A 62,978-nucleotide genomic window follows, 5' to 3' on the forward strand; every position below is an offset into this window, starting at 1 on the left:
AGTGAGCTTAAACTGTGTGCCTTCGTATTCCCCTTTCTTAGAATTACTTGCACTCCACCGGTTGAAAGCTAAGCATTGGAAAGAAACATTTTGTCCTCTTTCATACACTGTAGCCAAATTCAGAATATTAGTTTTTAATTATTAGTGAAAGAAGCATGAGATGCAAGTCCTTCAACACACGGCTTGCATACTCTAGTTTGACTGATCCAGCGCCATTTATTTCTACTAATAAAACCCCTTTTTTGTCTACAACATTTGATTATAGTTTCAATTACCAAATTTTATAACACAACTATGTTTTGAGATACTCGAATTCAATATTATTGGTTAAATTGGAATAATTTCTTATCAGTTGATCTATGTATTTGGTAGTTCAATTATGTTTTGTGTTACTAGATCACTTCAATATCATCCTTTTGTCGGACACTATCCAAATTATCAATGGAGAGTGTTAACCTGATATGGCTAATTGAGATCACACATAAATTGCGTCTAATTTGGAACTAGATTGAAACTGCGCAAATTTAAAGGATGAAAATAGGATTTTAACCTTGCAACTTATTTACAATTGTTGTAGACCTATCTTTACCACTCCTACAAATAAATCTTTGATGCTATTGTTGCACCTAGATTTAGTATATCTTATCAATAAGAGCATTACATATCAGAGGAGAGAGAAAAAATTTGGTATAAAAAAGAGAATTTTAACTGACATGTAATGCTCCTATTGATGGAATGTACTGAATCTTTGGTGAAACAGTAACACCAAAGATTTATTCCACTCCTACGCCTCTTCCATTATACACTCTCTTATAGGCAAGGAAGCACGAACACTTGTAAAAACAGGGAGAGTCGTGTCCGACACGGTGTCGGACACACGGTCAACTTTTTCCGACACGTTGACCATTCCGACACGCGAATTTGACCGTGTCCGACACGGTCAAATGACATTTTCGTAATTTTTTTTTTTAATTTTTTTTAAAAAATTATTTTTTTTTAAAATTAAATATATTAATAAAGCTTCCACATGATCATATCAATTTTATTTTATTTTTGTCTTTTTTCCCCTTAAATATATAAGAGATCATCTCAGCATCATTGTTGTCAATTCCTATCACGTTCTTGTTGTATCTCCTTGTCTCTAATCTCTCTCTCTAATATGATTTGATCTCTCTATCTGATATTATATCTCTCTCATCCCAGTTCTTATTTTTTTTATTAAAGCTTCCATCTTTATAACGTGTTGATGGGTATTATTAATTTAGTTTTATTTTTTGTTAAATTATTAAATATTAAATGAAATATACACTTTATAAATTAAAAATATTATATAATATTAAAACGTGTCCCAACGTGTCAAAATCTATAATTTATTAAAATTAACGTGTCAGAGTGTCGTATCGTGTCACGTATCACGTATCGCGTATCACGTATCACGTGTCGTATTGGTGGTACATGTAGAAGATAGTGCGTCTAAGGTAAGAGGCATATAGGCGTGCCTCATGAATGAGGTGCAAGACCCTTGTTTATAAGCGACGACAGCTAGGAGTCCCAAAAAAGCTAGGTTTTCTCCCTTAGTGGCCCAAGTGGATAATAGACTAGAGATAAGACCATAACAAAAATCAAATGCATCCCCGTCTTCTTGTTCAATTTTATTTTTATTTTTTTATTTTGTATACCCACCCTACCCTAATTAACATCTTCTCAAATTTAGGAATTAAAGTTTTTAGTTGCCCAAGGTCAAAATCATTTCTCAAAAATTAAAACACTCATTGTATCTTCTCAGTCAATTAAGAACACCACACTTCACCCTATCTCAACACTTTAGACACAAACCTCCGCAATAATTGTCAGTCATTGAAGCACCATCGTCCCCTTTGTTGCTGTCTAAGTTGCCATTACTACGGTCCCCTTTCCCCTGTGTTTCTCTCTTTATGCCTAACTCTGTTAACAAAATTAAGCCAAACAATGGAAGTGGATAAACATATTATTGAGGTGATGCAAACATATTGAATATTCAAGTTTCTAGGTAATTATTATGCTTAAGTTCTTGCAATGGAAAACCCTAACTACTAGAAATGTATATGATTTTAAGTAAATTTAAGGCGAAGACCTTATTTTCATCCTTAATGTTTGACCACAATTTTAATTTAATTTGGGACACTATTAGAGAAGCATGTAGAATTCACATGTGATCCCAACGAGCCACATTAACTCTATATCAGCAATCTTTGAGTGTTAGCCACATGAACTTGGAGAAGGAGAGATTTGAAAAGGGAAATAGAAGGAAAAACAAAGAGGGGAGCGATGAAAGGTGCAGCAAAAGATTTGGCAAATGGAATAAGCAAGGCAGTGATATCAGCCTCAAAGAAGCACAGCAATGGAAGGGTTTGTTCATGGAGTCCACATGTGGAACAAACGCTACACAATCTGGGTTGGCGACACATGCTAACACCATCATTGGTGGCCACTGTCATCGACCCTTTGCTCCTCACACACCCTTCACTCGCTTTGGGATTCTTCAATTGGGCCTCTCAGCAACCTGGCTTCACCCACAACCCCATCACCTACAATTCCATCCTCAAATCTCTCTCACGTACCCGTCACTTCAATGCTATTGATTCCCTTCTCAAAGAGGCCAAAGCTCTCAACTTTCCCATCCACCCTTCGGTTTTGGGCTCTATAATAGCTTCCCACATTGCCGGGAACAACACCCAGAAAGCGTTTTCTGTGTTCAGTGGCATTTCTCCTCTTTGCACGCAAATTGGGAGCCCCACGTGTAACTCGCTATTGGCGGCTCTTGCCTCTGATGGGTACTTGGATAGTGCGCACAAGGTGTTTGGGGAAATGACTGTGAGAGGTGTGCCTTTGAGTACGCTCGGTTTTGGGGTGTTCGTTTGGTGGGTTTGTAGAGAGGGTGATTTGGTGAAAGTGTTGAGTGTGTTGGATGGGGTTAGGGAATGTGGGTCCGAGATTAATGGTTCTGTTATGGCGGTTTTGATTGTTCATGGGTTGTGTTGTGCTTCCAGGGTGTCAGAGGCTTTGTGGATGTTGGGTGAACTGAGGAATAGGGGTTGGAAACCTGACTTCATGGCTTACAGGATTGTTGCAGTGGCGTTTCGGTCAATGGGAAATGTGGCTGATGAGGTGAAGGTTTTGAAAATGAAGAGGAAGTTAGGGGTGGCTCCAAGAAGTAGTGATTATAGGGACTTGATACTTGCCTTGATTTCGGAGAGGCGGATTTGTGAGGCAAAAGAACTTGGGGAGGTTATAGTTGGCGGTGATTTTCCTGTTGAGGATGATGTTCTCAATGTGTTGATAGGATCAGTATCAACTATTGATCCTGGAGCAGCAATTGTGTTTTTCAATTTCATGGTTGAGAAAGAGAGGTTCCCAACTATGTTGACTGTAAGCAATTTGAGTAGGAATATGTGTAGGCATGGAAAGGTTGATGACTTATTGGAGGTATTCCATGTTTTGAATTCCCATGATTACTTCAAAGATGTGGAGGGTTACAATGTGATGGTATCATTCTTGTGCAAGGGTGGGAGAGTAAAAGAAGGCTATGCTGTTCTTCAGGAGATGAAGAAGAAAGGGTTCAGCCCCAACGTCTCGTCTTATAATTGTGTGATGGAAGCGTGTTGTAAGGAGGATCTACTGCGTCCTGCAAGGAAGCTTTGGGATGAGATGTTTTCAAGTGGCTGCTGTGGGAACTTACAAACATACAACATTCTTATACAGAAATTTTCTGAAGTGGGACAAACTGAAGAGGCTCAAATGCTCTTTAACCACATGATGGACAAGGGGGTTGCACCTGATGTTACAAGTTACACTTTTCTCTTAGAAGGGCTCTGCCAAGAAGACAAGCTTGAAGCAGCTTTTGAGCTCTACAATAAATCGATCAAACAAGACGTTATCCTTGCAAGAGACATATTGAACTCGTTTATATTATCACTCTGCAGGAAAGGTATTGTCAACTTGAACAACAGAACAAATATTTGTAACTTGCCATGCTGCATACTACGATGATTTGTACATTATCAAATGCTTGGCTTGTCTGCTTGCTGCTTCATGTAACAATTTAACATGTTATATTGTATGTTTTTCCATGCAGGACATCTCATGGCTGCTTCCAAGTTACTTTGCAGTCTCAATCATGATATGGGACATGCACAATCCCATTTAACTTTGTTAAAATATTTGGCAGATGCCAAAGAGATTCCAATTGCCATTGAGCATTTGACATGGGTTCAGGAAAGGTCACCTTCGATGGTACAAGATATATGCGCTGGACTTTTAGCTTCTCTTTCTTCTGCAACATGCCCGGAGCCAATTTTACAGTTTCTTCAAAGAATACCACATATGTTTGATTTCCCAGGTAAGAGTACTTTGAAGGATATATGCCACTGATGATTAAGGTGTGAGAAGGCTATCGGATTTGAGTACAGTTGGATCAGTGCCCGTGCAACTAAGGGTATAAATGGTTAGGTGGTCTATCGGGGCCCGTATATACCATCCCCCACTTGGCCTATTATATCTAGTAAAATAAAATAAGTTCAAACTTTAGGAAAAAACCTATTTAGAAAGCAGGTCGTAGGCTTTCTTTTACAAGGCCTGGTCTATAAACCTACAGGCAGACTTATATTATATTACTTATTTTAAATAAAAATATTATTTAAATAATTTTGAATAATAAAATAATATTTTAATTATTTTTTTAATTCTTGAGTACCTAATAGACTTAAACAGGCAAATAGATATATGCCTGACCTTTTACTTTTAAATATAGGTTAGGTCAGACTTATAATTTAGTTTACATCAGACTAACAAATCAGGACAGACTTCAAATATTTTACATATGCCTGACTTATCTAAGTCAAAGTCTGACCCAGTCCAGCCTCATTTGCACCCCTACGTGCAACCTAATTAACAAAACCTTCACCGTAAGTGCATTTTAACAAGCTTTTGGAAGTGAAGATCAATTGTAGGCATCTTCATTTTTTTGCAAAAAGTGTTTTTTGGACTCGGAACCGTAACTTTCCGGTCATAAAGAACAACGTTACCTCTGTTCCGAGACTTGCCCCCATATATCAGCAATAAAATAAACATAAAGGAAAGCAGAAACATTATGAAAAACAACGATGCCTATTTCCATCGTATAACCTTAGTTGGCAAGAAAAGAATATCTACATAAGTATATTCTTCCCTTAGCGTATGACTCCAACAAATTTTCCAAGAGTTTGATCCAAGCATCAAATGGATTTCATGGACCATGGGTCACACAGGAGAAGGTTGTCACACTTACTCAAAATCATATTTAACGCTCATTGGAATCAACTTCCATGATCACTTGAGTGAGATGGAGAGACTTTCTGATCTTAAAGGCTATGAAAAATCCCACATAAATGAGCATAGCTTATGGACTTTGATCCCACGTTGCATGAGATGCCAGTAACAAAATAGTTTCAAGGCCATGTCCATAAATGGAACACATTGGGGACCGAGCGATATGTGTTCTAAATGCAAAAATGATAGAAAGATATTAAACAAAGAACTTCCAAAATTTTATTAAATAGTGGACACTTCAGTTAAAAGCGCGAGTTTGGAGTAGTGGTAAAATTGTTCCTTGAAAGGTTATAGATTCGAATTTAGGAAACACAATCTTTACAATTATGTAAGCCTAAGGCTGCTGGTTGCCCCCACCTCATCCTTGCTAGTCAGGATTTAATGGGGAGTGATAGTGAAAGATAAGTAGTTTTACTTTCCATCCTGATATGTTTCTAGAAATGAAAAAGAACTGGGCTTGACAGTTGACACAATCCCAAAAGTAAGCTAAAAGGAAAGGATTGCTCATGGTCATTATAAAGTTTATTTTGTTTATATACTCAGCTAACTGTGTGATCTTAACAAGATGGATGCATTTGAATATATTCTTGTGCAGTGGTGAACCATGCCATGCAAAATGGTCTAGAGTGACCTCAATTTTACCCTTAACTTCATTCCAACTTTTCTAGACGCCCTATAATAAATTAGAGATGTTCCTCTTTCTTTCTACGAAAGGAACAACGTCTGCACCAGAATTAGAGTGTTGAGTTCGTGACTCATTTTTTTTAATTAAGTGGTGGGGTTCATGTGTTTTTTGAATTGAAAATAAACAAAAGAAAGAGAGCATCCGAGAATTGAAAGAAAGAGAGCATCAAGTAGTGAAAAAGGAAAAAGAAAAATAGAGGGAGAGCACAAGCACAGGGGAGGAGAAAAAGAAAGAAGAAAGGGTTTTTCTCTGGCAAATCCAATTGTGAGATTTCATCGGATTAAGCTCATATTTCAGGGGGAGTGTTCATGGCATCTAGTACTTCACGTCCACCGGTCATTTTGCGGTTTAGAGGTCTCTATAGCCACATATTTGGTTTCCCTTTTTGGAGCTTCTTTGGTGACTTTTCTCCTTACTCTATCCATTGATTTCCATCTATTTGATGATATTGTTGGATTCCTCTATTGTTATATATAGAGATAATATTGTGTATGTTTACCCGTTATTATTGATTGTTGATACTAGAGATTTTTGTGACTCCAATAAAGGTCCTGTGATCTTTCTTTTCACATTGAGTTTTCCACGTAAAAAATTCTTATGTGTCTGTTGTTACTGTTGTTATTGTTGCTGTTGTTTTTGTGTTATAAGTTTACTTTTATTTGCATTTGGTTATTGTGTTGGCCCCCAACAAAGTGGTATTATCAAGAGCTTTGGTTTATAATTGTGGATGTTTGAAGTGTAAATTGAAATGGAAGGTAGCCCAAGCTCCATGCTTAAACTCAATGGATCAAATTGGTTGATTTGTAAGCTTACAATGGAAGATTATTTATTCTGCAAAAACTTGTATGAACCCGTTGAGGGTAATGCTAAGCACCAACTCGGATGTCAGATGCAAAGTGGAATAAATTGAATAGAACAACAATTGGCACAATTAGACAATGGTTGGATATTAGTGTTATTCATCATTTTGCAAATGAGACATCTGTGAAAGAACTTTGGAAAAAGTGGCAACTTTGTATGAGAGAAAAATAACTGGGAACAAAGTAATGTTGATGAAAAAGCTTGTAAACTTGAAGTATAGGGGTGATATCACTATTAGTGAACATTTGAATGAGTATCAAAATATAGTGAATCTGTTGAGCACAATGAAGTTAACACTTGAGGATGGGTTGCAAGTTTTACTGTTGATGAGCTCTTTACCAGATTCTTGGGAGACCTTTTGGTATCTGTTAGTAATTCTGCTCCAGAGGATAAACTGTCAATGAGTATGGTTACTATTGCACTGTTGAATGAAGAACAAGGGGAGGAGCAAAGAGAAATTTAATAAAGGTCATTATCGAGGCATGAGTCGTGGAAAGTCACATAACTAATCAAAATCTAGAGAAAAAGTCAGATGTTACCATTATGGCATAGATAGGCATATGAAGAGGAATTGTCGGATTTGGAAAAGAGAGCAAAATATGAAGATAGTAGCCAGAGGAAAAATAATGATAAGAACACAACTGGTATAGCTTTTGATGAGGCAATGTTGCTTTTTCTTTTAGGCAAATACCATTGTTTGCACGTGTCAGAAAATCAATTTGAATGAGTGATTGATACAAGAGCTTTTTCTCATGCTACTCATACTAAGGATTCCTTCATTAAGGACAAGGCAGGAGACTTTGGAACTATGAAGATGGATAATACTAGTTTATGCAATATTGTGAAAATTGGTGATGTTTGCGTAACAACAAACATGGTTTATACACTAACACTAGAGGATGTACGACATGTTCCTGAGTTATGTAACGCCCCGTTGAACACCCGATTCGTTATCATTTCGTATGATATTAAGCGCAATTACAATCATAATGGTTAAATTGAAAATATGGTTAAACTTTTTCTTTTCCAGCATGGACGTTTCCATTAAAATCATTACCATATTTGAAATAGCCAGAAATGTAATTATAACTCATATACATTTGCGGAATAATTAAATCCTAATGTTTGTATATCATACTACACTTATTTACTGATGTTAAGTGGTTTCCATAAACCAACAAAGCCAAATTCAAGATTCAACAATTTTCAACACTGACCTAGTCTCGGTTTTTCCTAAACTGGAATATATCCACTTGACCATAAATTTCCATCTTTTAGTATGTTATTCTAGACTTCTTAAGCTTTACAACGACATATTACACGCCTTCATAGGAGTTGTATAACTCCATATATGTCTGTCGTAAGTTAATTAACTAAAATTGCTGACAGTGAACACAGGGCAGTACGTAAATCTCAAAACAAGGGCATATTCCCATGCCCAGAATTATCTTAACTTTTTTTTATTTTAAATTAGACACCTTGGGCTTTAATTTGACATATCATACGCCTCATTTCGTTGAGAAACGAAGAAGATATGAATTTTACAAAATCCAAACAATATGCTGTCAACATAGGGCGATAATGAGCAACGCTCACTCTTGTCAAAATTGGGCTGGCACCCATAAAAATCTCATCTTTTGGGATAAGAAGTTAGACACCCTAAGCTTTAATTTGATACCTCACACACATCATTTGGTTAAGAAATTAGTGAGATATGCCCTTTCAAAATTTGTACTCTCAAGTATACAAAATTTTGACAGCACTTCCTTGCTCTTATGTCCAAACGTTTTCTTACCTAATTGACAATTTGATAACATGTACATACATTTATCTTGCCAATTCAAGGACTAATCCATTGATTTATCCATGAACCAACTTCAGTCGTACCAATCATGCAAATCACACAAAGGTCCATCCATGGATCATTTACATCAACTATATATGTACAAATTGTATCTCCAACGACGAAACCAAATATACAACATAACGTCAAGTAAATAAATACATATGTCATATGAGATATCTTGTACATGCTCTCTAAACATATAGCATAGGCATATCCAAAGGCATATACTTCTCATATGCTCTCAAAATACATAATACACAAAATAGCAACAATAGCAGCATGCATTAAAAGACAATCTACAGTGGCCTCCTGCCAATAGATGCTCCTGCACCATCAGTACCTGAGAAATGGTGCCTCGAAATATGGTGATATATATGTATCTATACATATATATCTCATTAAACTAACGGTCATTGGAGGATTCCTCCACCCCAAAGTTCACTGCTAGTGTAAAAGCAATAATAGAATAATGCATCATATATATATATATATATATATATATATATATATCCATGCAATGTGTAAAATATATCCATGAGACATCCCTACGACACTCTCGCCATCCATAGGATACTCAGATATAAAATAGTCCTACTGATTAGGGAATCTACCAAGTATAAATTACGCATCGTCATGCAACACACAGACATAAGAAACATGTTGTTGAGAAGCAATCTCACAGTTGTTGAGAAGATAAGATGCATGTTGAGATGGTTGCATTGCCAAAGTCCTTTTGGGGAAAAGCTGTTAGCACTGCCTGTTATTTGATGAACAGATCTCCCTCAGCTCTATTGAACTCGGATATTCCAAAAATGGTATGTAGAAGGAAAGATGCCTTATACGTTTATCTGAAGGTGTTTCGTTGCAAGGCTTTTGCACATGTTTCAAAGGTGCAACAGTCAAGGCTTGACAACAAGGTTATTCCTTGTATATTCCTAGGACATGGCAATGAAGAGTTTGGCTACAAACTATGGGATCTTGAAAAGAAGAAGATTTTCAGAAGTAGAGATGTAGTATTCTGTGAGACTGAGAATATTACACACTTAGAGAAGACAGTGGAGCCTACTAAAAGGAAAGAAATTATGTTTGATCCTATATTCATTCCTTCTTCTTCAAATGGTGCCATTTGTAACAGCCCGTTACGTACCGGTAATGTTATTATTGCATATGGTATTAAGCGTAGTTACAATCACAGTAATTGAGTTAATTAAACTACGGATAAACTTTTTCTTTTATTAAATCCTTATTATTAATTATTAACTATTTTCGTAATCAATTAAAAACAACACTGTAATTGTAAATGCAAAACTCGCGGAAGCATAAAACTTATTCCTTACAACCCCTCCAAGCAATACCATTAACTCAGGATTATAAAATCACTTATTTTCAAATTTTGCACAGTGATAAACGATTACCATTCTTAAGGTAATCGATTACCAAAAGCTACAGTAACAGACAGTAGCTAATTTTTGTAATCGATTACCTTTCCATAGGTAATCGATTACCTATGCAAACGTAATCGATTACTTTGATCACAGTGGCTCAATTTTTGCGTCCCGTGTTTCAGATAATCGATTATCACACCGAAGGTAATCGATTACTCTATGTAAAAGTAACATATGACATCTTTTTCTCTTGAAAATAACCCAAGTATTCTACTCCTAACACTTTAATAGTAATTATACAACTAGTACCATTACTAATGTAGGCTCTAGGCCCTTCCATCATGCATAATTCTCTTTGTCTAAGGTATCAATTACAATATTCCTCCATTCCTTGCCATTTACACATCATATGGCCAATTTACATCAAACATTCCCAAATGCCTCAAAACATAATGTGTGGCCATGGACAAGTCTCATGCTCACCAAAATCTCAATATAACCAATAGGCATTAAATATCCATCAATTACAAAAGACTTAGAATATAGTCATGAACACCCAAAATCATGGCAATATCAACATGCATTATGTTCATAACCTAAGTCCAAAATGCTAAACATTATGCTATGTGCATCAAATGTAATCTTCCAAAATGCTATGCTCTCCATATGCACACCATGATCAACTCCTCCACTAAGCAGGCCTCTTGCCCGAAGATCCTCCATGCTCATTATAACCTGAAATGATGTCTTCAAACGCGGGGTGAGATATACAAATATATCTCAGTAAATCAAGGATACTAGAGGATCATTCCATCCCATGGTTCACTCAATGTGCATACAATGATCATCATATAAAATGCATAACATACAAAATCACATCACACTAAGCTCACATCCAAGAACATCCACACAAAGATTCTGTCCAAGGACCCCATCATATAACTCCCGGGAAGCTTCTTGGCGCCTCTCCCATGGATGAGACAACCACATGGCAAAACCCAACTGAAACTCCTCAAGAGACCTATCTAGCGGAAGTCCCACGTTTGGATCATCCTGGTATCGCTCCCTGAGTCGGCCCCACGGCAAAATCCGACCGGAATCCCCCAAAGGGATATCTCCAGCGAAAGTCCAAACCACACACATCTACTGACCAGAGATCACAGATATGTCACACAACATATTTCAAGCATGTAACACAATCAAAGCAATAATGCATGAACATACAATTCATACAAAGTCAAAGAGCACACAATCCAACCACTACCTTCCACTAGGTGTGGCGGAACACACAAGAGGATAAAACCCTAGTACCAAGAGTTTTCCTTAACTCTGCAAATAATGCTCCTCAACGTAAGCTCCAAGCTTAATCCACCTCTAACGAGTCCGTGCGAGGCAACCTATATAGATCAAATAATAATGATCAACAACCAATTTCTAGAATTCAATCAATTTTACACAAATATTACCCAAACCTAAACACTTAGGCCAAATGGCTATTTTATATTTATTTCAACTACCTCAACCTTTTTAATCATCAAACTAACTCACCATTCCATCATCTTACGCATCAAAGCATCAACCATTGTTTATACCATATTTTCACATCATTTTTCTTATTTTCCCCTATGGTTCGAATTCCTCATGGAGGTATACTCCAAAGTTTTTAATTCAATTCAACACTTACTCTCATCACATAATCCTATAATTTCTTCATACCAATGCTCCACAACTCAACCACACCATCATCCAACCTATCAATTCCACAAAGTATTGAAATTCCAACACTTTCCAATCATAAATTTTCACTAAGTTACGAATTTACAAATCACCATAATTTTTATTGCATCAATCATCATCATTTATCATTATAAGCATTTAATTCCAAAGGAGCAACATCATTAAAAGCCCCTAACTACCACAACTCATCAACACATAATCAAAACCCTCATCCATTTTATGATCTCAATGAAAATTTCATGAGAGTGTGAAAACTTACCACTAATAGCTTCCTAGGGTCCAAGGGGATGATCTCCAACCAATGAATCAACACAAGAAAACACCAAAATCCCTCCAAGACACCAAATTTTCGTGACTGTATAGTGGGATTTTCTCCTCCCACAATGCTCCTCACAAGGTGTTCTCTACATGAAAGTCACTCACAAACTCAAGGGGAACAACTTTGTAGTTGGGAGTTTCTCTCAAAAATGGCTCTAAATCAAGGTTTAAATTCAAAAAGCTCACTTGCCCTTAACAATGGTGGAGAGCACGACGAGAAGAAGAAAGAGAGGAGAGAGAAATCTGATTTCATGTGTTTGGTGGCTTTAGTTCACTTAAATCACTTAAAGTGGGTCCCACACGTCACTTAACTTTCTTAAACCACCTATTTTAACCCACAAATTCATAACTTATGTATTTTTCTCGTTCACGCCATATTTTTTCTTCCTAAAAATACTGATCATATTTTTGCATTTATCGGTACAGTTATACCACAGTATTTTACACTAGTAAAATCACTATTCATCAAGTTTCCAGAAACTTGCGTACCCACTTAACTTTTCGTTCTGGATCCATTTCTAGTGTTCGTTTTTCCATTTGAGACCTCCTACTCAAATTTTCTTTCTTAGGGTTACGTGTTTGACAAATTACCATTTTACCCTTCTTATGCAATTTGACCATAATTTCAGGATTTTCACTAATCTTACCCTTTAAACCATATTTTCATATATAATAGTACGTTTATGAAATATGAGGTGTTATACCATTGGAGGAGAAGAGAATCATGAAGAGCGTGTTGATCAAGATGGTTCAGAGGTAGTGGGTGATGTTGATGATGAGATCATTAAGCAAGGAGAGCAACCCCCACAAGGAGATATTGTAGAACCACAGGTCAGACGATTTATGAGAGAGAATCAGCCATCACAGAGATATCCCACTACTGAGTATATCTTCCTTACTGATAGGGGCAGCATAAATGTTTTCAGGAAGAAGTTGACAACGGTGAAAAAAATAGCTAGATGCAGGCTATGCATGAGGAAATGAATTCTGTGCATAAGAATCACACTTATGACTTGGTAAAACTTCTCAAGGGTAGGAAAGCATTGAAGAATAAATGGGTATACAAGATCAAAAGGATGTTAATGGTGTTAGAGATGTATAAAAACCATTAATGTAGCCTCCCCCACCAGCTTAAGCTTTTGGGTTGAATTTGGTCTTTACATGTAACGAACCAATTTAACCCAAAAGATTAAGTTGTTAGGTGAGGGTCTCTTTAGTGATTTATATTATACTTTAACATGTCCCTTCACACGAAAGCCCGCTGGGCTTGAAGGGTGGACAATGCACAGGCCCACCTACCTGTCCTAAGAAAATTTCACAAGAGAAAGTGTGGGTCAGTGAGAATCGAACCCGGGACATGAGGCTCTGATACCATGTAAAGAACCAATAAAGTGAGGGGCAGTGAGAATCGAACTCGTGACCTTGTGGTCACTGAAGCTTTGATACCATGTAAAGAACCAAGTCAACCCAAAAGCTTGAGCTTCTGAGTTGAATCAGTTTTTTACATGGTATCAAAGTCTTGGTGTCACGGGTTAAATACTCACTGCCCCCCACTTTCTCTTGTGGACTTTCTTAGCACAAGTAGGTGGGCTTGTGCATTATCCACCCTTCATGCCTAGTGGGCTCTCGTATGATGGGGCATGTTAGAGATGTATAAAAATCATTAATGTAGCCTCACCCACCAGATTAAGCTTTTGGGTTAACTTGGTTCTTTACAAATGGAAAGCTAGTGAAACACAAGGCTCGGTTGGTGGTGAAAGGGTTCATACAGAAAAAGGGTATAGACTTTGATGAGATCTTCTCTCCAGTTGTCAACATGACATCCATTCGAGCAATTCTGGGTTTGGGAGCTAGCTTGGATCTTGAGGTTGAGCAGTTAGATATGAAGACTACATTTCTTCATGGTGATGTAGAAGAAGAAATTTATAGGATGCAACCTGAAGGTTTTGAAGTCAAAGGAAAAGAACACATGGTCTGTAAGTTGAAGAAAAGACTTTATAGGTTGAAGCAGGCACCGCAACAATGGTATAAGAAGTTTGGTTCACTCATGGTGGAAATTATATATAAAAGAACTAATGTAAATCCTTGTTTATACTTCAGCAAATTCCCTAGTGGTAAGTTCACTATTCTTCTCCTATATATTGATGATATGTTGATTGTTGGGGAAGATACTGGTATGATTGGTAAACTGAAAGAGCAGTTATTCAAGTCCTTTAATATGAAGGACTTAGGGTAAGCTAGGTGATGAGCTTCCAACTTGCTATGTATTAAGGGTCAAAATGAGCATGAAATTGGTCTAAATATAACTAGAAGACGTGATAATTGTAATTAAAGTATTAATTCACTCTCAGAAGTATTTTCATGAGAATTCTTGTGTTTTTGTAGGAATTTTGACCCATTGGAATAAGAGCAAGTTAGAGAGCTCGAGAAGAAGCAATCAAGGCAAGAGAAAGGTCAAGAAAGCTGGTGCTAGAAGCACCCGCATGACACCTCAAGCGCCAACTCCAATGAGCTTCGGCTTCTTCGTGCTAGCAGCGCTAGAAGCGCACACACCTCTGCATCCCCGTGCCATTAGCGCCAAGTATAGAGCTAGACACGCCAGCCCATTTTTCTCTCCACGCTAGTTGCGCCAACACTGATTCATCCTAGCTTCATCGCGGTGCCATAGGCGCCAAGCTCTCCTAAGACAATATTCTCATCGCGCTAGTAGCGGAGATCAGGAGAAAAGGGATTGACGGGAGATTAAAGCGTAGTAGTGGAGATTAATCGACATTCCTTCCTTGGTGATTTTTTCTATTTTCTTTTCTTTCTTATTTTGTTTAAACTAGATATGTCTAGCTAATTTTCTATGTAGTTAGGGATATGGACCCAATGCGAACCTTTATTTTGGTTTCACTTACTTTTCAATAAAACCTATCTCAAATTGTTATGTGTTTATCTCGATTTGATTGTTTAAATTCTTGTATAATCTGATCAACCATATAGGAGTAAAGAAGGTTAGGGTTCTTAATAGAGATATTGAGATCTTAATCTAGACAAGGATAAACACTAATTCTTTCTTGTTCTTGACATTGACTGGTAGGATTTGCAAACCTGTGAAATTCATCGTACGTAAGGCTTAACCTAAAAAGAGTTTCTAAGACATTAGTATTCTTATTAGGTTAAAGGATAAAATAACTAAGACATTAGGATTTAACCAATTATCTCTTAGATGATGAATTATTTGGAACAATAGAGATAGAAATTATTGAATTGAGTTAAATCACTTAAGGGAGATCGGAGGTGAAGTAATCCTTAACTGTGTTTCCCATTCTTAATTTTCAAACACATCTTCTAACTATCTGAATCCTTTTCTTTGCATTTAATTGTTGATTGGCATTTGTTCTCTTATAATTTTTAATTGGCTTTCCATCAATTAGAAATTACTCTTCCCAAACCAACTTATGATTTGTCTAACTTAAGCGAAATAGTAAAAATAGTACTTGGAGCACAATCCTCGTGGAAACGATAACTTTTCTTATCACTTTATTATTTGTTTGACCGATATACTTGCTGTGAGCGCAACACTAGGCAAATTTTGGGCATGAAAATTATTCATGACATGAAGGTTAAGAAGGTATGGTTGTCACATGAAAAGTATGTTGAGCGGGTGCTTGAAAGGTTCAACATGAAGAGTGTAAAATCAGTTAGCACACCTCTTTCCAGTCACTTTAAACTGAGTAAGAAGTCCTGCCCATCTACAAAGGAAGAAAAAGAAGACATTTCAGCTATTTCATACTCATCTGCAATTGGTAGTTTTATGTATGTTATGGTTTATACACGACCTGATATAGCACAAGCAGTTAGTGTGGTGAGCAGATTTCTTGATAATTCAGGTAGAGATCATTTGGAAGCTTGAAGTGGATCTTCAAATACTTGAGAGGAAGCTCCAAACAGTGCTTATGTTTTGGAAGCACAAATCCAATCTTGGAAGGGTACACAAATTCTAATATGGCGGGTGATCTTAATTGTAAAAAGTCTACCTTCGGGTACTTGTTTACTTTTGCAGGGGGAACTGTGTCTTGGCAGTCCAAACTACAGAAATGTATTGTATTATCTACAACTAAGGTTGAATACATCGCCACTAGAGAAGCTGGGAAAGAAATGCTATGGTTGAAAAGATTTCTCCAAGACTTGGGTTTCAAGCAAGTTGAATATGTGATCTATGGTGATAGTCAGAGTGCTATTGACTCGAGCAAAAATTCAACTTATTATTCTCGCACAAAGCATATTGATGTGAGATACCAATGACTATGTAAAGTAGTGGAAGATAAGTTGTTAAAGATTAAGAAGATTCACACTTATAAGAATGCCTCGAACATGTCGAAAGTGGTTACTTGAGAGATATTTGAGTTGTGCAAGGAGCTTGCACAACAAATGGAGATTTAGATTATGGTTTTCTCCCTCATGGTCACGGAGGAGGAGATTTGTTGAGTCCTTGGCTCACTTTTTTAATTAAGTGGTGAGGCGTGTGTGTTTTTTGAATTTAAAAGAAATAAAAGAAAGAGAGGATCCGAGAATTGAAAGAGAGAGTGTAACGGGAAACAAAAAAGATAAAGAAAAACAAAGGGAAAGCATAACCGCGAAGGAAATGAAAAGAAAAAAAGATAGAGTTTTTCTCCGGCGGATCAAACGATGAGACTTTGTTGGATTAAGCTCAGATTTTAGGGAAGTGTGGCATCTAATACTTCACATCCATCGGTCATTTTGTGATTTGGAGGTCTCTATAGTCATAGATCTGGTTCCCCTTTTGGAGCTTCTTTTGTGACTTTTTTTCTTACTCTATCTCTTGATTTTCATCTATTTGATGATATTGTTGGATACCTCTATTGTTATATGAGAGATAATATTGTGTATGTGTACCCATTATTATTAATTGTTGATAGTGGAGATTTGGGTGGACTCCGATAAAAGTCCTATGATTTTTCTTCCCACATTGGATTTTCCACGAAGAAAATTCTTGTGTGCCAATTATTGTGTTGCTGTTGTTACTGCTGTTATTGCTGCTGTTGTTTTTGTGTTATAAGTCTACTTCAATTTGCATTTGATTATTGTGTTTTCCTCCAACATAGAGGATGTTTTGTTCAGCTCAATTATTTTCCATCACAGTACTTTATAAAAATTAAATAAGGCTTTTTTTTCTTTTGACGATGTTCAGGTAGGCGTAAAAAGGTACGGACTCTAAGGCATCGTAATGACTATGTAATATCTAATTTAATATGATCATGTATTGTGTGAGGGTCTTAATTATTAATAGATAAATCAACAGTGATAATTTTGTCATTTTCTGTCACTTTCTATTTAAATATTTTTTGTCTCTCTTTTTTCGTCATCATTAATTTATGAATGATTAAATCCTCTGATATGATCATATTAAAAAAAAAACACATAGGATTCATTTTCACTCGAATTTGAGCATTATAATTCTTGTGTTTCATATTATTTCAAAATCTTTTAGATGTAAATACACTTGTGTCTTTAATTGAATAATTTTTTCAATCATTTTATATTTTCTTAGTAGTTTAATGAATAAAATAATATTTACTTAAGATTCACTTTTACTCGAATTTGAGCATTATAATTCTTGTGTTTCATATTATTTCAAAATCTTTTAGATGTAAATACACTTGTGACTTTAATAATTTTTTCAAGCATATTAAAAAAACACATAAGGGAGAATTTTGGGTAAATTTTCATTATTAAGAAAAACTGAATAAAGTTTCATAAAGGGAGAAATATATATATATATATATATATATAAGAAAAATATTTTGACTCTAGTATAAGATTGAGAAATTTTATTCCCTATCTCATTCATTGATTTTCGTCCATGTAATGATTGTAGTTTATTTAATTATATCAATTAATTAATTATTAATTGCAAATAAAATACAACTGTTAGATAGATAAAAATTAACGAATGAGATAGATAGTAAGACTTCTTAATCTTATATTAACATATCTAAACATAATTTGAACCTCTTAAAAATTAATTATTAATACTAACACGTGTCAAGTGCATATAAATATATTTTAAAATTTAGATAAAATGTAAGAAAAAATTTTAAATGACAAAAACAATATATAATTAATCCAAGTAGAATAAAAAAGTATAAATTATAAGAGAAAACATTTAATGTTATAAAGAATATTTGTATAATTAATTTAAATTTAGGAGAAGAGAAGTTAAGAATGGTATATGTCATTTTTCAAAGAGAATAAATAAAGAGATTTACCTACTTAAAAAAAAAAAATAATTAATTAAATTTTAATATAATTTCTTTCACAACTAATTCACGTTTTGTAATTTCTCAATTGCATTTAAAATTCTAACTACTATTATTCAAGTATTTAGGTAGATGCAACGTACAAATCAGATAATTCATCACTGTGTGTGAGCTAATTTGATACATTTATATAGTCATTTTTTAATAATAATAATAATAATAATAATAATAATAATAAAATTTTAAGTTCAAGTATATTAGCATTGGAGTATGTTACATTTTACATCACTATGAGCTAATCCAGTTCAAGTATATTACATTTTAGAGTAAATATCATTTTTGGTCCTCAACAAATTTTACGATACCCGCTTTAGTCCCTAGCAAATAAAAAGGCTCATCGTAATCCCTAAAAAATTCAAAATGGACCCATTTTAGTCCTTTTAGGGACTAATATGGGTCTTTTTTGAATTTGTGAAGGACCACAATTTCAACTAAATGGGTCCATTTTGAATTTTGTAGGGACCACGATGGATCTTTTTATTTGTCAGGGACTAAAACGGGTCTCGTGAAATTTGCTGAGAACCAAAAAGAGTATTTACTCTACATTTTACAAACACTCATTCATCTTTTCATTGTAATATATGTCCATTGGCTAATAGAAATGCTTACCTTTTATTTTGAATCCAAAACTTTCTTCATCTGCTTTTGATTTATTTCATTGTGATATTTGGGGCCTCTTCACCCTTGTTTCTGTGGATGGTTTTCGTTGTTTTCTTACCATAGTTGATGATGCCACCTTTTTTGCTTGGGTTTACTTTCTCAAAAATAAAAATGATTTTTCCATTGTTTTCCCCCATTTTTATGCTCTGGTTTACACCCAATATTTCAAATCTATTAAAGCTCTTTGTTGTGATAATGAACCTGAGTTTTGTTTATTTGATTTTTTTCAATCAAAAGGCATTCAACTCGTTCATTCTTGTGTTGAACGACCACAACAAAACTCTGTTGTGGAAAGAAAACATCAACATATTTTAATGTCGCTAAGGCTCTGCACTTCCAATCTCGAGTCCCTTTAGCCTATTGGCATGACTATGTTCAGACTGTTGTTTATCTCATCAATCGCACTCCTTCTCCCCTCCTCTCCCATAAAACACCTTTTGAATTGTTGTCGCACAAAGTCCCATCCTATTCACACCTCAGAGTCTTTGGTTGTCTTTGCTACCCATCCACCCTACATTGTGGTCGTCATAAATTCTCTCCTCGGGCTCTTCTAATTGTGTTTCTTAGTTACCTTACTGGTTACAAAGGCTACAAACTACTTGACCTCTCTACTAATTGCATTATTGTGTCTATGGATATTTTTTTCCATGAGCATATTTTTCCTTTCGCTTCTAGTTAGAGGTGGCAAAGTGGGCGGCCCGCCCCGTCCCGTTTGGCGGGTTGGGCGGGTTGGCCCGCCAGCCCGAGCCTATTTTACACTGACCCGCTCGACCAGGCCTATGCCCGTCATCAACCCGCCAAAAAATGAGCCCGCCCCGCCCCGTTTTTAGATGAGTTTTAAAACTCAGCCCGCCCCGCCCCGTTTAGCGAGTTGGGAGGGTTGGTCCGCCGAACCGAGCCCGTTTTGTCGGCTCTACTTCTACTTCCCCATTACAGACACCTCTTCCTCCTTCTCCCTCAGCACCTACCATTGAAGCTTTTCCACCTCATTCTTCATATCCCCCTCGCATTAGAAAACCCCTCTTCTCATCTCTTGGATTATGTTTGTTCCTCCACTGCCCACCTCATCTCTAATTTTCTCTCTTATACCAATCATTCCCCTTCTCATCATGCTTTTCTCAATGCCCTATTTTTCCATTTTGAGCCCTCTAGCTTCTCTGAAGCATCCCAACCTCCCGAATGGTGTGCAGCCATGGAAGTCAAAATTTCTGCCTTGGAGCTGAACAACACTTGGAGGATTGTATCTCTACCACCTAATAAATAACCTATTGGTTGCAAATGGGTGTACAGGGTAAAGTATAACTCTGATGGCAGCCTCGAAAGGTACAAGGCCCGCCAGGTTGCCAAAAGTTCTTCCCAGCATGAGGAGGTTGATTTTTTGGAGACCTTTTCTCTTGTAGCAAAAATCACCACTATTCGAGTTCTTCTTTCCCTTGCTGCCATCCCTAATTGGCATTTAATTCAACTTGAAGTCAATAATGCTTTTTTGCATGGTGACTTGTAGAAGAGGTGTATATGTCTTTACCTCCGGGTTACTCTGGACAGGGGGACATTCTCTTCCTCCCTGTTTTCCATCTTCAAAAATCTTTTTATGGCCTCAAGCAAGCTTCTCACCAATTGTTTGTTAAGTTTTCCAGCACCTTGCTCTCCATTGGTTTTACTCAATCATTTTCCGATCATTGACTGTTTACTCAATTTATTGTTACTTATTTCATTGTTGTTTTAGTCTATGTTGATGAAATAATTCTTGCCTATAATGACTTTGATGCATTACACCTCCTTACTTCCTGATTGAACAACAAATTTTGGTTAAAAAATATGGGTGCTCTCAAGTATTTTTTAGGCCTTGAGGTGGCCATATCTCATCGTTGTATTTATTTGAGCCAACGTCAATATGCCTTGACCATTATGCAGGATTCTGGTTCTCTTGGTTGCAAGCCTCAAGCCACCCCAATGGAGGCCAATTTGAAATTGTCTTCTGACTTTGGAGATCTTCTACATGATCCCACCATTTACAGACACCTCATTGGCAAACTTCTTTATCTAACTATCACTCAGCCTGACCCGGTCCCAATTCATGGCTACACCTCGGGTTCCTCACATGCAAGATGTGCAACGCATTATTGCCTATTTTAAATATAATGTCGGCCAAGGTCTTCTGTTCTCTGCTACCTTCACTATTCAACTCAATGTTTTCTCTTACTCTGATTGGGCTGCATGCCCTGAAAGTCGAAGATCTATTACTAGCTATTGCATCTTTTTTGGTGATTTCCTCATTTCCTGGAAGTCCAAGAAATAGCCTATAGTCTCTTGTTCCTTTGTTGAGGTTGAATACATGTCTATGGCAAATGTCACTTGTGAGTTTCTCTAGTTGTTTTCATTACTTAGGGATCTGTATATTTCCCATCCTTTACCTGCTCATTTATTCTGTGACAATCAAGTTGCTCTCCATATTATGGCTAATCCGGTATTTCATTAACATACCAAACACATTGAGATTGATTGCCACATTGTCCTCAAACAAATCACCAAAGGCAGACTTCAGACTTTTGTTGTTCCCTCTGCACAACAACTTGCTCCTGGTCTTTTCTTTTCACTTTTCTCCAAGATGGGAGTTCTCAATATACACTCTCCATCTTGAGCGGGAATTTTACAGTATATTTTTATACACAATTCCTTATTTTTTTATTTTTTCTCCTTTTATTTTTTTGTCACCTTATCAGTGGTTATAACTGTCTAGCACCATTTACGGGTCTAGTGCGTAGATTCTTGTTATATTTAGCTATCGCACATTTTGTAAGACTCGATTTTTTGTAATACAGAAAATGCTTCTTCTTCCTAATTTTCTGTGGGCTTTGATATGTAATAGATAGAATTATAAATGCCCATAACAAAGATTATGATCTTTATTACCGGGGAAGTTACACCCAACTTTGATATTTCACTTATATTTTACAACCTTAATTTATTAATTATGTGAATCATTAAATATAAATGATAAAAAGAATAAAAAAAAATGTGTGTGTTGATTTTTCACTTATATTTAATAACTCTAATTTATTAATTATGTGAATCATTAAATATAAATGAATAATGATTACAAATAAATAAATATGCATGTGTGTATTGTCTACTTTTAAGTAATTTTAAGTGAAATCAAAGTATTTTACTTTAAGAAAAAAATAAACAAAAAAATTCCTTGCTTCAAAGTTAAGATGACACATGAAAACAGAGAACGGTCCTAATTTCCTCTTTGTAATAGAGGAAGCAATCAAGTTTCTAATTAGAGGTGTACAAAAATATGAACTAAATTGTAAAGTGAACTACACTACACTTAAAAGAACTGATTTTTTAAATCAATTCATGAACCATATTGATTAGTTTATTCTATTATTTTATTTTACTTTCTATTTTTTCTCTATTTTCATTCTTTTAATTATTTATTTATTTAGTGCCTTTTTTATTATTTTATTCCTTAATTTTATTACTTATATATTTTTCTATTTCTTATTTATTTTTCTTTTTTCTTTTTATTTTATTTTTTATTGTTTATTGATTTTTTTAAAATAAATAGTATTATTTATTTTTATATTTTTATTTTCTTATATCTTTTCATATTTTTCATTTGGGTTCAGAATTAATTTTTAAAACCAGTTCTAGGGTTGTATAAAAGAATCAAAAGGGCTAAACTACATTGCAGTTAAAAAAATAATTTTTAAAAATCACTTCATGAACTGAACTGTCTTTTTAAAAAACCTGGATTGCAGTTCCTGCAACTCCGATTGATTCGAAGTTGAAATGCGCCAAATTTTTCAGCCAAATCCTGAACGCGCATTGTGAATTCCTTGTTGAGCCCAAATCGACGAAAGCAACAATGATAAGGGACGCAAACCCTATTGATGGAATCTCAATGGAAGAACAAGAAAAAAACATAGAAAATGAAAGAAACGAAAGGAAACAAATGATTTTTATTCATCTGATGGATCCACTCCCTGGACATCGTTTTCTTTATTACATTTGCTAATATATGGCTATACAAATGTCACATCAACAACTAGCACTACAGTTGTACAACAACTAACACCACAGTTGTACACATTACACAGTTTCCTCATTCTATTGGACCAACTCAATCTATACATCAAAAACATAATCAGTGGCCCATGAGGGAGCACCAGCCCTTCTCTTCTGCTTAGGCCTATTTTCCATAGCCTTAACAGACTTTCATGGTCGCCTTCCTCGCATGACTCATGTTGCTCATGCCTCTTCTTATTCTCATTCGTCTGTTGTGCCACAGTCACCTCCGACACAAGTAATGAAATGGTATGAGGAGTGTCACGTCTCAGGTTCCACTGCCTATGTTGCACACACAAGTAATTCCTTTGCTAGTTTCACTCAGTCGCAATCTCTTAATCATTGGATTCTTGATTCTTATGTGTCACATCATATTTCCAGTAATAAGTCTTTATTCACTTCTCTCTGTACATCTGGTTTATTTCCCGCTATCACCATAGCTAATGGTTCGTTGGTCGAGTCCATTGAAATTAGCATTAGAAGGGCCGGCTTGGCTCAGCGGTAAGCTTGCTTGCCGTGGTAAGTCAGGTCGCGGGTTCGAATCAGCCTCTCTGCAAAAAGCAGGGGAAAGACTGCCTAGAGTATTCCCTTCCCCAGACACTCACGAAGTGGGTATTTGAACTGGGTCGGCCCTATTTCCATAGATATGTGTTTTATGTTCCCAGTTCTCTATTCAATCTTCTTTTCATTAGCCGCTTAACTCGGTTCTCTTGATTGCATTGTTTCCTTTACTAAGACTCTCGTGACTTTGCAAGAACGAAGTTCGAAGAAGAGATTGGCGCTAGATCTAAGTCTAATGGCCCCTATCAGTTACTCACTTCATCCTTGGTATGCTCTGCAGTTGATTCTCCTATTACCATTCACGCTCAGTTGAGTCATCCAAGCCTTGCAAAACTTCAAAAGATAGTGCAACGTTTGTCTACTTTATCTAGTCTGTCGTGCGAGTCTTATCAGTTAAGGAAACATACTCGTAGTTCATTTCCCGATCACATTATTTATTACACTTTGTCTCCTTTTACTCTAGTTTGTTCGGATATTTAGGGCCATAGTCGTATTGTATCTACTATGCGGTTTCGGTATTTTGTTACTTTTATTAATTATTGCTCTCAATGTAGTTTGTTATTTTTAATGAAAATTCAGTCTGAATTATTTTCTATATACCAACAATTTTACAACAAAATACTTAACCAATTTGGTGTTTCATAATGATAATGCCCATCAATATTTATCCCCACAACATTCTTCACCAAACATAATGTTCCCAAATGGGGTCGTTAAACACAAAAACTATAAGCTCATTGAATCTACTTGGAACCTTTTACTCCATGGTCATGTCCTCTGCCACTTTGGGGTGAAGTTGTTCTTAATGGTCTTATCTTATAAACCGTATCCTCTATCCATTATTACCAAGTACCTCACTTAATTTTATTTCCCCACCAGTCTCTTTGCATTCCCTAGCCCTCTCTCATTTTCGATTCTACTTGTTTTGTTCATGACCTCAGCTCTGGTCTTGACAAGTTGTATGCTGAGTCCCACAAATGTGTGTTCCTTAGTTATACTCGGTCACAAAAGGGTTATCGTTGTTACTCTCTCAGTTTTCATTGTTAATTTGTCTTGGCGGATGTTATCTTCTTTGAGTATACGCCTCCTCTTGGCTCTCCTCCATCACCTTTGTCTCCTGTCCCGATTGATTATACACCACCATCGCCGTCATTATCCCCTCTTACTCCAGATGTCTCAGACTCTGACCGACCCTTACAAGATTTTTGTCGTTCGCCGCCTCCGCCAATTTCCCATGCTCAAGAATCTGTTGTTGATGAAGTTCTTCTCTCCTCTGACGTCATCTCCGCCTACAGCTTCAGCCCTGCCCTCTAAGATTAACATGTGCAATGCTCTCCACAAAGGTATTTGTAGTTCTCATAATCCCTTACCTCATTATGTTACTTTGAGTTTTCATCGCCTATCTTCATTGCATTTTGTTTGCCTATCTCCTTTGTCTTTTGTGTCTATTCCAAAGACTACATGAGCTTTATCACATTCCAGATAGTGACAAGCTCTGATTGACGAGTGTGTGCCCTTCAAAGTGATGGTACTTGGGATTTGGTTCCCCTTTCCTTTGGGAAGTTTGTTTTTGGTTGTAGATGGATGTACACTGTCAAGGTTGGTCAGGTGAATCACCTTAAGGCTCAGAAGGTGGCTTAAGGATACGCTCAGGTGTTTGGCTTAAATTATGGGGAAACATTCTTCTCTGTGGCGAAGATGACCTATGTTCTCCTTTTCCTTAGTATGGTTGCTACCCATCACTGACCTATTTATTAACTAGATATTAAGAATTATTTTTTTCATGGCAATCTTGTTGAAGAAATCTATATGTTGCAAACTCCTAGGTTTAGTTTGGTTTGTTGTATCCACTAATCTATATATGATCTCAAACAATCTCCGTATGTTTAATTTGGAAGATTTAACATTGTTGTTAAACACTTTAACTTGATTCGGAGTGAGGCTGACCAATATAAACACTCATTTATAATAATCAAGATGTTTTACATATCGTCTCCAATGATTCACAAAAGACCTAAACATATTGAAATAGATTATCACTTCAACACATTTTGAGGAGATCATCACACATTTCGCAATTCAAGTGATTAACTGACGAATGTCTTCACTAAATCTTTAAGGTCCTTGAATGGATTACAATATAACAAGCTTGTGCATAATTTGTCTCATTCAACACTCAAAAAATTAAATGAAATCCACTTTTTTTCCCTTTTTTCTCTTTTCCTTAACAGATCCCACCCACTTGTTAGTGTTCTATAAAAAACATATTCCCCATAAATTATATGATCCAACTTGAGAAAGTGTTCAGAATTATTATAATAGAATAATTTAGTATAAGAGACAAAGTCCCACATCATGTATTATACCTGTATAACTCCTCTTGTTCACTTAGTATTAGTACATTCACTATGTACCTTAAAACACGAGAATTACATGTTTCTGATTTCTTTCTCATTCAAGAATTACTAAACCCTTTACATTTCTACTCAACCTGTAAAAAACTATCATGAACCCTAAAAGATTGCTAAGCACTCACCAAGCCTGATGCTAATTCTTTGTTCCTATCCCATCCCACAAAAATAGTTGAACCATCCATCATATGACAACGCATAGCTTCCTCGTATCTACACTCATCAGTGACTGTACACACTAATCAACGCAAAAGGGCTTTCAAATACATAAAATCTATTCCACCTATCATAAAAAACGGATGTATTGAAGATTATAGCTATGCTCTAGCAGACTGTACACCAGTCATCCCTCCCCCAAAAAAATATACAAAAAAATAAAATAAAAGAAGAATTGCAAAATTTACAGGTAAGCTACGAGTAACTATCAATCTTCAGGGCGTTGAATCTCACCCATCATTATCCGGTTGCTGGAGACCTTGAAGCCAAGAAGAGAAGGATCTATCTGTTTTCCTTTCTTCCCCTTCTTCTTGCCAATTCGCCCTGCTTGTCCACCATCAGATGACTCGGTCCCAGCTCCGCTGGCTGCATGTGCATCCACCTCAGGATGAACTGGCTTTTTGAGCATGTCCATAAATGATGTCTCTGACATGGCGCCTTCACTGAAAGAAGATGATCTGAACCGAATATCTTTTTTCCCAGAAGCCTGAGCATCAGTCATGCTACTAATTGACGAATTTCCAGAAGGTTCTCGTCTCCCTATCAAATAGATTATATACTTCACTTACTGCTGAGATGATAAAAGAAAAAGGAAATGCAGGCCAGTTAACAAATAACATACCTTCGCTGGATGTAAGATTTATTAAATTATTCTGATTGGTATGGGGTACAGATGGTTGGTCTGACTGAACATCAGGTGAGGATAAAACCCGAGATACATGAGGACGTTTATGGAAAGCATTATCAAACCCTTTTGTTGGAGGAGGCATCCTGTCAATAAAAAGACAGACATTCAAACCTCAAGTTTAATAACCGTTTTTCTAATAATAATTAGTCAATTTATGTCAATTTATCCATTCATGCATACAATACATGAACTGATCATGATGGATATATGCAAACCATCATTTTCCGAACAATTACACAGCATGTAGGAAATCATCAAATCAGATGCTTTACAGGGCCATCTTAAATATAAGTGATTCTTCTGCTACTACCTATACAAATGCGGCCCCAGCCCACTTTTCCAATTCGGAAGAGGTGTTAATTACAGGTGGACTGTGATAAGTTTATATACATATCAGCGTTTAGATAATAGATGAAATTCTTCATAGGTGCATTCAGAAAGTGTATGATGATTATAAAGTTTATGAAAAATGAAAAAATTTCATAAATGAAAATTTTGTAAACAATTGAAAAGTTTATGGGCTGCATTAAAATAGACTCATTGACCAACCAAACTACAACCGATGCCAAACCTACTGCTAAATGAGCAATAGCATGGTAGCTAAAAAATGAAGCAATGCATTTTACCCACAAAAAAGAAAGAAAGAAAGAAGTAATGCACCGTGTAGAACTTAGAACTCAACAGAAGTCTAATGCAATTCTCAGCCATCAGCCAGATCAAAAGATTCAAAGCATTTTCTAGATGGACCCAATTATCAAAATCTTAGATAACCAATTTAATTTTAGTCAAAAAAGTAAAATATCCAAAAAAAATATTACCTGTCACTAGAAATCTCATCTACACGCAAATTATTCAAAACAATCTCACGACCATATGAGCCCCCATCACCACCTGCAGAGTCTCATTCGTTATATTCAAAATTATATACAAGCACATCATCAACAAAGGATGGCAGTTATGTGATAAATTACCTGCACTGCTTAAAGAGCTATGTCTACTATGGGCAATAGCAGGCAGTTCCATAGAATTCATGGTGCTTTCCACTTGTTCAGACAAGTCTGACATCCCAGGAACTGACTTGTTAATTGTGCCTATAAATTCATGCCTCTGCCCCTTATTTGTCTCCAACTCAAGTAAGTCTTTCTCCATAGATGATTTACCAATCCGAAAAGGAATTCTGTAATTGGAATGTAAAGTATCCTTATTTGCAGATAACAGTGATTGTTCTTCAAGTAATGATCCGGATCTAGATCGAAGAGGCATTCTTTCAGTATTCCCTAGATTGTTGTATTGCTCATTAATATGCATGCTGGTTAAATGGTCATGCATTAGGGCACTGGAATTAGCACTTTGAACCCTATCTAAAAATGGGTCATTTGGATGGACTTGCTGATCTGGTGGAAGCTCAAAAGGATGCATTAATGAGCTAGCCTCAGAAGCATGCCAAGATTTGTCATGACTTCTTGATGAAAGAGGATGCCACTTATCAACAGGTGATGGTTGTGCGGATTGAAGACCCAGTTTTTGATGAAGTAGGTCCATAAAACCTCGCGCTGAACTCTCTTCATGAGCACCAGCAGATGCAGATATGTTAAGATCTGCCGATGTAACAGTATCCCCTAACTCTCTTCTCTGCCTCACAGCTTCAAGATGTTGTAGTTGAACACGTGGGTCAATCCAGCTATTTTCCACATGCCCATTGTTCCCAGAGAGAGAGCTCTTAAATGCATCTGCGTGGTGACCAAAAAGATCATCAGATGATTGTAGGTGGTGAGAGGATAAAGCCAGTTGATCAGTTGGGTGCACATAGCGAAGACGTTCTTGTAATTCCCTTCCTTGGACAGAAACAGGTGCAGACCTCTCAAACATCATAGGATTAGGCTCATAGAACCCTCTCTGGTTCTGCTCAGGAAGATTCCTTCCCAGATAATTTAATTGCTCCTCTTGTGCCACAAGCCTCTGCTGCTGTTTGTGAATATCTAAAACATTAAATCCTGCTGAATGACCCAACTGATGGGTTGCGGGATTTCTTACCAACGGTCCAGTTTCATTAATTGGCCATGACCGACCAAAATGTCTTTCCCCTTCCAACCCTAACTGCTGTCTAAGAGCCATGGATAACTGCTGTGCCTGAAGCTGATCTTGCTGAAAATGATGTTGTTCAGAAGGCAATATATTTCCATGCCTTGCTTGCAACAAGAGGTCTGACAAATCTGCTTGCCTTCCTTGGGCAGCATTGAGGCCTATATTTGCTTGTATGATCTGCTCCATTGATGGATCAAGGTGTCTTGAAGAATGTGAATTCTGCTGCAAGTCATGCAGATATCTCCTCAATTGTACCTGATCAAACAGGTTATCCCTAGAAAGATCATGTTTTGACTGTCCAAAATTGGGATCATGCATCTGCTGATGCATAAACTGTTCAAGGAGTAACTGCTGAACTTGCGACTGTTGCTGGGGCTGTAGTTTCATTTGTTGTTGAAGTAATTGTTGATGATGCATATCTTGCTGTTGTTGAAGCTCAAGCTGGCGTTGTTGAATCTGAAGTTCCAGAAGACGTTCAAAATCAGACCCTGCATTCTGCATCATCTGCTGCATGTTTGAGTTCTTGCTTTGAGAAAGAGAGAAACCTGGAAATCTCTCTAAATCTGACCCATTAAGATTTGCAGGGAAATGATTAGATATACTAGTCTGCTGCTGAAGCCGTTCCTTCTGCATCTTCTGCAACATGATATGCTCTGCCATATCAAAATTATTAAATTTTGGTCCCATATGAGACAAGAACTGATCTTCTAATGAACCCACACTCGGATTGGGATTAAATTGCCTCTGTATCCCATATTCATCAGGCCATGTCTCCCTGAAAGAAGGCTGATTAACCATTCCCCCAGCAGAGTTTTGATCAGCAAAAGGAGCATCTCTATCAATTAGAGGATCTAGAAAATGACCCTGGTCACCCAATCTCAAAGAACTATTGGAAGATTGAGCACGCCTTAAATGAGAGCCGTCTCTTAGCTCAGACATCAATAAACCAAAGGGATGCAATTTATCAGCCTCACTATGGTGAGTATCACCTCCTGCAACTTCATTTGCAACAGATTTTCCAGTAGGATGGGAATAGGAAGCATTAACATCCAAAGGCCACATCAAAGGGTTATCATTGACGTTTCCTTTCAATAAGGTGATATCTACAAATAAATGCATATGTAAATAGAAAGTAGAAATAAATGCATACATAACAAACATGGCCACACAAATAGATAAACAAAATAATAGTAGATATTAAATATGAAAATGGCAGAGTGAGAAAACAATAAATTACCCTCATTTTGTGCAACAATATTATTGAAGCACTGATCGTCAGAGAACTTGATTTCAGATTGATAACTTTGATTAGGTATTTGGGAAGGAATACCAATACTTGAGGTAGCATCAGGTCGGGATGAAGACCAGGGTTGATCATTGCTAACAGAAGACCCATCATAGTCAAAAGCATGTACATCTACTGTTAGGTTCCTTCCAATAGCATCAGATGGTTCTGATTGAGTAACCAGGTTACTACCAGAACCAAATGCTGATTTGACTTTCAGATGAGGCATGACACCTCCAAGTTCTTGAAATGGTGATCCTTCAGGGGCATCTGACACGCGAACTGGTAAATCTATCCCAAAAAACCCTTGTTCAAACCACATAATGATGTCAATCCCAAGAAAGGGTCCTTGAATTACCCCTTGAGGGTCCAGATAGCACAAACTCAACTCCTCAGGAGGAGTAACACTTTCAGAAGGATATGTCTTCTCATTAATCTTCAAGTCCAGTTGATTAATGCTTGGAATTTGCTGGAAAGATGAAAAATCAAAGAGAGAGCGAAAATCATCCGGTAGGTTACTACTGATTTCTGAAGCAGCAATTGATTCAGCACCATCCCGATTAACATTTTCCTGAAAAGCAGAAACTTGACCCTGATGGTAATCAAAAGTTTCTGATGCAGCAACTTTATTTCTGGAAATGCTTCCCTCCCTAGTGATGCTATTAGAGTTTTCATCTCTCCCATATACTCCAATAGTTGGCATATCTTTCCATTTGCCATCTTGAAAAGTTACTACTCCTGAGAATGATAGTAATTTTTATACCATTATTATATGTAAAGAAAATGAAAAATCTTACTTTCAATTGATTAGAGCAATAGAAATAAAGGAAAATATTATTTTCTCACCATCAACTACATTTCTCAATGAACCACCAGCAGTTGATGCTGAGCCAATAAAAATTTGATCAGAACTATTCGAGATATCAATTCCTGATATAAACCTTCCACCACTGCGAATTGAAGGTTGATTTTCATCACTTGAAGTAATACCAGGACCTGAAATAACACAAGGAAGACCACAATCAGGAAAAATAGAAGTTGATTATTTCAAAAGCACCAACTAAAATACATGCAAAATGTCACCTGAAATATCATCATTTAACCCGCCATCCTTTCCTCTAAAGGAGTGGCCTGAGACTTCACTGCTAGTAATTTTTCCCTTCCATATATCTTTAAGGACACCCTGAAAGAAAAGATACAAAACTAAATAATTATCAAATTTGATGAGCAAGTGGCCTTCAAGAATAATAAGATCAAAACATCACATCAAGAAGGTATAAGAAAAGTGTTTCTTCATCTTTTACATTCTGCATACCTCTTCCTCAGCAGCAGGAGCAACAAATGCTAATGGTTCTACAGGACCAAGTTGAGTTATTGGTGATGTGTGCTCCATCTCAGAAGGTATGCTTTCAAAAGTTGAATCAAACTTTTGCTTACGGTATATGTCAAGAAGCTTACCCCTGGGATAGTAATATGAATCAGCACCAAGGCTAGACTTACCCAATATAGCTTTGTTCTTATCCATAAGTGGAGATCCAACACCAGAGCCCAATGGAGGCCTTCCAATTTGTATGTTTCCATTGATATTTGCCCTTCCTCTTCCGGGTGAAAATCGTACATTGGAACCCTCTATACGTCCTTTTTCTAGCCCAAAACCAGGTGCAGCACGGTATGTGGCCACACCAGCTGCTTGAGCTTCCAATCTATGTCGTGGCCTCCATTTATCACGGGAATCAGCATCACGGTCAGAACCTGCACGGTTGATAACACCAGAAGATTGTTTCTCTGCATGACCATCTTCCTTCTCAACATCATTCCTTTTTTCATTTCTGGAATCCTTCTCTTTATCATCAGGACCCCATCTTGATGACCACTTGTTCTCTCTTCGAGAATCATGGCCAGAACCACGGCTATCATGCCAGCGATCAGAAGGCAAGGATCTATTCTCTGAGGTTGAAGTATTCTCCAAACGACGATCTTCTTTTCTGCGATCCCTTCTCCCAAGCAAGCTTGTTTCTCTCTCCTCCTCACGCCAGTGGCGACTGATGTCAACATCAGGAGCAGTCCTTCTCCAATCTTTCTTGTCCTGAGATCCCTCCAAACGCCAACCATCTTTCAGTATAGGATCAGCCGAGTTCACCTAAGGCAAGAGCCAAGTAGATGGATACCCAATCATTTTCCCATGACGAGGCAAATACTATGAATATTAAAGATATGCGAAAGTTAACATTATCAAACTTTACAATGCAAGAAACCACTCAAATATAAACTTAAAAATAAAGAATATAACTCTACAAAAATCAACTTTTAGAAATCAAAGCTGATTAATTAACTGAATAGATATAATAAGCAAAAGAAACTATAAAGCTCCAAGGGACACAAAGATCTATTTTAGTTTTGTAACTCCATCTTTGTATTAAGAGAATTTCACTCTTTACAAATATATAACACACAATAGTTCTTACCATGCTAATAGAGCAACCAAATCATCATTAATAGTTTTAATAAAGTCCCATGACTTTGATAAAATGCCTTGTCAAGAAAACATTTTTGTGATCTTGGGAGAATTTTTCAAATTGAAGAAATCAATTAAAACTCGAGAGGGTAAAATGCAGACGCATCTTCACTGCTTTAAGTTTTATAACAATAGTAACCTGGCAAATCGCAAACAATAATCACTCATTCTTAAATTGCAAACAAAAATATAAAAGGGTTCAGTAATCCAAAGACTTCCCTCCCAATTACCAACAAGCTGAGTGCAGCATTATAAAATCAAAAACACCTAACAAGCTTGCATGCACAAGAATACCATATTAAACTCTCCAGTCTCCAAAATGATGAAGAATAGCAACAGAATTCCCAAACATACAGTTAGGTTTCATGAAAAGAAAAAAGAACCTCTGATAATGCAAGTAAAATCAAAACATTTAGTATTACATACCCCCACCGGGTTGGCAGTTGTCTTTGCATCAATTGGTTTGGAATAAAGCCACTGTGGGGATAAGGGTATACTACTGTCAGATGACACTTGATCTGAAAGTAAAACCAGCTTTTATCAACCAACAGTCACCATATATGCATAAATGAGAAAAACGCAACAAAATGTTAGCTTTAACTTCACTTGTAAAAAGATAAACAAGATACCTTTTGAATCATCAAGAAGGGCAGCAATCCCTTTCTCTCCACCATGTCCTCCCGATGCTTCATCTAACACAACCAAAAAGCAAATGTTAGCCGCCATGTTATTCAAATTATTTTATAATTAAAAAAATGTCCAAAATATTGTAAGATAAATTAGATAAGATTTTGGAGAAAAAGCAAACCCACCCCCCTTCCCAAAATAGGCAGTTTTAGTGCTTTCTCGCAAGTTAGAAAGAGTAGTTTCTGAGGGGAAAATAATAAAAAGCTACATCACAAAAGAGCTTAATGACGGGATCTACAATATCTCTCACCACTTACAATTATATATCATCAAAGATTTAAAGAAAAAAAAAATCAACAGGCAAATCAAATCAACCCAGCCTTACACGCCGAAGAAAACAATTCCTCGAACACGATTAATTCAGCTTACTAATATATTAAACAACGAAATTTCCAGATTCAGATTAACAACACGAACAAACTGAACTCCACTCCATCCATCCAAACACAGCCCTAGAGAAAAAGAAAAAGAGAAGCCCAGTTCTCAACAAATGACAGTTCATAAATCATACTCACTCAAGCATTGACAGAAAACCGAGAAGAATCACGAAAAGTCTAACATAGATCAATCTCCAATCTAAAGCAAAGTCAACCCAAAAAAAATTATAAAAAATGAAAAGAAAAAAAAAACACACACACACAGAAAACAAAAACCAAAAAAATTAGAGCCACACAAACACCGAACCAAGCAGGAACAGGCATGTCGGGCACGCAATTGACACGCAGAATGAATCACGGATTAAGATTCAACGGATCCAGACACGAAGAGCAAGTAATGATTGCAAAACAAACAAGTGCAAGAATGAAGACGCGAACAAATAGGCTTTATGAGGAACCAAAACAAAAAAGCCCTAAAAAAACATTTCTGAAATATATTGAAAATGGAATCAATAACCTTTGAGAGAGGAGTGCAAATCGGAAGGCTTGGAAGAGAAGAGATCGTCGGGTAAATTGACCTTGCCGTCGCCCATCGCCATTGAGTTCGAGATTGTTGGAATTCGCAGACACAGAGATCCGAAAACGGAACGGAAGAAGAAGAAGAGGATTGAGATGGAATGCGAAGAGAGGAATGGAATGCGAAGAGAGCTAGGGTTTGAAGTGCGTCGAAGATTCAGAGAGAAAGGGTAGGGTTTGCGAATTGCAGTGTATAAGATAGAGAGAAGAAGAGAAGACTCAGGAGAATATAGAGAGAGAAAGAGAGAGAGACAGAGAGGTGAGGGTTTGGGTAAAGGGCTCGGGTGTGTGTATCATCAGAAACAAGGGACTGTGATATATTATTGTTTTTTTTTATTAACAGATACATTTAAAAATGAGGAAGGATATTGTAAGAACCAACTAATGTTATTACTAACGTTACTGCTAATCAATTTTATCGTTAGATCGATTATATTGATTCAACGGTTATATTTATTTCCATAGTGGTTTTTATATTTATTTTCGTCTTTGTATAATTATGATTTCTCATATTTAAAGCTTTCACATTAAATAAAAGGAATCATAACCATACAAAGATGAAAATAAATATAACCGTTGGATCAACATAATCAATCTAACGGTAAAATTGATTAGTAATAACATTAGTTGGTTGTTATAATATCCTACCCTAAAAAAAATAGAGTAAAGCCCGTATTGTTCCCTAATAAAAATTATGATTTTCACTTTCATTTCTTATAAAAAAAATATTCATATTAATCTTTTTTTTAGAGACTAAATTAGATCTTCATTTAATTTTTGATGGACCGCAACTTCAAAGAATTGAGACCGTAAAGGGATCAAAAGTTAATTATTTTTTTAATAAGAGACATAAGTAGGAATCGTAGTTTTTTCTCAGAGAACCAAAAGAGATTTTACTAAAAAAAAAAAATCATTAGATAAATTTTTAGTATCTATTTAGATTTAGATTCTTATTGTTTTCTTTTAAGGACGTTAATTTTCTGTTTTTTATTTTTTTTGGTAAACATTTTCTATTTTAATTTTGGGGAATCTCGTCTCTCTCTTTTCTGTTTTATTAAGATAATGATTCTTCTCTTTATTAAAAATTAGCTCTTATAATTTTTTTATAAAATATTAATTTTTGGAATATATAAATTGAGGAGGTATATTTTCACTACCAAAATTTTTCACTATCAACTTACTACCTATCTAATTACCATTAGATTAACATTTTCTCCCTCTTCAAAAACTTTTTGACATTCTCTCTCTTTGATCCAATGATGATGTGATAGGTAGTAAGTTAGTAGTGAAAATTTTTGGTAATTAGAATATTCCCATTCATATGAATTAATAAATATACAAAAATGTGAGGTCTAATTCTAAAAAAAGTATAGGTATTGAAATTTAAATAAGTGTAAATTTTATATAAACCAAATAAAATTCATCCCAAAATGCAAAAGTAAAACCCATACTCATATCATTGGTGGCCTAAATAAAAAAAAATATTGAATGGTGGTTAGTTAGTATATATTTTATTTTTATTTTTGGTAACTTTTTGCTTTGAATTCTAAAAAAAATTATTATTGTTATGGTTTTTATGATTTTTGAAAAATAATAATGAAAATATGAGTAATGTTTTTGTTATTAATAACAAAAATGTATTAAATTGAAGAAAAAAAAAACGAACAAAATACTAACTTTAAGTTCCCCGGTGGAGTCATGCTCGTTCGTGATACTAATTCCACGTCACCCTAATCCGTTTTACGCATGTAGTTGGAAGGACGAAGGAAAAAAAAAAGGCTTGTATGGCTATCCACATCTCTTTAAGTTTGTGCATTTGGAGTGAGAATATTAGGGTGTGCATCACAATTTTCTCGGAATGAGTTTTTTTTTTTAATTTCTATTTCCAGGAATAAAAATGGATGAGAAACTCGTTTGGTAAAATCGGTTTATTTTTTTGTTCCCGGAATGAACCGGTTTATTTTTTGTGCTGGGGAATAAAAAAAAGAATCAAAAAATTTCTGCTTCTCTGAATCCAGGACACAGAAACAGAATCAGTTTTCTCTATTCCAAGTTTTCCCTCCCTCTCTCACTTCTTCGTACGCACTCACACACGAACACCAACCATCACAGGCCTTCAACCATATCACCCCTCCCTTCAGTTTTCACGAGAATCAGTTTTCATGGCTGAAGTTCTTCGTCTCCTTCGACGTCTTTTTCTATTCCTTCACGAGAATGCCACAGCTACCTTGTTTGGTTCTCTACCATCTTTAGCAAGCTCCCTTTGTAGTCTGTAGAATGCCACAGCTACCAACTGGTTTGCACTTGTCCCCACTCTGAAATCATAATTGTATACTAGCAACATTAATGGAAAATTATGGCTGCACATATTCAATTGTAGAATCATTAGCAGCAGTCACAACTCCAGTCCATTATCATCATAAAACAAAAACAAAAATTGGAGTTTTCTGGTTAAGCAAATTTTTATACGGTCTTAAAAAATTCATGCATTTTCCAAAAACATGTAAGAAAAGTAAAATTTCTTAAAATCTAATTCTACTAAATGATTTCAAGCTACGAATGGGGCTTAAAAAGGAGGAGTTTAAACCAGTTTACAACTTGGTATTTAGATAACGCATCAATTTTCAATTTAGCTTTTCAGCACAAAATTTCCAGTGTTGTTCAACCAGTGGAACTGTGGAAGCATTTTGGAGAAAGTAGTTGCGGGAAGCCTGATTTATAAATTTCTTGATGATAACACATTTTTTTTAAAAAACTATATAATAAAATTTATAAATTTTTAGATAATTTTTTTAAATATAAAATTTGGCATTTTGGTTACAATCTATTGTCATTTGCTATTTTACATAGTTGATGAAATCTATAAACAAAAGTAAAGAAATAGATTTTCATTGTGTTATCAAACGTAATTCTGATTCTCAGAATAAAAATAAAATATGTTATCAAACGTAATTCTGATTCTCGGAATAAAAATAAAATATGTTAACAAACATAATTCTGATTCTCAGAATTGTTCCAAGGCACAGAAATAGAAAAGAATCATTTCTTTTCAGAAACAGTGCCAAGAATCAGAATGATTGTCATGCGCAGCCTTAGTGACTCGTCCTCTTTTTAACATGCCAAAACAAGCACAAAGAGGCCAAGAAGTAAGACAGGTCATACCTCAAAAAAATTAAATCAAAATGATCCTATTTGAATTTTGAATGTTTAATCTCTTCATTGATGTACTTGTGGGACAATTTTTTTTATTCAAAATGGTTTAATTCGATTTTCTCAGTATTATTTTTTCCATTTCTGAATTTAAATTCAAAACTTCTAATTAAAATAAACGAGAGGTTATATTTACTATTTTTTTTACTATCAAATCTTAACTGTTGATCTCCGTCAATCTAACGGTTATAATTTATTGGAAATTAATAATTATTTAATAAATATGACCCAATAAATTATAACTGTTAGATTAACGGAAATCAACGGTTAAGATTTAGTAGATAGTAAAAAAAAGATATAGTAACTATAACATCCCCATAAAATAAATAAACTTTTTGTCACTTAAATAAATGATTGTTAATCGGATAAATTAATATTTAATGAAAAATTTAATTACGTATATAATTTAAGGGTTTAATATTTTTCATATGGAAAGAGATAATTTTTATCCTTTATACCCATATAAAAGTATATGGGATTCATATTTTCTTTCTCTCTTTTCTCCTCACACACTTTAATATATGTATAGAAGATAAATTTATCTCCTATAATATAAAAAAATACTAAGCCCATAATTTAATTATCTTTAAAAAATTACAATAAAATTTAGAGTGACGTTTGATATGCTTTATAGCATATCAATGCAATGTAGAAGAAAAAAAAACGTTGGGATGTATTGAGATTGAACAGCTTCAACGGAACTTCATTTGGGGTATTAATAAAGCTCATTTAGTGGCTTGGGACACAATGTATAAGCCGAAGGAAATGGGAGGTCTTGGTATTATCAGATTGCGTACCCAAAATGAGGCTTATATTCATAAGTTGGCCTGAAAAATCTTAACTAACAAGGAGGGACTTTGGGTTAAGATTTTGAGAGCCAAGTATGGCAGAGGTAAAGATTTGAGGCGTGAGATAAGCTCTAAGCCTTATGATTCTAAACTTTGGCGGGACCTTTCTAAATGTTGGAACAGTTTTTTAGCCGGTCTTCGATGGGAGGTGGGTGATGGAGAGACTATTAAATTCTGGGCGGATAATTGGTTGAATCTGGATGATAATCTTTGTAATTTAGGTCCTAATCATATTCTTGATCTGGAATTGCATAGAACCGTTGCTGAGATCTTTCAGCATGGTACCTGGGATGTTCGATATTTGAAGCAATTCTTAAATGATGAGCTAATCTCTAAGGTGTTTTGCGTTCCTGTTGCTTTGGAAGATAATACTGAGGATAGGTTAGTTTGGTGTCAGAATCACGTGTCCTCTTCCTTAGTTAAGGTTGCCTACTTGAACTTGATGAATTTTCAACATGCTCAAAGGAATGTTCCCTGGAAGAAGATTTGGGACTGGAAGGGTCCAGAAAGAATCAAGACTATGATGTGGCTGGCTTTTCTTAATAAGCTTCCAGTTAGGAGTCGTACATGCAAATGGAACGGGGGTCCTAATTTTTGCATTAACTGTCCAAACAGTGAAGAAACTCTTATTCATGTCCTTAGAGATTGTTCTCAAGCCAAAAGATTATGGATAGATTGGTTTGGTAGAAGGGTCCCCAACGATTTCTTCACATTAGACCTACAGCCTTGGCTCATCAAAAATGTGAGTAAGGGTTGGAATTATCAAATTCATGTTGATTGGAGAGATGTTTTCTATACTACTTGCTGAAATCTTTGGAATTGGCGTAATCATCATATTCATGATGATAGTTTTCGAAGGCCAAGCAATGATAAGCGTGTCATTTTTGATTTTATTGCGCATTTAATTGAAGCTAGAGGTAAGAATAGAAGCATTCTTGGAAGCTTCCCTAATACCCATCAGCCTACTAAATGGTGTCGTCCTGAACCTGGTCGATTGAAGATTAACACAGATGGTGCTTCTTCCCTATCTAGGCAGCATGCTAGCTGAGGAGGCCTTGCTAGAGATCACAATGGTGCTTTTCTGGGTGGTTTCTCTTTCAGACTAGGTTTCTGTAATCCTCTTGATGCAGAACTCTGGGGTATCCTCAAAGGTTTAGAGCTGGCCTGGGGTACTGGTGCTAGGAGAGTGGAGTTTGAATGTGACTCAGAAATTGCTCTTAGCACTATCCAAGAAGGGAGCAACAATCACAGAAACTCTCAGGTTGTTTCCCGTATTCACAAATGGCTTGCTGAAGATTGGGATGTTCGTTGGGTCCACACCTTTCGAGAAAATAACAGATGTGCTCACTGGTTTGCTTCTAGGCATTTTGAGGATGATAATAATCTTATTGTTTATCATTCTCCTCCTTCTTCTTTGTTAGAGCTCTTTCTTCAGGATGCTTCTGTAGATCTTTTAAGTTCTCGCGTCGTGTAATTTTTGTTTTGTTTGGGGCTTTTGCCCCTCTTTATTACAAAAAAAAAAATGTATAGTCTTCCTGAATTTTGGGTTTTTATAAATAGTTATTTGAATTTTAATAAGGTGTGAGTATGTTGTATAAGATTATATGTCAATTCACCTTATATTTATTATTTTAATATTTTAGATATGGTATTAAAATAAGGAGAATATTATATTTACAAATTTTTTGTTTACAAACTACATTATAGGTGTAAATGGGCTAGGTCGGCCTACAGGAGCCTATGGCCTAGCCTAAATTAAGTCAGAGTTGGTCTATTATAAATAGTAAAATAAAACAGGCCTAAGTTTTTAAAAAACTCTATGTAGAAAACAAGTCATAAGCTTTTTTGTACATGTCGGGCCTATAAACCTACACGCCGTCCTATATCATATTATTGATTTTATATAAAATAAATAAAATTATGATTTTATTAATTTTGAATAATAAAGTAAAATTATTTTAGTTATTCTTTTAATTGTTGAATATTTAATAGGTTTAAACAGGCTAACAAGTCTAGGTCAAGACTTTTATATTTTTTATATAGGTTATGTCAGACTTGTAATTTGGGGCCAATATAACACCTCACATTTCTAAATTAAATATTTAAAATATTAAGTGAGTATTTAAGTGAAGGATTAGTGAAAATCCTAAAGACTAGGCCAAAATACAAAGAAAGGGCAAAATGGTAATTAGCCAATACGCAACCCTAGCAAGATAAAAATTGAGTAGAAGGTCTCAGATGATAAAAATAACCCTGGAAATGGATTCAGAATGAAAAATTGAGTGGATGGGCAAGTTTAAGAAAAATCAGTGAATAGTGCTTTTCGAGGGTAAAAATATCGCGGTACGATTGCATCGTAAAACGTGCCAGTTGAGTTTTGAGCTCTAGGTTTCAAATATGAGTTATAAATGGTCTATTGAGTTAGGAAATATGATTTTTGATAAAATCTGATGGAATTAAGTCATTTTGGGGAAGCGTGCCAACGTCGCGCGCAATAGCTTAAAACAGTGTTTTCTCCGAACGACCGGAAAACTCCGGACTCACCTAATCAAGTATAATTAAAGGAGAATGGTTAATGTTAAAAATTAGAGTTTCTAACTAGGTTGTGAATTTACGGACATTTAGTGGAATCGTAGAGAAATCCGGATGAGTTTTAAATCGCGTGAGGCGGCGTGGGACCCACCCCACTTAAAATCCATTTAATCCACCTCATCACCACTATTCATCATCACCTTCTCTCCCCTCCTTTCAGCCCAAACCCGTGCAGCCCCTTATCTTTAGCCATTTTAGGTTCAAAATTTTCTTCCTTGATAAATCCTTCATTTCTCAACCAAATCCCTTGATTTTTGTGTTGAAATTCAATGGAAATCACCTTCTAAACACATTGGTACCACTCTTGAGCCTTGAAACCGCGTATTTGGAGAGATATTGGCCATTTACAGCCACGAGATTTTGGAAAAAAATGGTTGTTCATGGAGCTTTTTGATCTTCCATTGCTTGGAGGAGTCTTGGGGTAGCTTTTAGCCTTTGTTGTGAGTATGTTTCCATCCCATTTACATGGTTTAATTGTGATTTAATTTTTGGAAACCTAAAGCTTGATTTGATGATGTGTTGTGTTAGGGAGCTCAATTGGAAAATGTGTATTAGATGATAATGCCTTAGAATGATGTATTAAAGCTAGAAATGCAATAAAAATTTTAGGTGAAAAATGTTGATTTTAACTTAGGAAAATTTTGAGTGCTTATGATGTGGAAATTTGGAAATGTGTTGAGATGTTAGTAATGAGTTGTTGAATGATTGTATGATAAAAATATGAGATTGTAGGTGAAGTGGAATGGTTGAAAATAGGAAGAAATCCTTTGGGATTCCCTAGGGCATAATTCGGCCATTGTTTGAAAAATGAGTAATTGTGTTGGAAAAATAATTTGAATGGTGTAATGTGTAACTAAATGGTCTTTAGATGGGTTGTGTGATGGATTGATAGTGGAAGAATCAATGGAAATTAATAACTTGTGTTTAGGGACATAATGAACCTAGAGTAAGCTATTTGGTAAAACGATGCTTAAAAGACGTAAAACGACGAAACGACACTTGAATTAGCTTTATGGCAACCTCAGGATGAGTAATAAAATTAGAAAGAAAATTTAGAAAAATAAATCTCAAATTAACACTACTATGGCCGAACCATCAAGGAGGATAGGGAGGAATTTTGTGATTTTGCGTTCTGATGTTATTGGACGCATATTGATGGTTGTACATGGTTGTATAGGTTACCGTACGTCGACTTGAATCCCGAACCGTGAGTCGGTGGATTGCCCTTGGTCTTGGACCAAGTGGATTGAGGTAAGTGATTGTATTATGCATGTGAAATTGAGAATTGGCATGCATTTTGTGAACTGTGAGTAAGTGGGAACGTCCTATGTGTAGGCGTTCTGTTGAGTAGCAGACTTAGAACTTAAGCTGCTGCGGAGCTAAGTGAAGGAACGAATTAAGGTAACCTCTTGGTACTGGGGCTTGTTCCCCTTTTCTGATCCACCTTGCCAGTTGATGAAAACGGTAGGAAGTGTATATGAGTAGTGTAGAACACATGAGCATGCATGCATTATTACAGTGGGTACTTATGTACCGAATCTCTGGCCAGTAGACAGTTTTAGCCTTCGGGCAATTTCGGACTTCCACTGGATAGGTCTCCGAGAGGGAGTTCCAGTTGACCTAGGGTCGTGGTGTGTGATCCGGATAGGAGCACACTGGGAATGTCTCGGGTGTTATGGTTGGTTTGGGCATCATGGTTGTGGTTCTTGGAACACACGTTGGATGATACCCGTAGGCTTATATATGCCCAGGGCGTGCGTGGTATTGGTAGCTACCATCTCGCATCGTCGTATTTTGTATCTCGATATTTCCCAGTTTCTCTAAATCCCTTGCTTTATTCCGTTTTGAAAGTGGTTGTTTTATACTATTGATATGCATCGAAGTGAACCATTGGGCGAAGTTTTCTCCAGAACCTCTGGGTTACTGAGATATATTCGTATATCTCACCCCGTCTCGGGGCATTTATTTCAGGAGGTAGCAGTGGAGCTGGAGCAGCGGACAAGAGGCCCGCAGAGTGAGCAGTGGACTGCTTAACATTTTGCATTTTGTGGGCCGTGTGGCCTAGGCTAGACTTAGGGCATGAACATCTCATATGTATGTAGGATGAACTTCATTAGCATATTTGTTCATGCCATTTTGCCTAAGTCTAGTAGTCATGTCATGTAGTTTATCTTACCATTTGTATTTAAGTTGTAATATTGGAAGATTATAATTAAGTTTAATTTGTAAGTTGTAAGTTGTAAAGCAAATATTGTAATTGTACCTTGATGCACGACAAGTTATGATGGAAGGGCCTTAGGCCTATTTTAGATGATGATTACAAGTATGATGAAAAAAATGCATGAAAGTGATGTTAGTGATTGCAACTATTTAAGAATGATTAAAGTGAGCTATGTGTCTAATAACTATAAACTGGATTGGGTTGTAAGTGCCCCAAGGCGTTGTTGGTCCTTGTGTGTGCCACCCATTGGATTATTACTGTATTATTATGTGATTATTAGGTACATTTGAGGCATAAATGAGCTTGTACAAATTTGGGGATTTAAGGAAAAACAAAGGAAACTCTGGCGAATTTTCTGTAGAATTGGCAGATTTTAGGCAAACTTTGGGAGAGCATATCTCCCTCCACAGAGGTCCAATAGGGACGTTCCATACGCCATTTTGAAGCTTGAGATGTCCCCTACATGGTGTCAAAATATGGTCAGGTTATGAGCTGCACGAAGCTCTGTAGAAATTGTGGAACACAGACTGTACCGGTACCTCTGATACAGGGGCTGTTCTGGTCCAGTTTTGAGAATTTTATTCTCGCTTGGTTTCTTGGTAAAATTAAGCGTATGATATATCAAATCGAAGATTGAGGTGTCTAGTTTATGGTGTAAAAATTTTAGGGCAATTGGACAAGTGGATTCAGTGCAGTAATTCAGAAAGTGAGGGATGTTTTGTGTCGTTTTGGGGTTGGTTGGCTGTTTTGCTTGTCCAACTTCAAACGGCGATAACCGGAGCAAATGAGCTCCGATCTGAGCGTGTGATAGCTTGTTGGAAAGGGAATTAATTAAGAAAAAAAAATAATCTGAGAAGAAGGTCTGTTGTGAGCGGTGTGTTTGCAGAAAATTAATTAGTGAACCATGTTTAAATAAGTAAAAACGTATAGTTTAGTAATTGGCTAAGTGGGTTTATGGGAACCCCTTAGTGACTTATAATAAGGAAAGTGTAATCTAAAAATAGTTAAAATAAATATTCCGCAAGAGTTAACAGTTATAGTCACAGTTTTTAATTATTACGCTTTTTATTGTTTTAAATGCTTGCGTAATAATCGGAAAAAGTTTATTCGCATTTTTATAAATGAATTGCTGTGATTGTAACTGCGCTTAATATCATAATTAATGTTAACAATACCGGTACGTAACGGGCTGTTACAGCCTATATAGGGTAACGTGCCAGACTAGACCAAATTTTTTTAATAAAAATCTGACCTATTTAAACCAAATTCTAGCCTAACCTAGCCTATTTATACCCTAAAACTGCACTATGTCTGACCGATAATATACTCTTGAGTAGAGAATTATCGTTCAGACATAGTGTAATTTAAAAGTTTATAAGCGAATACTTCCCTTGACAAAATTAAGGGTCTGATTGATTGTGCTTTCATTTTTTTATTTTTAAAACAGTTCTATAGAATAGTTTTTAAAAACTATTTTTCAGAACAAAAGAAGAAAAAAATCTGTTTGATAAAATTATTTTTAAAAGAGTTTTAAAACTTAAAAAAGCAAAAAAATTGCTTGGTAATTTTGTTTTAAAAACATGTTTTCAAAGTCAAAAAATAGAAAACTCGTTTGATTACTTTTTTTTTTGTCAATTTCATTTAATAATTTTTTTTAATCGTATGTAATATTTTAAAGGATAACTTATTTCCGCACCATATGTAATGTAAACTTCATTTTATAATTTTTTAACAATAGCAAATAACTCAAAAATCACTTTGGATGTCAATTTAAAATATCAAGATCAATTTTTTTTATTTTTTTTTTACAAAATTAGGCATTCAGAGCAAATTCTATTGTAACAATTTCAGGTCCCTGTTTACCCCTATCACCATTATGTAATGTATATGATAAAAAGTACTCATATTTGATTACCTTTGCTTTAATGCTACATAGTGATAATGTAAGCGTACCTTCAAACTTTTCCAATTTCAAATGTGCTGCTGTAGTTCACTTATCAGGCTAGTTGTAGCAATAGTACAAGTTTTATATACCACAAACTTTAACAACACAGCTGATTTATAAACTTTAGGAAAGAATTTTACTACTGAATACAGTTAATTGTATTGATCAAGGGCAAAACTAATATAGCTATATAGCATTACCAAATACATTCAGGTATATAACAAGTGAGATCTAGCATATTTCACAGTTGATGTCACAAGACTACTATCCATTAACAAGGCATGCACACTTGTACGACTACTAGAACATTTATTTGGCAAAAAGACAGTAAACAAAAGTACTCCAAGTGCATAACACTTCAAATTATTATAACTATTATGCTACAGCTACACAAAAAAATACATAAGCTAGGTTGAAAATTATACATCCTACTATGCAGAAGTCCACAAGTCAAGACTACACATACGATCAAGTTTGTTCCTTTGTGTAGCACCAAAAAACAGCATGACATGACCCAACCAAAAAACATTAGTCACACATGCAAAGGTTCTCAATCAAGACTATCTAACCATATCTTTCTCCTATCAGTACACATGGTAAGAAACACTTCCCTCCAACTAGGTTCCATAAACTTTTGCAAAGCTTTTAGGTAGATGTCATTAGCAATATCTTTAATCTCATCAAGGGCAATCACACACTTTGCAATAGAATAGTCAACTAAAGGAGTGGCCTATGCTTTTCAGCTTTAGCTAAAGATTCTTCTGCTCTTGCTTTAGATGTTTCGGCCCATGCTTTAAGTGCATCTCCCATTTGATATGATTTAGACTCTTTGTGTGACTTGCGCTCTCTTACTTGAATTTTGCGCTTTCTCCCATTTGTGTTGTACTCAGTTGTTTGTATGTCATCATTTGAACTATCCCCATCAAGATCTACATGAACCCCATTATTAAGGTATTGATTATCAAGCTCTTGTTCTTCATCTGTATTTGGTGGGTCTTAAGTAGAGGAATGATGAAGTATTTCGGTTGCAGTACTTCTATTGAATATGATTCCCAATAACTTGTAATGCTCACATCCTTGCTTATGAAATTGAGCAGCCTCCGAATGTGCCTAAAATAATTTTAAAAAACAATCAAATTATACTTAAAAATATTGACAATCAAATAAAATCATAACTCACAAATAAAATATCAATTATACCCGAATGTATGATTGCCATACTTCTTCACTAGCAGTAACAATATTTGTTTCTGCATCCCAACCAAATCCAGTGTGTTGCAAGAGTAAAGAGAACTCACAATGCTTGGACCGCAGTCTATTGTACTTTTACTTTATTTGCTTAACATTAAAAGAGCGATTAGTTATGGAATTCAGCCCATCCTTTATGGAATTCCATGTTTTAGAGTTTAAAACACCAGCCTGCATATTTCCTTTGGTAACTTCTTCAACCATAATCTGGATATAAGACTTAACTATTGAATCTGGCCAGACCTTTAACTCATGTTTATCAATATTGTTTCCATCTATCATGAATAACATAAAGACAATCTTGTTACTGTTGCTGGTATGAGCATTTGAAAATGTTAAATATAATTGCATTTTTGAAATCGTGAACATATTCGAAATACTGATTAAATCTCACTTATCTAGCAGCCAACTACAATCATCTAATAATAATTACTTCACATGAGAAAATGAAGAGAAAGAAAAAGGCATATGTATTTGAACTCTGCCCAAGAAAAATAAACAAAGAACAACACATGAGAGGGATCATTTTGGGTGAGAACTCACTAAGAGACTCAACTCACTTCTCCTATCAACACTCATCTCTCACCAACAAACTAAAAAAATATCACTTCAAAAAACAATGGATTTTGAGAAAAAGAGGGAGAGACCAAACATATACTGAACGTGAGAGTTCAATTGAAGTTTATAACTTCTCCAAAGATCATCATCAACTTTCAAGAGAAAAAATCATTCCAACACAAGGGAAGAGAATCTGGGTCTTGTTCTAAGTTCCCAATATTTTTGGCACAAAAGTAAGTTTTTCACTTTACAACTCATATAGATTATGCATATATTTTATTATTGCAGTATAAGATATCAGTTTTGGTTGTGTTCCATGGAGGAGAGATGATAGAATATAGAGTTTGAAAAAATGGTTAGCAACCCCAGTTAGGACGCTTGGGATGTAGTAGTGTTTAATTGGCATATTTTTATGGTCACGAGTATATGGTTTTTGGGAGATTTGCAGAACCAGTGTGCAGTTTGATATGATTTGGAAATTTTGACAAGTAACACACCCTTAGTTGCTTATATATGTTAAAAAAAAAACTTAAGAAGTGCTTTATTAAATTAAAATACATTTTCTTAAGAATGACTTAAATCTAAGTCCAAAAAACAATTCATTATGTTATGTTAAAAGACGTTAAAACTTTGAGCATCTTGAATATATTGCAAAGGATGGATTCCTAAATCTTAAAAATTAAAATTGTATGAAATACCAATCTAAAAATATTTTTAAATTCAAACCTCCATTGAAAACTTGTTCTATGTAAGAAAAATTCGTGACAATTGTATGTTTTGTTTACTCTGCATTTCAAACCCTAAACAAATGTATAGAACTATTTACTTGGTAAGTGGTTACCCTTTTTTTCTCTTAGGTCTATCTTCCCTTCCAGAGTTCTTGACAAATATAATAGAGTAAACACCCTTTTGAGTTGTCAACAAAAAATACAGAACCCATTTTAATCCCTCAGTGAAAAAACATACTTATATGTTTCTTTTAATGAACAAGGACACTGTAGATAATGTATAAAATAATCGATGACTAAGATTAATGAAATAGTATAAGATGTTTGTTACATGGTTTGTAGATTAATGCCCGGTTTGTAAGATAATCTTCAGTAAAAGATGCCATAATACAGGTAAATTCATGGGAAGTTCTTGAAACAAAATAACGCCATATTGGCATACCATTTGACTTAAATTCAAGATTAAATTCAGAGCAGCAAAAAATTCAAGATTAAATTTAGAGTAGCACAAAGAGCAGCAATACTTTCATTTGACTTACCTGATTAATTTTCTAATGCTAATGAGTGTTGATAGGAGAAGTGTGTTGAGTCTCTAAGTGAGTTCTCACCCAAAATGATCCCTCTCATGTGTTGTTTTTTGTTTATTTTCCTTGGGCAGAGTTTAAATACATTCGAAAACATGACACTCAATTTATATTCTAAAGGGTAAAGCGAAAGGAAGCGCCAAGAAATCATACATGCAAAAAGAGAAAGGGAATGGTTAGTGAATCCGAACATGAGTGGGATCGAGGAAGATAGGGCGTCTGGCTTCGAGGTTATGCAGCTAGAATTGGAGTTGCTACAAACTTGACTGCTGAACTCTGGGCTTGGGCTGTCCGTACTGGTCTCCGGATTGCCTTGGCTGTAGCCATTGAAGAAAAAGAAAAAGAAAAACCCTAAGACACATTATCCATCCACAATGGCCACTTTTTAAGATCTACACATCAGAATATAGAGTTTACACACAAAGAGAGAGATCTGGGAGAGGTTTTAGAAAGAGAGAGAAAGAAGAATGGTGGTATGCCATTCTTAAAGAACATACAATCAGTTGTAAAGGAACAACCCAAGAAAAAGGAACAAAAATGGATCCAAGAAAAAATAAATCAAAGCTGACCTGTTAGATGCTAAACAAAACTACATGAAGCTTTAAGGTTTAGGAAGACGTACATTGCACCTGAGGAAGAGACGATGAGCTAATCTTTTGCGCGCGCTTAGTGGCTTCACAGGGTTTCTACTTTGCCGACCTCAAATCCTAACTCAATACATTTCACTTATATTGTAAAATGAGAATAAAATAATACCACTATTTACACAATTTCCATTAACGAGAATAGTTGTTCTACGTGTTTTCACGTGTTTTGGGAATAAAAAAATAAAAAAGAGAACCAAAACACCATTTAGCTGTTTTCTAATTTTTGTTTTAAAAACTAAAATCTAGTAACAGTTTTTTAAATTATTTTTACAAAACAGCTTTGCCAAAGAGTTTTTTTTATTTTGTTGTTTTTAAAATTAAAAAACTGTTTTACAAAACTGAAATCAAACAGGCCCTAAAATACTTAAAATATACAACCTGCCGATCTATGTAGGAAAGTTACTTTTATATCTTGTTTTCTATTTTTTTAATTTTGAATAAAAATCTTACGTGTACGTCATAAGAAAGTAAGAAGCATTAATAATTGTCATACGAAAATATACGATAATAAGCCTTTGAGGTGCTAAATATTAAGGCATTTGATAATATGCATAATGTTAAAATTTTAAATATTAATATCAATTTTTTTTAACTAGTTCTAAGTAACATATATGTCTATTGTAACTAATGTAATGCAAGCAAATTTTATGTATAATCAAGGTGAAATAAGATCTTATATAGAACAAGTTTTCCTAATATAAATACAAAGGATGCATGTAAAACTTAAATATACATAATAATAGTAACAAATAATCTTTTTACTATTGGGTTTGTGCTCTTTTACTAAAGCCCAAATGAACTAAGAGCATGAGAAGAGTTCAAGAAACCTAGAACCCAATGAGCTTAGGGCTAGGGTTTTCTTAGAACCCTTAAATATTATCACTTAAGTCATTAGCCTCCTAAGTTATTGAACAGAAAAGGTAAGCTCAGATTTGAAAAGGTGCCCACACACTTTTTCTTCTCCCTTGAGAAATAGCTTGGAAGGGTTTACCATAGAGCAGAGAGATTTGTTCAAACTAGAGAAACCTGTTCGTGTTATGATGCATAAGAGAACGATACGTGAGTTCGTGTTGTGATGCAAAGGAGATCAGTTCGTGAAGGAAAATCATACACAAGGTGATTCTACAAAGATCTATGCGTCAAGAGGTAATTGTGAAACGAGAATGATTCGGTAAGCATACCAATGTACTATGTCTTAAATCGCTTCCGTATAAATCCAGTAGTTCTTACAATTGGTATTGGAGCTTTGGCTGTACATTGGTATGTGAATTTTGTTTTACTATTCATGTAATTAGTTAGCTTCATGAAATATTGCACCTAGGGTTCTATATTTGTTATTATAATTGGCATGAGTATCCTTTATAATTATTTTTATAAAAATTGATACTTTTATTTGGTTTTTGGCTTTAACCCATGGTAGAGATTCGAATGTATTCTCTTGGGTTGTAACAAGGAGGCTAATCCCATATAATTAGGTTTCCTCCTTGATTTTTATCTCAATTTTTGTATTACAAAAACTGTAATGAAAGAAGATCAAGAATATGAAAAAAAAGACTTTTGTCACTGTTCGGACGTGTTCGTAACTTTTCGGTGGTCAATCCGAGAAACCAACTACATGGAGAGAAAGAGGACAGAAAATCAAGCAAGAAGACAATCGGTTCCGGCTGAGAGGAGGACAGATGATGTGCCTCTGGCATATGTGGTTTTCCAAGCTAAAAATGATAATGATTAAGTCATAAAAGAACAGTTTATTTACATATTTGCTTAGTATGTTGACTTTTCCATTTCAATGATATTTCTCACCTATTTGTTATGTTTATATTGGGAGAAACAAGAAGAAAACAAAATTTTAAAAGACGGTTGGCGCGAATTTGCATGAATATTGGTTCCGAGCTGCATCAGATTTTTCTAGGCCATATGCCAGAGAAATGGCGCGACTTGGCGCCATAGTGGCGCGGTTTGGCGCCAGATGGGTTGCTGGGCCATCTTCCAGGGATGTGGCGCGGTTCTGCGCCACAGTGGCGCGATCCCGCGCCAAGTTGTGAAAAAAAAATCACTGTGTCTTTTAAGGGCAATTTTGGAAAACGATATGTGAGAACAATAAAAAGGAGGTTTCATGACAGAAAAAAGGATTCAACTTTTGGACGTCAGAGAGAAAGAAAACAAGGATTTCAGAAGGAGGAGAGGAACTGAGGATTGTTCTTAGTCTTCCTTTTTGTAATTACACTCTTCGTCTTTATCTTTTATAATTTTATATCAGTTATGACAATGGTTGGGTAGTACTCTTTATTGTAGTTAGGGTCACAAACCCTATGTGAACCCTTGTTACAACGGATTGGTTTATAATTACTCTTTTATATATTTATATTTATCTCTACTTTGTGCGTAATTTCTATCTTCTTTGTTAGAATTGATCAATCTAATAGTTGATGATAGTTTGAGGGTAAGAACCCTAGATTGGAATATTGGGGTTTTTGATCTTGAAAGGGAGTAGAATAACAATTTGTATGTGTGCTAGGAATACACGTATATATTATTGCAGATGTTTAATTTATCGTGCTCATTGCTTAATTTCATGAGAAACATCGCAAGGAATTGGGGGTTAAAGGATTAACCTTGTAAGGAATTGAGGGTTAGCTACTTAATATTTGTAGATGATAATTGATCTGAGTATTTATTTAAATGAATATTTTAAATCAATCCAGAGTAAAAGGTGGGATCATATGGTGAGTGCACTCTAGCTACAATGTGTTCTTATATTTCATAAAATCAATTTGTTTTATTTTTCATAACAAAATCCAAAATACGTCTTTTTGTTTAGTTCTTATTGTTACTCAAATTCACAATATTTTTCACATCTATTTGAATTCTTTCCGTCTTAAAAGGAACGATTATTTAATATTTGATCACAATCCCTGCGGAGACGATACTCTTCTTATCATTATATTACTTGTGCGATCGGCACACTTGCCGGGTAGCATCAACAGACGCGCCCTTACCTGTCGCCGGAAGTGGCTGTGAGTGGGCACCACTCGCCGGCAGAGATTAGGCGCATGTGGGTGTGGGGGCATGGCAGCTCCGATCGGGCTAGTTCTGGTGGCGGTAACTTCGTCTCTTCAAGGTGGTTCTTCCCCTAGGATTTCGTGCTGAGATGAGTTTGGGTGACAATATAGTGGACGTGACGTTAGGGTTCCTGAAAGTTGATATAGTGTTTCTTGCCAAAGTTTGGTGTTTGGGCTCGTGTTTACCATAAAGAGGCGTGAAACAGAACCTAAGTACAAAAGAAGGAAATTGGCAGAAAAGTTATTTGTTCCAATTTGTATTTTTGTTTTTTAAGTTCAGTTTTATTTTTCTCTAGGGAACCATGGATTAAATTATAGTCTATAGTTATTTTATTTTTATGAATGGATGAATTATATGATTGATAACATGCTTGATATGATAACATGCCATATAGAATAGGTGGTACCATATTGTTGCATGACTCGTTAATTACATGAGCATGATAACTGTTATGTTTTTACGGCTAGATTAATAGTCATTATGGTAACTATTTAATAGGAAAAACGTTTGTCCTTTTATTTTTATTTTTTTATTTTTTGTGGTATCCTGGTTGGGGTTAAAACCCCAAAAACAAACTAAAAAGAAGAAATACAACGAGTTCTACTGAAACCACTTAAATTAGCTAAATACAAAAGACTAATACCAGGGGGAGGGGCCCCAAAAGAACAAAAATCAACTTGATTCGGATTAACCAAAGGAAGGTTCGAGAGCCAAGCTGCGCAACAATTTCCTTCTCTATACGAGTGTTGTATCTTAACAATCCAGTCTTTGTCTAACCATGCCTGTATGCGAGCAACAAGATGAGACTCACAGGCTGGCCTACCCCTTGAGTTGAGCCACGTGACTGCTGTTTTAGAGTCACTTTCAATAATAACTTTCCTCCAACCTCCCTCCCAAGCCATTTGAATGCCCTTCAAAATACCCCAAAATTCTGCTACTATGGCACTACAATGGCCAACTCTATAGCAAAAACCATTGAGCCATTTTCCCTCACAGTCCCTAATTACACCTCCACAAGCAGCCAAACCCGGATTACCTGTGGCAGCACCATCAGTATTCACTTTCACCCATCCCTCCTTCGGAAATTTCCAAGGAACCAAAATTTCGTTTGAACCCGCTGCAACATCCCCATAATTAAGCTTTGTAGCTGCAACCCAAATTTCTTTAGAATGACTTAACACCAAATTGTAGTCATAAGCATTATAAGGGCTTATACTATTGTGCATTAATTCATTGTGCCATTTCCAAGCAAGCCAAATAGTGACAGAAAATGAGATATTCCGAGGCACACCCCTCCCATCCACACTATTTACCTGAAGATTAGATAAAACCCAATTATCCTCTGCTAATAAGAAGAAAGAAGGGAAAAATTTATTGGCCTGTAATCTCTGCCAAAGAAACCGAATGCTACAACAATCTCTGAACACATGAATCAAGCTCTCTTCCTACTTATTACACAGCACACATAATGGATTGCCCATATTCATAGTAGCAAGTCTTTTCATTGTTAGTAATATTTTATGAGCAAACTTCCACAATAACAATTGGATTTTGAGAGGTCCTTTCAAACCCCATAAGGTTTTCCATAACATGGAATTATTACTCTTTGTTGTAGAAAAACCAGATAAGCATTTATAAATACCTTTTACCGTGATTCCTTCATGACCAGACAGTTCTCATTTCAAACGATCACTGCCATCCTGCGGGTGAAGAGGTAGAATACTCCTAATAATTTGTACATCTTCATTAGTTAACCAGATGGAGAGCCTATTCAAATCCCATTCACCAGAATCATTAACATACTCAGCAGCCCTCCTAGAAACTTCTTCCCAGGGAATTGGGTTTGCAGTCTTGTCCATAAGTCTCCTCAAACTAGGAATCCATTTGTCTTGCCAGAACCTGACATTTGTTCCATCTGCTAATTCCCAAACAGAGTGATCATCCATCTTCCTCCAAGCCAAACATATATTTTTCCAAAGAGTTGAATCTCCACTCTTGAAGGAAAAGCTATAGGTACCAGAATGATTAGGAGCATATTTAGACAATAGAGTTCTCACCCATAGAGCTTGCGGATTGGAAAAGATATTCCAAGCTAATTTAGCTAAGAAAGCATCATTGAATACAGACAACTTCTTTAAGCCCAGTCCTCCATGAATCTTAGGCTTTGTAAGAGATTCCCAATTGATAAGATGCATACGTTTAATATTCCCATTGTCACCCCAAATAAACTGTCTCTGGAGCTTTTTAAGCTCATTAGAAACTCTAATAGGTAGCTTAGAATACTACATATGGAAAGTGGGGATGGTGGACAAAACTGATTGGGTAAGAGTGATTCTCCCAGCCTGTGACAGGCATTTAGCTTGTCAACCAGACATTTTCTGATGGACTTTATCAATGATGTCCTCGTAATGTTGCTTAGTAACTCTACCATGACACATCTTGGCCCCCAGATAACTACCAACATTTTTAACTCTTTTGAATCCACTAATTCCAGCAATCTGAGCTGCTAGGTCTTCATCTGTATTTTTTTAGAAGTAAATAGTACTTTTCTGGCCACTAATCTTTTGGCCTGATACATCCTCAAACAGATTTAGGCACTTCATCATAATATTAATTTGATCCTCACTAGCTTCAGCAAACAACATTAAATCATCTGCAAACATGAGATGGGAGATTAAAAGACCACCTTTTCCACCTCTAATAGGATGCCAAAGATGACCATTGACAGCAGTATCAATAATTTGAGATAATTTTTCCATACCTAAAACAAATAGATACGGAGAAATCGGATCACCTTGACGAATACCCCATGGTGGCTGGAATTCTTTAGTCATCCCTCCATTCCATAGAATATTAATATAAGGTGATTTGACCGAAGACATAATGATGTTCTTCAGATTAGTAGGAATATAAACTTTTTCAAGGATCCTTTAGAGAAAATTCCAATTCAGCTTGTCGTAAGTTTTCTCAAGATCTATCTTCACAGACATATAAGCCTTTCTGCCCTTCATACGGTGCATACTATGAATGAGTTCCTGGGCAATAATTATATTGTCATGAATATGTCTCCCTGGCACAAAGCTAGCTTGAACAGGGGAAATAAGCTTCTTTAAAACTGATTTAAGACGATGAACCACAATTTTAGACAACAACTTATATAATACAGGACAAAGGGAAATAGGTCTAAACTGCTTAATGTGAGCTGCACCTTGAACTTTGGGAATCAAGACCAATAATGTGGAGTTTATTATAGAAATAAGATCTGGATTCCTCCACATTTTCTTTACTAAATCTACAATCTGGTCCTTCATGATAACCCAATTCCGTTGATAAAAGTAAGCAGGGAAACCATTGATACCAGGAGCCTTATATGGATTCATATCAAACAAACTTTGCCTTATTTCTTCACCAGAGGGTTCCAAAGACAAACTATTCAGCTCTATACCAGTAAGAGAAGGCCACATATTTGCAGTCTCCAACCACCTTCTATTAACACACTCATCCGTGAATAAATTACTATAGAAAGCATGAATTAGACATTTAAGCTCCTTCTCATCAGAGATCCACTGATCAGAGTCATTTTTAAGTCTAGTGATTCTATTGATGCTCCTCCTGATGAATGTATTAAGGTGATAAAACCTTGTATTTCTATCCCCATCTGTTATCCATTTTTGACGGGATTTTCTGAAACCACAAGAGCTCCTCCTCCTCCAACACTACTTGCAATTGATTTTGTAAATCAGATTCAATACCCTGGGGTCAATGAGAATCACCATAAGAACGCTGATTCTGGATACTATCAATTCTAAAAGAAAGTCTTTCCTTTTTTCTTTTTAATATCTCCAAAGACCCTTCTATTTCAACTTTTAATCTTCGGAATAATACACTGGAGCATGTAAGGCATGTCAAAGCTACCATCCCAATGAGCATTCATAAATTTTAAGAAATCACTATGTTCCTGCCAAGCTACAAGAAAGCTAAAGGGTTTTTTTACCCCTCGGGGCACAATGTGGGGATAAATTAACAGTTAAAGGACTGTGATCATAAAGAATTCTAGGAAGAAGACATACCTTAGCATCATCAAACAATACCCTCCACTGAAAGTTTTTAACCACCCTGTCCAATTTCTTGAAAACTCTTCTTTGATTTCCCCACTTAGGACCTTGCTGTGTGTAACGTGAACCAGCAAAATCCAACTCCGCAAGCCCACAATCTTCCAGAACAGTTGCAAACAAAGCACATCTAGACAAATTAGGAGGAGAGCCACCACTTTTCTCTGCCATGCTTGCAATCTCATTAAAGTCACCCCCACCAGCCATGGTTCCCTGATATTATTACTGAGAGAAACCAGGTCCTTCCATAAAGCCTTCCGCTCAATAGCTTTGGCACTTGCATAAACAGCCGTACATAAAAAGGAAGTATTATTACTAGATAGAGATATTTTCATACGAATCATTTGGCTAGATTACTCTCTAGGTTCCATATGAAACCAACGAGAGGACCAAATGACCCATATACCTCCTGAAAATCCATTAGCTTCTTCCACCCAATATCTATCCATCTTAATTTTTTTCATGAGAGATTCACATATCTGACTCTAAGATCTAGGTTCCAATAAGATTACCATATGTAACCTATGCATTTCTACTAGAGATTTGAGGTTGCATCCCATATCTTTCTTGGCCGCCCCTCTACAATTTCAGAATAATATAGACATTAAAACCCAGAATGGGCTTTAGCAGTAAGAAGCAGTACTTGCCTCTCCATTTTGGTCGTGACCTGATTTGGATGCTTATTACCAACCCTACCATTGGTTGGTCCTTCTACACTCTGGTGAACCTTTAATTCCCTTAAGTCTGGAGGTTTTGGCTCGAGATTTCCCTCCACTTCACTCATCTGCTGATCATGAATTCAAACCCTTTCTGGATCCTCATTATGACCACTATTTTGGATTGAAGGCATCTCCTCTGGGCCTTGAGAATTAACAATCTGAGAGGGATAATTTGGCTGGTCAACTGCCATATCATCTATTTGATTCTCAGCTTCCTGCTTATCTTAGAATGCTTGTGATTAATATTTGGAACCCGAGCTGCCACATTAGCCACTACACCCTCCCTTGTGTCCTGAATATTATCTCCTACCACTTTATAATGTGTGGAAGTTTCAATCAGTTTACTGTTTCCCCGCTGACTCATTTTTCCCATATCCTGAAACAAAACAATTTGATTATTCCCCGGATTCAGTTGCGTTTCACAAACAGCTTCAATTTCATTCTTGTCAACAACCTCTTCAACCTCCAAATCCCTCAAAACAGCATACTTAGAAGAATTCCCGCCCAAATCTTTATTAGCTATCTTCTCCTTTTTCCTCCCATCCTCTATCTTCTGGTTAGGTAATTTCCTAGGCCCTCTCTGTTTATTCACAAGCATCCAAGGGCCAAACCTTCCATCCTGATCTTGAGCCTGGTTAGAGTCTCTCACTGCCCTTTTTGTAATAATCCTCTTTTCCATATTACCACTACTTTCAACATCCGGTTTCATCACCTTAATTTTAGGACAAGTATCAATCCTATACCTATACTGACCACAATTAAAACACACAACATGCAATCCCTCATACTCAATTTGCTTCAGCCTCCCTTCCACTTTATATTCTAGGTCCAATTCAACACAAATCCTCGCAAATCTTCCCCTTGCTAACGAAGTGGTTGCCGCATCTAACTTAATAAATTTACCTATCCAATTACCCACACTTTTCAGTAGCTCAGTATTGACATATTCAATAGGAAATTGTGGTAATCTTACCCAGGCCATAATCTTGTTGATTGTCGCCTAATATGGTTGAAAATCCGGCTCCCATGAGCGAATGGCTAGATAATGGTCTAGAATCACCCATGGACCTGTTGTCAGAGCATGCTCCAGATCCTTCTTATTAGTGAAACGCACCAAAAAGAAACCATTTTCCACATCTGTTATCAGAATATTGCCTTCCCGTGCCCACATGTTTTCCAGTCTCTTCTTCATGAAATTCAACGATAATCTCCCCCCCAACAGCTTCACATAAACTGACTGGTGCCATGGCTTCTAAGCTTTCCGCTTGAATTCATTAGAGAGCACGAAGTTGGTTCTCCTGTCCCCGTCGATTTTGCATGTCACTGCTGGTTCTGATGCTCCTTTTCCGGACTCAGTCTCCAGGTTCTCCTGCTCTATTTCATCTTCTGATAGGTTTTCTTTATTTGGTGGTCATTCCCCATTATTTCTTAAGATCATCTCCTTAAATGACATTTTCTCCAGCATCCATTCTTCTTCTCTCGGCTTCAAAACCTAATCGGTGCTAAAATTAGTGTCTCCTATCTTCTTCTTTTTTGTTGATCGTTCAAGATTGTCCACCTCTTCCGACGATGGCTCGCCCTGAATCGGAGAAGTCATTAGAGGTGGCGGAACCCTAATAGCATGTGTGCTCCTTTTTTTTATTAAAATAAATTTGTTATAGTTGGATCAAAATCAAATCATTTCTCAAATTCAAATTTAAATTTTTAGTTTACGTTTGTCCTTTTAAAGAATATAACTTTGTGTCATTTTAGATGCTAACCGTTGATTTCCGTCAATCAACAATTAAGATTTATTGGGTCAAACTTATTAATTAATTATTAATTCGTAATAAAATCAAATAAATCCTAACTGTTGATTGACGGAAATCAACAGTTAAGATGTAAAATGACACAAAGTTAAATTCTTTAAAAGGACAAATGTTTTTCCTTTAATTCATATTTTGAAATTTAAATGTAATGGTTATTACATTTGATATGATGAATTAATTGTCATTATGACCTTAATTCTTTTTTTTTTGGTAAATTGACCTTAATTCTAATTTTCGAAATGTGCGCGTAACGAATTTAATAATTTAATGATTGTTATGGTAATTATTTTGATTCAAATTATCCTCATAAATGACATTTATTATGATTCCTATAATCTAGATTAATAATTAAGTTAAATTTTTGATAATTTAAATCTAGATAAATAATTAATAATTTCCTAGGAGAATTGTTAATTTTGTTAAAAAATTATGGGTCTACTAAAATGGTCATGTCTAAAGCACATGTTGTCTATCATTACCGGATTTTAGAACCTTAATAATTTCAAAAAAATTAGTAAATTATTGTACGTCCTATTGTGGCAATGATTGGACGCTATGGACAATTTTTGAAATTAAACAATGATTACTCTAAATTGAACAATCATAGGAAATTGGAAAATTGCTTATGTCGAATGAGAAGAGATTTAGATTAAGGAATTAATTTAACCTCCAGGTGCACTATTGGACCATTAATAAAATAATCATGTGAAGCTCCATCGGATAAGTATGATTGGATTTTATTAGATTTGATCTAAATAATTATGGGATGAGATTTAAATTAAGAAATTAATTTAACCTCCAAGCGCATTGTGGGCCTATTAATAAAATAATCATGTGAAGCCTCATTGGATAAGCATGATTGGTTTTTATTAGACCCTTAGCAATTTTAAAATTTTAATAAAATATTGTACATTCCATCGATCAGCAATACTAAGTTATTAAGGATAGTTTTTGAAATTAAACATTGAATTCGACTAAAAATTCTCAAATAAAATATTAAATGAGTGGAGGTTTTAAAATAATTAATTAATTTTGAAACCTGCGGGCTCCATTTATGGGTTTATTAGTGAAATGATTATTGCTGAAGCCCCATCGGATAAGGTATAATACCCCTAATGGTTAAAATTGCATTAATTAAAGAATTGATGGATATAGAAGATTAATTATAAACTAAGAGTGTGAAGTGGGGTGAACTATATAATAAGTGAAAGGACCAAGGGGTAAAGGAGTAAGTTCACAATTAGATATATTTGTTATCATAAAGTTTCCACTCTCCTCTCTAGGCAAAAAAATTAAAATATTATACTTTTAATAATTAATTACGAATAGGTTGCAGTTTGGAAACTATGTGCCGATTTATTGCAGTCATTCACGCCCAAAATGGGCGGGACAATTCACGCCCAAGTTAGGCGTGAATTAAAGGAAATTCACGCCCAAAGTAGGCGTGACAATTCATGCCCAATCCAGGCGTGAATTGCTTGGCCTATAAAACCCCCAAAAATTTCACTTTTCCATCTCACACCTTCTCTCTAAAGTTGGTCTGCCTTCTCTCTAGATTATTTGTGGAGCATTTTGCGCGGCGAAGCCCTGTCGAACAAGTAAGTCTTCATATCTTTTTTATTAATTTTTTAAATATAATATTATAGTGATATAGAAATATGTTATTATAGTGATCTAGAAATATGTTAAAGTAGTGTCTTAAATCCTAGGAATATAATAGTGACTGTGGAATATATTAGTGAACTAGGAATATTGTACAGATTTAATTAAATATTTTTTGTAGGTAATGTAATTTAATATTTTTGTTAACACATGTAAATTAATATTTTTTTGTAACACATGTAATTAAATATTTTCTGTAACACAAGTAATTAAATTTTTTTTAACACATGTAAATTAATATTGTTTGTAACATATGTAATTAGTTAATTTTTGTAACACATGTAATTAATGTAATGACTTTTGAATATATTAATGAAACCAATTAATTTATTATTGTGTATAGTACACTATTATGGCTGACTCGTCATTGTCGGAGTTACCTCGATCTACATCCGATACTGAGGCTCAGGGCGAGCCTTCGGATCCCAGGACCCACGTGCTTCTAGGACCATACAGGTGGGACGTACTTAGGAGGCGCACGCAGCGCACACATGTTTCACAGGTTGTGTGGAACGAGGAGAAGTGTCGCCAGTGCAAGACTAGACGTGGAATGATGCACGGGGCCATCTCCTGATGATATTCCCGACGTGGCAGACTACCTGCAGCAGGCTGGCTTCCTACATGTCGCCCGTATGCGGCATGTTCAGGTATGCATATATGAAAGTACCGGTCATATGACTTTTAATTTAATAATAAATGTGAAAAACTTAGTGTATGCTTAAGCAAGTTTATTTTGATAATAAATGTCTTATTTATTTCAGATTGATCCCATGTTGATCTGTGCTCTGGTGGAGAGGTGGAGACCAGAGACACACACGTTCCACATGACGCAGGGCGAGATGACCATTACGTTGCAAGATGTTGCGGCTATATTGGGATTGCCGACTGATGGGAAAGTGGTTACGGGTGCTACATCCACGAACTGGCGAGTCCTGTGCGAGGAGGTGCTTGGCCACGCCCCGCTCATTTCAGAGCAGCCGTACGGGGATGTCAAGCTCTCATATTTAGACAGACATTACGTGCATTTGGGTGCAGGTGCTGCGAATCCATAGCAGGTTATATTTTTTACCAAGGCACACATTGCGCGTATGTTGGGATCATGGCTTCTCTGCGACAAATCTGGAGGTAGCGTCGTCGGATGTCGCTACATTGTGTTGCTTACAGAAGATTTTGATGACATTGGTCAATACAGTTGGGGATCTGCTGTTCTCGCACATTTGTTTAGACAATTGTGCGAGATTACTGATCCGCGCAGATCAGACATGGGTAGGTGTCATATACTGCTGCAGATATGGGCGTGGACCAGGTTTCCACCTATTGCTCCTCCTCTTCCTCAGGCTACTCACCCAGAGTGCCACTCTGGGCACCGGTATGTGTCATTTGTATAAGAATTATACTTTAATTTATCTCTAACAAATTATTAATAATCTTGCATATGTTTCATTTTGCCTAACAGGTTTAATGTTTCATTCCTAACAATCATATTGTAGTTAGAAATTAAACCTTAAACCCTAACTATAAATTCAATTTCCTTGACAAAATAATCAAATAACATACCTAGTACGAGTGAAGCAATCATATCAGCATCAAGCTGTCTATGACCCTGAGAAATATGACCATTCAAGCAATTGTGGTCTTCACCCCATTTAGTAACCTTCCATTTTTCACCGTACGTTGGTTTTATTACCCTATCCCTCCACGGGCAACCCTGTTCATACTTACAACATTTCATACTTCATTTGGTAGGCGTGCTCTCAAGGATGATCGCTTCTTGATGCTCTTTCATTAGGTTTCTCTTGATTTCCATTTGCGTCTCTTTTTTTGATTCAGATTCTTGCTTAACATACAACTTGTTACCTATTATCCATGGACCATTAATTGAACCTGAGCCTGAGCCAAAACTTGAACCGTCGTGGAAAGAATCTTGTTCCCTCGGATGATCCCAATTAATGTATGTGTAATGTGGAATTTCTTTCCAAAATGGAACAACATCGTCCCCTGCAAGTACGAAATTAAACATTAAAACCCAAAAAGCTGCAAATATAAATGTATATTTTCAATCCATTAACTTACTTATCTTCCGAAATTTGCGGTAATTGAGTGGACGCGACGTTATGATGTTCCTGGACATGAGACTCCCCCACAACATTATATTCTAGGATTTGAGTTTCAGGAATACCACATTCATCATTGTTGTCTGAAGCGCTAGCATCCTCAGCAAGAAGTTGATCTTCCATTGCAATATTTTCATCATCGTCATCCTCACCATCATCTTCTATAACCCAAGTAGGGTCATTTTCTCCTTCCTCAGACAGATTACCAATTGGAGCAACAGATGGTGATGCATTATGTGCAAAATTTAAATCAACTGACTTCACGGGTATAGTAACATCC

The 62,978-nt window shown here is 35.8% G+C and overlaps 3 protein-coding genes across 3 annotated transcripts; 2 read left to right on the plus strand and 1 right to left on the minus strand.

Moving 5' to 3' along the window:
* Positions 1-2,307: 2,307 nt before the first annotated feature.
* Positions 2,308-4,570, plus strand: LOC133285828 (pentatricopeptide repeat-containing protein At5g14080). The gene is made up of 2 exons (XM_061483120.1): positions 2,308-3,967; positions 4,115-4,570. Exons 1-2 carry the CDS (start codon positions 2,308-2,310, stop codon positions 4,408-4,410), a joined length of 1,956 nt encoding a protein of 651 aa, XP_061339104.1. The 3' UTR covers positions 4,411-4,570.
* A 21,609-nt stretch (positions 4,571-26,179) lies between these two features.
* Positions 26,180-34,911, minus strand: LOC133285816 (uncharacterized). The gene is made up of 11 exons (XM_061483102.1): positions 34,581-34,911; positions 33,629-33,691; positions 33,426-33,517; positions 31,800-32,624; positions 31,568-31,667; positions 31,331-31,480; positions 30,437-31,222; positions 28,086-30,302; positions 27,933-28,005; positions 27,049-27,197; positions 26,180-26,966 (listed from the first exon to the last, which is right to left on the minus strand). The coding sequence occupies exons 1-11, from the start codon at positions 34,660-34,662 to the stop codon at positions 26,635-26,637; spliced, it is 4,869 nt and encodes a 1,622-aa protein (XP_061339086.1). The 5' UTR covers positions 34,663-34,911; the 3' UTR covers positions 26,180-26,634.
* Positions 34,912-38,838: 3,927 nt separating this feature from the next.
* LOC133285805 (uncharacterized) lies at positions 38,839-40,171 on the plus strand. Its single transcript, XM_061483087.1, has 5 exons — positions 38,839-38,845; positions 38,919-39,078; positions 39,163-39,375; positions 39,547-39,710; positions 39,828-40,171. The coding sequence occupies exons 1-5, from the start codon at positions 38,839-38,841 to the stop codon at positions 40,169-40,171; spliced, it is 888 nt and encodes a 295-aa protein (XP_061339071.1).
* Positions 40,172-62,978: the final 22,807 nt, after the last annotated feature.

The sequence above is a fragment of the Gastrolobium bilobum genome, unplaced genomic scaffold (assembly GCF_033153095.1).
Source record: "Gastrolobium bilobum isolate Gb01-03AN ecotype WA unplaced genomic scaffold, APGP_CSIRO_Gbil_v1 utg1929, whole genome shotgun sequence".
Lineage (NCBI taxonomy): Eukaryota > Viridiplantae > Streptophyta > Magnoliopsida > Fabales > Fabaceae > Gastrolobium > Gastrolobium bilobum.

Coding starts and splice junctions, on each gene's coding strand:
- LOC133285828 (XM_061483120.1), top strand. CDS start 2,308: ATGAAAGGTGCAGCAAAAGATTTGGCAAATGGAATAAGCAAGGCAGTG. Junction 3,968..4,114: donor ATTATCACTCTGCAGGAAAG/GTATTGTCAACT, acceptor TTTTCCATGCAG/GACATCTCATGGCTGCTTCC.
- LOC133285816 (XM_061483102.1), bottom strand. CDS start 34,662: ATGGCGATGGGCGACGGCAAGGTCAATTTACCCGACGATCTCTTCTCT. Junction 31,668..31,799: donor CTCCTGCTGCTGAGGAAGAG/GTATGCAGAATG, acceptor CTTTTCTTTCAG/GGTGTCCTTAAAGATATATG. Junction 27,198..27,932: donor GATGAGATTTCTAGTGACAG/GTAATATTTTTT, acceptor TTTTATTGACAG/GATGCCTCCTCCAACAAAAG.
- LOC133285805 (XM_061483087.1), top strand. Junction 39,079..39,162: donor GAAGATAATACTGAGGATAG/GTTAGTTTGGTG, acceptor ACATGCTCAAAG/GAATGTTCCCTGGAAGAAGA. Junction 39,376..39,546: donor AAAAGATTATGGATAGATTG/GTTTGGTAGAAG, acceptor TCATGATGATAG/TTTTCGAAGGCCAAGCAATG.